Source organism: Oryx dammah, unplaced genomic scaffold (assembly GCF_014754425.2).
Source record: "Oryx dammah isolate SB20612 unplaced genomic scaffold, SCBI_Odam_1.1 HiC_scaffold_3, whole genome shotgun sequence".
Taxonomy (NCBI): Eukaryota; Metazoa; Chordata; class Mammalia; order Artiodactyla; family Bovidae; genus Oryx; species Oryx dammah.
Genome location: NW_024070187.1, coordinates 8,998,171 through 9,070,259, shown reverse-complemented (window position 1 = coordinate 9,070,259; position 72,089 = coordinate 8,998,171). Strand labels below are relative to the sequence as shown.

General features: G+C 37.7%; 1 protein-coding gene and 1 pseudogene across 1 annotated transcript; both read left to right on the top strand.

Annotated features, from left to right (window-relative positions):
• Nucleotides 1-38,973: 38,973 nt before the first annotated feature.
• Nucleotides 38,974-42,961, top strand: LOC120861697 (ribosomal protein S6 kinase alpha-5-like). Its single transcript, XM_040237405.1, is given in 5 exon segments — nucleotides 38,974-40,220; nucleotides 40,222-40,918; nucleotides 40,921-41,018; nucleotides 41,020-41,155; nucleotides 41,158-42,961. Coding segments are annotated over 5 exon segments (2,310 nt in total). The 5' UTR covers nucleotides 38,974-39,029; the 3' UTR covers nucleotides 41,346-42,961.
• Nucleotides 42,962-67,446: 24,485 nt separating this feature from the next.
• On the top strand, nucleotides 67,447-68,850 carry LOC120861696 (annotated as a pseudogene).
• Nucleotides 68,851-72,089: the final 3,239 nt, after the last annotated feature.

Here is a 72,089-nt window from a genome sequence, read left to right as displayed (position 1 = left end):
CCCAGCAATAGGGTCTTTTCAAATGAGTCAGCTCTTCACATCAAGTGGCCAAAGTATTGGAGTTTCAGCTTCAGCAGCAGTCCTTCCAATGAACACCCAGGACTGATCTCCTTTAGGATGGACTGATTTGGATTTTCTTGCAGTCCAAGGGACTCTCAAGAATCTTCTCCAACACCACAGTTCAAAAGCATGAATTCTTTGACACTCGGCTTTCTCTGTAGTCCAACTCTCACATCCATACACGAATACTGGAAAAATCATGATTTTGACTAGATGGACCTTTGTTGGCAAACTACTGTCTCTGCTTTTTAATATGCTCTCTAGGTTGGTCATAACGTTTCCTCCAAGGAGCAAGCATCTTTTAATTTCATGGCTGCAGTCACAATCTGCAGTGATTGTGGAGCCCCCCAAAATAAATCTCTCACTGTTTCCATTGTTTCTCCCATCAATTCGCCATGAAGGGATGGGATAAGTTGCCATGATCTTAGTTTTCTGAATATTGAGTTTGAAGCCAACATTTTCATTCTCCTCTTTCACTTTCATCAAGAGGCTCTTTAGTTCTTCTTCACTTTCTGACATAAGGGTGGTGTTATCTGCATATTTGAGGTTATTGATATTTCCCCTGGCAGTCTTATTTCCAGCTTGTGCTTCATCCCTTCCAGCACTTCTCATTACCACCAGTGTGTTATACCTAATCAATACCTAATCACTAATCAAGAACTACACAAATGGAATTATATGACAATCTAGGTTTGTAGAAACTTTGATTCAGCCTTGTGTTGCATTTGTCTGTAGTCTTTTCCTCCTGTGTTGCATCTCATTGTAAAAATACTTCACAATATGTTTATCTATGTCCCTATTCATGTATATATGGGTTGTCATCAATTTTTAGCTACTGTAGATAAGTCTACTATAGGCATTTATATCCAAGTCTTTTTATAAATTCAGGTTTTGGTCTTTTTGAGTAAATATTTAAGAGTCACAATACTGAGTTATGGACCAATTATAAGTTTCATATTGTAAAATACTGCCAAATTTTTTGCCATAGAGGCTGTGCCAATTAATTGTATATCAGTAATCAATCAGGTAATGAGTGGGAAAGTTTCATTAGAAAACAAAACAAAACAAAACAAAAGGTAGAGCAAGAGAAGATAAACAATTAGTGGCCAAGGATTAAATACAGATCACTTTCCTTAGAAAATTATTCCTTCTTAATTCTAAAGGTATGTGAGATGTATGTGTGTGGGTGTGTGTGTGTCTATATGCTGTTTGCTGATATCAAAATCTAAATTGTAAAGCCACCTAACATATAAACCAGTTGTGAAATACCGTCTTTTAAAACTGCAAGTATATTCAAATGGAGCATTAAATTTGTAATATGCAACTGTAATTGTTAGTTATTTAAAATCCAGAGGATTTAAGGCCTTGGAGCCAAGGCTGAATAAAACAAATTAGTCAGTATTGTCAGGAAAGTGTGAACATTCCTCGGTTCTGTCTCGTCACAACAAAAATGTGAAGGTTCGGACCAACGTTGAAGCCCTTGGACAGACCATGTCACAGCTCTCGGACAGATCAGTGTTACAACTCCGTGTTACAGATCAGTTTTATTTAGAAAAATAAAAGAAAATATGCCCTCAAGGCGTGAGGGTATGCCAACCCAATAGACATGTAGAGGATAGAGAGAGCGAGATAGAGCAAGCAAGAGTGAGTGAGAGAGAGGAAGAGAGAGCAGAGAGAGAGAACCCTGGCCCTTTGGCTCCTCATATATATATATATATATATTTTTTTTTTTCCTTTCCCCTGCTCTAGGTAAATTGGGCTAGCCAGGAGTGCTGTTTGTTCTAACTGAGGTCCTCACTCTGGTCCTCAGACCTTCCTTTGTTCTATTTTCACGGGCTTTTCCCATCCTTGTCTTTTAGCCACCGCCATTCTGGACTCCTTTTTCCTATTCTAACTGCCTAACAATATACAGCCGTGACATACTCCTTTTCCTATTTGGAACCAGTCTGTTCCATGTCCAGTTCTAACTGTTGCTTCCTGACCTGCATACAGATTTCTCAAGAGGTAGGTCAGGTAATCTGGTATTCCCATCTCTTTCAGAATTTTCCACAGTTTATTGTGATCCACACAGTCAAAGGCTTGGGCATAGTCAATAAAGCAGAAACAGATGTTTTTTCTGGAATTCTCTTGCTTTTTCGATGATCCAGTGGATGTTGGCAATTCGATCTCTGGTTCTTCTGCCTTTTCTAAAGGCAGCTTGAACAACTGGAAGTTCACGTTCACGTATTGCTGAAGCCTGGCTTGGAGAATTTGGAGTATTACTTTACTAGTGTGTGAGATGAGTGCAATTGTGCAGTAGTGTGAGCATTCTTTGGCATTGCATTTCTTTGGGATTGGAATGAAAACTGATCTTTTCCAGTCCTGTGGCAACTGCTGAGTTTTCCAAATATGCTGGCATATTGAGTGCAGCACTTTCACAACATCATCTTTCAGGATTTGAAATAGCTCAACTGGAATTCTATCATCTCCACTAGCTTTGTTCGTACTGATGCTTTCTAAGACCCACTTGACTTCACATTCCAGGATGTCTGGCTCTAGGTGAGTGATCACACCATTGTGATTATCTGATTCATGAAGATCTTTTTTGTACAGTTTTTCTGTGTATTCTTGCTACCTCTTCTTAATATCTTCTTCTTCTGTTAGGTCCATGCCATTTCTGTGCTTTATCTAATCTATCTTTGCATGAAATGTTCCCTTGGCATCTCTAATTTTCTTGAAGAGATCTCTAGTCTTTCCCATTCTGTTATTTGCCTCTATTCCTTAGCATTGATCATGAGAAATGCTGGGCTGGAAGAAGCACAGTTAGAATCAAGACTGCAAAGAGAAATATCAATAACCTCAGATATGCAGATGACACCACCCTTATGGCAGAAAGTGAAGAGGAACTAAAAAGCCTCTTGATGAAAGTGAAAGAGGAGAGTGAAAAAGTTGGCTTAAAGCTCAACATTCAGAAAACAAAGATCATGGCATCAGGTCCCATCACTTCATGGGAAGTAGATGGGGAAACAGTGTCAGACTTTATTTTCTGGGGCTCCAAAATCATTGCAGATGGTGACTGCAGCCATGAAATTAAAAGATGCTTATTCCTTGGAAGAACAGTTATGACCAACCTAGATAGCATGTTGAAAAGCAGAGACATTACTTTGCTAACAAAGGTCCATCTAGTCAAGGCTATGGTTTTTCCAGTGGTCATGTATGGATGTGAGAGTTGGACTGTGAAGAAAGCTGAGTGCCAAAGAATTGATGCTTTTGAACTGTGGTGTTGGATAAGACTCTTGAGAGTCCCTTGGACTGCAAGGAGATCCAACCAGTCCATTCTGAAGCAGATCAGACCTGGGATTTTTTTGGAAGGAATGATGCTAAAGCTGAAACTCCAATACTTTGACCACCTCATGCAAAGATTTGACTCATTGGAAAAGACTCTGATACTGGGAGGGATTAGGGGCAGGAGGAGAAGGGGACGACAGAGGATGAGATGGCTGGATGGCATCACCAACTCGATGGACGTGAGTCTGAGTGAACTCCGGGAGTTGGTGATGGACAGGGAGGCCTGGCGTGCTGTAATTCATGGGATCACAAAGAGCCGGACAGGACTGAGCAACTGAACTGAACTGAACTGAACTGAACTACCTAATGGTTCACTTTCATGCATTGGAGAAGGAAATGGCAACCCACTCCAGTGTTCTTGCCTGGAGAATCCCAGGGATGGGGGAGCCTGGTGGGCTGTGGTCTATGTGGTCACACAGAGTCAGAAACGACTGAAGCGACTTAGCAGCAGCAGCAGCAGCAACAGTATGATACAATGTAGAAGTCAGTGATTCAGTGTTTTTAATTTGCATTATAATTTTCTGCAAAACTGCTGGACTATAAGAAAATATGTATTTCTTAATGTTACTGTGGAAAAGAGATATCCTGTGAGACAACATATGCATATGACTGGCACTAGCAAATTTAAAGTTCTTTAATTTTTATACAGCAATTGGACACATTTAACATTGAGAACTTGAAAAAAAATGATTTTCATCTTTACATTAAAAATAAATTAGTGATTCTGAATTTGTTCAAATTTAAGAACTAGGAATATTTTATAAATATATATAAGGTATATATGCATATAAAGTATACATATACATATAAATAAAATTGGCTTCCCTGGTGTCTCAGACGGTAAAAGCGTCTGCCTACAATGTGGGATACCTGAGTTCAATCCCTGGGTGGGGAAGATCCGTGGAGAAGGAAATGGCAACCCACTCCAGTACTCTTGCCTGGAAAATCCCATGGACGGAGGAGCCTGATAGGCGACAGTTCGTGGGGTCGTGAACACTCAGACACGACTGAGCAACTTCACTTCACTTCTTCATACATGTATATATTTAAAGTATTTATACATTATTTGGGCTTCCCTGATAGCTCAATCGGTTAAGAATCCACCTGCAATGCGGAAGACTCCGGTTCAGTTTGGAAGATCCACTGGAAAAAGGATAGGCTACCCACTCCAGTATTCTTGGGTTTCCCATGTGGCTCGGCTGGTAAACAATCTGCCTGCAATGCAGAAGGCCTGGGTTCCCTCCCTAGGTTGGGAAGATTCCCTGAAGAAGTGAAAGGCTACCCACTCCAGTATTCTGGCCTGGAGAATTCCATAGACTGTATTGTCTATGAGGTTGCAAAGCCATTTTATACATTATTTATATAATTACAAGCTTCTCAGCTTTATCATATCTATAGCATATGGCAGAACTGGAATTTGAATTCAGGTATTCTGGCTCTAGAATTAAACTTCTTCAAAGAAAGCACTATTGGTTTAACTGTAAATTGCTACAAAATGCTTCAAAATTGATAAATGTCAAAATTATCAAATTGGCAATGACTATTTAAATACAATGAGTATTGTTGAAAATATTGAGATAATATCAACACCATTGGCAATATTGTTGATATCATGTTTCTTAAAATAAATGACAATAGATTGTTAAGACTTTTAATTTTTTCATGCAATTTGATGAAAAATTTTAATTCTCTATGTAATTTTTAATATAAAAATGAATTAGAATACAGCTCCTACCCAGATCTTAGGCTCATTGTAAAGAATAAAAACAATTGTTATTCATTGCTCTTACAATTTTAGCTGTTACAACTTTCTTGTATAATATTTACAATAGTCATAGGTGGCAGTATCATTATCACCATTTTTATACACCAATGCTAAAATTTACAGGTATTACATAATTTTGTAGACTCAAAATTTTATTACATTGGATCCAAATTTTAGATGTAGCTCTAACTAATCAGATAAACACTTACTAATGGGAAAAAATACTAGTAATTGATTTTTTTGTTTTCATTTTTGTATTAATCATTACTAAACTTCCATTTTCAAAAATATAAGAATATATGGCCCTTATTAATATGTGTTTCAAATATTTACCCCAGGGAAATTATCTACATTATATTTATTTTTAATATAGTCAATTTACCTTCTTTTGGGAAAAGACTATAAAGAGTATGAACTAGGTGATTATAGATAAATAAAAGTCATATATATATAGATGCTTGATATGTATATAGTATGTGAAAACCAAATATATGTATTGAATATATGTAATATAGTTGTATGTGTAAACAGCAAAAAGACTAAATAGAAAGTCAATAAAATGTTCATGATATTTTGAATTTCTTCCAATTTGCATCATTTACAAATATGGTTCTTGTTTTTGCTTTCCAAATTACATAGCAGATTCATGTTGATGTATGGCAAAACCAATACAATATTGTAAAGTAATTAGCCTCCATTTAAAATAAATAAATTTAAATTAAAAAAAAAAAACAAAAAAAGAAAAATATTACATATTTAGATAATAAAACACTTTTGCTAAAACATAGAAGGAGACATTCAATTTAGATAAGTAAACACAAATTTACACACTTATTTATGCACTTCCAACATTTTTGTTTGTTGGTATATAGGCTTAAGTTCAAGCAGAGCAATAGACAGGAAAATCTTTAGGTGAGAAATAGAAACATGCATACTGACTCACAAATCAGATGTTTTCATTAAAAAAGGAGCTCAAATTACAGGCTGAATTTAGTTCCTTTTCTAAAAAAACTGTCAAGTTATGTCTACTCTAAAATGAAGAATGATTGAATTCAAAGAGGGTTACCCTGATGTAATTCATCAAATATTTAATATTAATAGTAGTTCCAAGCAATACATCAACTTTAGTAATAATAAATAAAAATAGAAGAAAAACAAATGGATAAGACTTTTAAAAACTATCCTTTCATGTCTAGAATGAATTAGCTTTCACACCTTCAAAAAAGTACATTGAATATAGTAAGTAAATATCATTGCAGTTTAAAATTTAACATGCTAACATTTTTTCCTATTGAAAAAAGGAAATTTTGCAACTATTTCTACAAAGTTTTAATTAGCATATAATTTATTAGCATATAGTTCACTACCTATTATTAAGTAGTAATAATCCTTGGTTATTATTAAATCATTACTAATGTCTTCAAGAATGGCAAAAAAAAAGAGATTTCCCTCCCAAAAATGTGACGTTCTCACATTGTAAAAAATTTTAAAGGAAAAATTTGCTTACATATATGTTTAAAATATGTTTACACTTAAATAATAGTTATATATTTACTTCAATCTGTATCACTCAGTATTTGCTGTTAAATCAAAGTATTTGTTAATTTTTAAGAAACACAAAGATTGTATTTGGACAATTGTCTAAGATAAATAACATAGAGGAACTTTATTGAAGATGATATTAAAATTTATAATCAGTATTGCAGATTGAGATGGAAAATCACTTCATTAAATTGCAGAAAAGGGGATAAAGGATATATTTTTAGAAATGAAAATGACTTCAAATTTAATTATAATGTTAAATTATTGTTGAAATAAAGGTCATAACCATAAAATGTAATTGAAGGAATGTCATTATCATTTACCCTAAGAGACTGTTTCCATTTCAAAGTATATATTGCATATTTGACAGTAAATGTAAAATGAATGTTATTTGATGGACAAACTGAGAAGATAGGAATTTTTATATGTTAAAAACTGAAATAATTTTAAAAATTCATTTTATCTCCCTATTTCTTCAATCTACTCTAATTTCTAATCTAGTAATTTATCAACTGTTTTTGAGATATTATGGGCTATTAAAATAATGGAAATCTGTTTAATTATACTTCACATTATCAAAATGTACTTTTATAACCAATCTTTTAAACCAGTATAACCAATATTTTAAAATATCATCATTTATTATACATTCAGCATCCTTATTGTGGATTAAAAGATACAAAACATTGTGTAATGTTATCAGTATGCACCTATAAGTAAAATATTCACCCAATTCCATTTCCTGTGGACTCATGTTATTGATGTTACACCTTTGGAGTCAAAAAGGAAAGAAAATAGTATATTCTAGGGAGTCATAAGTCTTCCATTAGCAGCATAATTCTGGAATATCAGAAAAACTTTCAGTTGCTTCCTCACTTCTCACAAGAGGAATAACCATACATTTTAGGATCTCTTCTAGATATGATTTTTGCAGTCCATAGAAAAGTTCCCAGAAGTTGTAGAGGACAGAGGAGCAGAAGAGTTGTAAATGATCTTCATATTGTGTAAAATAATCACTTTCTCTAATTTTCTGCCAGTTAAGATGTATAACTTGAGTAGAAAGAATACTTGTTTGAGACAACATGTACACGCAATGACTCATATCCTGGAGAAAGACCAGCAGATTAATGGTTTAATGTAGTCTAAGCATGCAGAAAAGACAGTTGTGAAAAGATAACAAGCACTGTAGTGAAAATAATAAAAAAAAACATTTGAAAACATGCATTCCTTATTAGACATTGTTTAATATTTGCTTTGGTGTTTCACACTATGTGATGAATTATTTTTATAAGTTGGAATTTTTTATTAATAATTACAGAGATCCAAATTTAATGTAGAATATTTTGTATCTTTTGCAATGGATATTTCTTGAGCTGTTCTTCTCAATGCATATATATCTCTACATCTACATTCATTGAACTGTAATGAATTTTCAGGGTTCTCTGCCCTTAATGTGGATGAGAAATGATGAATAAGATTCATTTGTCATTAATACAAATAGAAAGGAACACAGAGAAATATTTATTCAGGAGCCAGTATTTTTTTTTCATATTGCTAAAGTAACAAAGAAATATGTATTGTATAATTTGAAGATTTTTATTCTGTGAAACTAAATTACAGGAAATTTTACACATAGCTCTTAATAGCAATATACTTTTTATTGTTTCTAAGTAAAATATTATTAACTCTAGTCACCGTGGTGTATATTATATCCCCATGACTTATTTATTTTATAACTGGAAATTTGTACATTTCGAAACCTTCACCCACTCCCCCAAACTACCACCTCTGGCAACCACCAATAGGTTCTATATATAGCTTGGCTTTTTAAATTTGTTTAATTCCACATATAAATGAAAACAAACAGTATTTGTCTTTCTTAGTCTTACTCATTTCATTTAGAATAATACCCCCAAGTTTCATTCATGTTGTTACAGTGCAAAGAGCAAGATTTCATTCTTTTTATGGTTGAATAGTATTCCAGTATACTCCGTGGACATGAGTTTGAGCAAGCTCCGAGAGTTGGTGATGGACAGGGAGCCTGGCTTGCTGCATTCCGCAGGGTTGCAAGAGTCCGACATGACTGAGTGACTGAACTGAACTGATATATATATATATCATATACATATATATATATAGAGAGAGAGAGCACAGTACCTTTATATTTTTGTCCATTGATAAACAGGTTGCTTCCAAGTCTTGATTTTTATTTAAAAAAAAAAAAAATGCTACAATGGATATAAAGTGAAAGTGAAGTCACTTAGTCGTGTTCGGCTCTTTGTGACCCCATGGACTGTAGCCTACCAAGCTCCTCTGTCCATGGGATTCTTCAGGCAAGAATACTGGAGAGGGTTGTCATTTCCTTCTCCAGGGGATCTTCCCGACCCAGGGATCGAACCTGGGTTACCGGCATTGGAGGCAGACGCTTTAACCTCTGAGCCACCAGGGAAGCCTCTACAATGGATATAAGGGTGTAAGGGTGCATATTTATATTATTTTGTATCCTTTGGGTAGTAAGTAGAATTGGTGTAAAATATGGTAGTTCTATTTTTAATTTTTGAGAAACCTCCATACTGTTTTCCATAGTGGCTGTACTGGTTTGCATTCTAAAGAGCAATACACAAGGGTTTCCTGTGTTTCCCTGTTTATTACTTATCTTTTTGATAGTCTGACAGATTTGAGGTGAAATTTCATTTTGGGTTTGGATTTGCATTTCCCTGATGATCAGTGAAGCTGAGCATCTTTTCATGTATGTTCACCATGTGTATGATTTTTTTTTGAAATAAATGTCAATCAAAATCCTCTGCCCATTTAAAAACTGATTTTTTTTCTGTTATGTTGTATGAGTTCTTTATATATTTAGGATACTAACCCCTTGTTACTTCTAGGATTTGCAAATATCTTCTCCCACTGGGGAGATTGCCTTTTCATTTTCTTACTTCCTGTACTGGGCAGAAATTTTTAGTTTGATGTAGTCCCACTTATTTATTTTTGCTTTATATGCTTTTGCCTTTGGGGTCAGTTTTAGAAAATCAGTATTAAGGAGCTTACCACTTATATTTTTCTCTAGAAGGTTTATGGTTTCAGGTCTTATATTCAAGTCTTTAATGCATTTTGAGTTAATTTCAGTGTGTTGTGTGAGACAGTGATCCAGTTTCATTCTGTTGCATATGCCCATCCAATATTTTCCAATATTATTTATTGAAGAAACTGTCTTTTCCTCATTATATATTCTAGGCTTATTTGTTATGGAGTCTTTAGGGTTCTCTCTATATAATATCATGTTATTGCCAAATAGTTATAGTTTTGCTTCTACCCTTCAAATTTGCATACTGTTTTTTCTTTCTTTCTTTCTTTTTTTTTTCTTTGACTAGTTGCTCTGACTACAACTTTCAGTAGTATGGTGAATATTATAAAAGTGACAACAGAGAGTATCCTTGTCTTATTTCTAATCTTTCAGGAAAGCCCTTAGCTTCTCACCAATGAATATAATGATAACCACGGGCTTGTTATGTATGCTGTGCCATGCTAAATCACCACAGTCATGTCCAACTCTTTGCAACCCCATGGACTGTAGCCCATCAGACTCCTTCAGACGAGAATGCTGGAGTGGAGGAATTCCTCCTTCAGAGGATCTTTCTGGCCCAGGGATCAAACTTGCATATCCTGAGTCTCCTGCATTGGCAGTCATGCTCTTTACCACTAGTGCCATTGGCTTTTATTATGTTTAGGTAATACTCTCCATACCCACAGTGTTGAGGGTTTTTATTACAAGTGGATGTTAAATTTTGTCAAATCTTTTTCCTCTATTTATTGAGATATCATAGAATTTTGTCTTTCTTTTTTTCACACAGGCTTTGTATTTTATTTTACTAGTGCTGTGATCTTGTTTCCTCTAATTTTACTTTTTTTGTTGTGGATGGAGTACAGTCAATTTACAATGTTGTGTAGTTTCAAGTGTACAATAAAGTGATATAATGTGTGTGTATATATACACACACATGTATATATGTATACACATATATATGCTCATATTATTTTCCATTATAGGTTGTTACAAGATACTAAGTTTAGTTCCCTGTGCCATATAGTATGTCCTTTTTGTTTGTGTATACATGTTAATCTCAAACTCCAAAGTTATCTCTCCCCCAACCCTTGCTATCCCTTTGGTTATCCTAAATTTGTTTTCTACATCAGTGAAGCTGTCTCATTTTTATAAATGCATTCATTTGTAGGTTCCAAATATAAGTGTTATTATATGATATCTGTCTCCATTGCCTGACTTACTTCACTTAGTATGATCATCTCTAGGTCCATGTTTTTGCCAATGACATTATTTTATTCATTTTTATGACTGAGTAATGTTCTATTGTGTGTGTATATATATATATATATATATATATATATATACACATATACATATACATATACACACACACATATATTTAACACAAGATTTTTGTTACTGTCTCACATTTCTACATGGTACTATGAAACATTTAAATTAGCTTATTTATTTTCACTTGTTGATGTTCAAAAGTAGAAAGAGGAAAAAAGTCATCAATTTTGGAATTGAAATAAGAATACTGGTTTTTATTCAAAAACTTATGGGAGCTTAGCAACGTAGAGCAATACAGAGCAGCCTATGACGTTAGTAAGAGAAAAGCTTGGAGAAACTGCAAACTAATGGCTACTCTTGACCCACTGAGAGGGAGGACAATTATTCTGGGATATAGTAAAGGCATTCACTGCAGGGGAAAACAGAATTGAAGGATTTTATTATCTATGGAAGATTTGAAGGACACCATACAAGTAACAAGCAACAAAGTCTTTTACCCAAATAATGAGAGAAAAGTTAAAACTTTAAATCTTTGAAACGAGGACCATGGTTTTATATTTCACTTATGATGAACAATTTTCTTAAAAGGAAATTTTAGTATATCTGAGTCAAGTCTTCCTACAAATAAGGGAAAGTATATAGAAAAGATGCAAAAGATCTTAGACAACTATTTCAAACACTTAAAAAAAATTTTAATTGGAGGATAATTGCTTTACAACATTGTGCTAGGTTCTGCCATACAACAACATGAATTAGCCATAAGTATACATATATCCCTCCCTCTTGAATCTCCCCCAACCCCCAACCTATAAGCTCCCTCTCATCCTCCAGCCCCTTCCACCTCCTACCACATCCCACCCCTCTAAGTTGTTACAGAGCATACTGTATATGTCAATGCTACTCTCTCAATTCATTTCAACCTCTCCTTCCCACACTGCATCAGCAAGTCTCAAATTCACAATGTTGTTTTAAACAAGTTTTGTACAGAAAACATGTAGTCAGTTGCTACTTGTATGATTCAGATAAAGTTTACAAAAGGAGTTTTTGACAAAGGAAATCAACATAGATCAAGTCATTAGAGGAAAATTAGCTCTTTAACATAAGCACTGTACAGCATTACCTCAAATAAGAGAAAATTCATAAATGAGAAGAATTGATTGCCATATAAAAAAGAGTCTCTAGTAAAAACATAATAACATTGTGGATAGGTACAGTGAAATATTGTTTTCATGTTTATATTAAAAATATAAAATATTTACTTGTCTACATTTCTATTCTGGACAAAGGCACAATCAAAACTAGTGTAATTTTTACTAGTGTGAAAATACATTTGAAGCCATATTATTGCTATTTACTACAAATGACTGATGGGAATGATTTGTCATGATTTTTAGTACTCTGGGAGTCTCACAATAAAATGTGAAAGACTAGAGATCTCTTTAAGAAGATTAGAGATACCAAGGGAATATTTCATGCAAAGATGGGCACAATAAAGGGTAGAAATAGCATGGATCTAACAGAGGCAGAAGATATTAAGAAGAGGTGGCAAGAATACACAGAAGAACTACACAAAAAAAATCTTCACAACCCAGATAATCATGATGGTGTGATCACTCACCTAGAGCCAAACATCTTGGGATGCAGGGTCACGTGGGCCTTAGGAAGCATCACTATGAACAAAGCTGGTGGAGATGATGGAATTCCAGTTGAGCTACTTCAAGTCCTAAAAGATGATGCTGTGAACTTGTTGCATTCAATATGCCAGCAAATTTGGAAAACTCAACAGTGGCCACAGGACTGGAAAAGGTCAGTTTTCATTTTAATCCCAAAGAAAGGCAAGGCCAAAGAATGCTCAAACTACAACACAATTGCACTCATCTCACATGCTAGCAAAGTGATACTCAAAATTCTTCAAACCAGATTTCAACAGTACATGAACCATAAGCTTCCAGATATTCAAGTTGGGTTTAGAAAAGGCAGAAGAACCAGAGATCAAATTTCCAACATCTGTTGGATCATTGAAAAAGCAAGAGTTCCAGAAAGAACATTTATTTCTGATTTACTGACTATGCCAAAGGCTTTGACTGTGTGGATCACAACAAACTGTGGAAAATTCTTAAAGAGATGGGAATACCAGACCACCTGAACTGCCTCCTGAGCAATTTGTATTCAGGTCAGGGAGCAACAGTTAGAAGTGGACATGGAACAACAGACTGGTCCCAAATCAGGAAAGGAGTATGTCAAGACTGTATACTGTCACTCTTCTTATTTAACTTATATGCAGAGTACATCATGAGAAACACTGGGCTAGATGAAGCATAAACTGGAATCAAGATTGCCAGGAGAAATATCAATAACCTCAGATAGGTAAATGACACCACCCTTATGGCAGAAGGGTGAACTAAAGAGAATCTAAAGGGTGAACTAAAGAACCTCTTGATGAGAGTGAAAGAGGAGACTGAAAAAGTTGCCTTAAAGCTCAACATTCAGAAAACTAAAATCATGAAATCTGGTCCCATCACTTCATGGCAAATGGATGGGGAAACAATGGAAATAGTGATAGACTTTATTTTCCTGGGCTCCAAAGTCCCTGTAGATGATGAGTGCTGCCATGAAATTAAAAGACGCTTACTCCTTGGAAGAAAAGTTATGACCAAACTAGACAGCCTATTAAAAAACAGAGACATTACTTTGCCAACAAATATCCATCTATTCAAAACTATGGTTTTTCTAGTAATCTTGTATGGATGTGAGAGGTGGACTATAAAGAAAGCTGAGTTCCATAAAATTGAGGCTTTTGAACTGTGGTGTTGGAGAAGACTCTTGCGAGTCCCTTAGACTGCAAGGAGATCCAATCAGTCCATCTTAAAGTAAATCAGTCCTGAATATTCATTGGAAAGACTGATGGTGAAGCTGGAACTCCAATACTTTGGCTACCTGATATAAAGAACTGACTCATTTGAAAAATCCCTGATGTTGGGAAAGATTGAAGGCAGGAGAAGAAGGGACGACAGAGTATGGGATGGTTGGATGGCTGCTGCTGCTGCTGCTAAGTCACTTCAGTCGTGTCCGACTTGGTGCGACCCCATAGACGGCAGTCCACCAGGCCCTGCCGTCCCTGGGATTCTCCAGGCAAGAGTACTGGAATGGGTTGCCATTTCCTTCTCCAATGCATTAAAGTGAAAAGTGAAAGTGAAGTCGCTCAGTCGTGCCCAACTCTTAGCGACCCCATGGACTGCAGCCTACCAGGCTCCTTTGTCCATGGGATTTTCCAGGCAAGAGTACTGGAGTGGGTTGCCATTGCCTTCTCCAGGTTGGATGGCATCACCGATTCAGTGGACATGAGTTTGAGTAAATTTCAAGAGTTGGTGATGGACAGGAAGGCCTGGCATGCTGCAGTCCATGGGGTTGCAAAGAGCTGCACTCAACTGTGACTGAACTGATTGAAGGACTGACTGACTGAGTCTCACAAAATTGAAAGACAAGTAAAGGTTTAATTTAAAGTCACTTTGCAGTGCCTCCTAAAGGAGAGTTAATATATCTTTAACTCCTTTATCCCTATTTCAAAATCCTAATTCTCATCACACAAGTTCTTGATGAGATTAAGAAAGTATCTTTCTAATTAAATTAAATAATTATGATCATAACTACCTACTGTAATTTATCCTACAATTTGGGTGCAAATTTTATAGCAGCATCCTTATATGTGCTAGAAGTTTCAACAGATAGTTTAGTATTATTTAATTCATGCTGACTTCTGAACTGATGAAAGCAGCCTGCATTGACTGGTAAAAGTTTTTAATTAACATAAACTTTCAGATATAGTCTGAGGGGTTCACCAGATATAACAAAGACACTCCTATTACTAAGGAAATGTCAAGGATTTACAGATAATCTTCCAAGATCCTTCACAAAGCTCAGATTTTAGATTTGACTTTTTTGAAGTCATTATTAACCCAGCTTCAATTCTATAGACTTCAGACATGTTAAGGCAAGTATTATCAGTTTTATTTAAATTTTAGAATATTGTTGAGTTACAATTGATGAACATACATTGACAGTTCATGATCATCCAAAGAGCAGAGCTGACATTAGGGTTCTCTTGGTGTTGTATAATCTAAGTGTTTAGAAAAATGTTTAATAACATGTATCCATCATTATGATATCAAACAGATTATTTTCCTTGCTCTAAAAATCCTCCATGTTCTGCCTATTCTCTCCCTGCATGCCACAACCCTGACCACTGATATTTTTTTAATTTTCTCTATAGTTCTGCTTTTTCCAAAATGTTGCAAATCATATAGTACATAACGTTTTTCAGATTGGCATCTTTCACTTAGTAAAATGCATTGAAGATTGTTCCATGTCTTTTTAACTTAAAGTCCATTTCTTTTTAGCACTGAGTTTAGCAGCATTGTCTGGATATATCATATTTATCCATTCACATACTGAAGGACATCTTGGTTGTGTCTAAGTTTTAGGAATTATGATATAACTGCTGTAAGTGTCCTATAAACCACGTGCAAGTTTCCTTGTGGACATAAGTATTCAACTGCTTTGTATAAGCACCAAGCATGGAACTGGATCATGGAGGAAGATATGTTTAATTTTGTAAGAGGCTATCAAATTGTCTTCCAAAGTGAAAGCCATTTTGCATTCCTACCAGCAAGGTATGATAGTTTCCTTTATTCCATTTCCTTATCAACATTTGGTATTGTCAGTGATTTTGGTCATTCTAGTGGGTATAGTTGTATCTCATTTATTTTTTAAAGTTCCATTTCCCCAATGACATATGATGTAAAGTTCCATTTCCCCAATGACATATGATGTTGAGCATCTTTTCACACATTTTTTTGCCATCTGTGTATTTTCTCTAGTGAGCTGTCTGTTAAGATCCTTGTCCCATTTTTCAATCGAATTGTCTGCTTTCTTACTGTTGAGTTTTTCTAGAGTTTTTGTGTATGTTAGATAACAGTATTTTCTGAAATATATCCTTTGCAAAAATTTTCTCACAGTGTGTGGCTTATCTTCCCATCCTCTTGATATTGTCATTCACAAGATAGATTTGAATTGAAAAGAAGTTCAGCTTCTCATGGACCATGTCTTCAGTATTATATCTAAAATGTCATGCTGTACTCAGGATCATCTAGATTTTTTTTTATGTTATCTTACTGGAGTTTTATAGTTTTATGTTTTACTTTTAAGTCTGTGATCTGTTTTGAGATGATATTTGTGAAAAGTGTAAGGTTCATTTTTCTTCTTTTTTTTCAGATGTCTAGTTTCAGTACCATTTGTTAGAGACTCCATTTGCTCTTTTGTCTAAGATCATTTGACTCTACTTATAAAATACTATTTCTGTGATCTGTATTCTGTTGGATGAATCTATTTGTCTGTTCCTTCATCAGTATCATTACATGTTGATTATTGTAGATTTATAGTAAGTCCAGAAGGCAGATAGCATTAATCCTCCTAATTTGTTCTGCTTTAATATTGTGTTGGCTATTCAGGGTCTTTTGCTTTGCCATATAAATGTTAGAGTCAGTTTGTCACTACTCATAAAATAACTTGTTTAATTTTTATTGGGACTGCATTAAATCTGTAGATTAGTTTGGGAAGAATTACCATCTTGACAATATTGTTTTGCTATTCTTGATCATGGAATATCTCTCCACTTATTTCTTACTTCATTTTGTTCATCAGAGTTATGTAGTCTTACTTGTGTAAGACTTATATCTAAGTATTTCATTTTGGGAGATGCTAATTTAAATAATATTATCTCTTTTTAAATTTCAAATTCCACTTGTTTGTTGCTAGTATGGTAGTGGTGATTTAGTTGCTAAGTCTATAGGTGGTTTAGTTGTTAAGTGTCTGACTCTGGTGACCCATGGCCTGTGCCCTGCCAGGTTCCTCTGCCCATGGGATTTCCCAGGCAAATATACTAGAGTGGGTTACCAATTCCTTCTCCAGGGGATCTTCCTGACCCAGGGATCAAACTTGGGTCTCCTGCATTGAAGGTGCTTTCCTGCATTGCAGTTGGATTCTTTGCCCACTGAGCCACCAAGGAAGCCTGTTGCTAGTATATTAACCTGTTTCCTATATCTTGTTATAATCACATATTAGTTCCAGGAGTTTTTCTGTCATTTTTTTCAGATTTTATACATACATAATTATCTCATTTGTGAACAAAGACGGTTTTATCCCTTTACTAATCTCTATAACTTTTATTTTATTTTCTTGACTTTCAGCTTGTGGTTGAAAAGGAGTAGTGATCCTTACCTTGTCCCTAATTTTAGTGGGACATCTTTGACTTTCTCAATATTAAGCATGATGTTAACTGTAGGTTTTTTTGTAATCTTTATCAAGTTGAGACTGTTTCCCTCTATTTCTAGTTTAGTGATTTTTTTCCATAAATATGAAAAATGCTATCCAATATTATATATTAGGGAGGAAAAAAGCACTGTTCCTTATAATGTAAAAAACAGAGAGAATTTGAGAAACAAAATGTTTACCATGACTCAAACTATTTCTCCAAAAGCCTACTAAAGCATATTTAAAAATATAGTATAAACTCAACAGGATTTCTTGATATATTTTACTGATGTATAATATGTTTTTCATGTAGTGAAAACACATAAGAAATAATTAAATTATTGGTCCCATAAGTATCACTATTTTATTATTATAGCTCCTACTGCTAAGGTTTATTATTCATTAATTTTTTATCTTTTTTTAATTTATTTATTTATTTTTAATTTTTACTTTACAATTCTGTATTGGTTTTGGCATAGATTGACATGAATCCACCACAGGTGTACATGCGTTCCCAAACATGAACCCCCCCTCCTACCCCCCTCCCCACAACATCTCTCTGGGTCATCCCCGCGCGTCAGCCCCAAGCGTGTCATATCCTGCATCAGACATAGACTGGCATTTCAATTCTTGCATGATATTATACATGTTTCAATGCCATTCTCCCAAATCATCACACCCTCTCCCTCTCTCTCTGAGTCCAAAAGTCCGCTATACACATCTGTGTCTTTTTTGCTGTCCTGCATACAGGGTCATCATTGCCATCTTCCTAAATTCCATATATATGTGTTAGTATACTGTATTGGTGTTTTTCTTTCTGGCTCACTTCACTCTGTATAATCGGCTCCAGTTTCATCCATCTCATCAGAACTGATTCAAATGTATTCTTTTTAATGGCTGAGTAATACTCCATTGTGTATATGTAACACAGCTTTCTTATCCATTCATCTACTGATGGACATCTAGGTTGTTTCCATGTCCTGGCTATTATAAACAGTGCTGCAATGAACATTGGGGTACATGTGTCTCTTTCAATTCTGGTTTCCTCTGTGTGTATGCCCAACAGTGGGATTGCTGGGTCATAAGGCATTTCTATTTGCAATTTTTTAAGGAATCTCCACACTGTTCTCCATAGTGGCTGTACTAGTTTGCATTCCCACCAACAGTGTAAGAGGGTTCCCTTCTCTCCACACCCTCTCCAGCATTTATTGCTTGCAGATTTTTGGATCGCAGACATTCTGACTGGTGTGAAGTGGTACCTCATTGTGGTTTTGATTTGCATTTCTCTAATAATGAGTGATGTTGAGCATCTTTTCATGTGTTTGCAGATGACATGATCCTCTACATAGAAAACACTAAAGACTCTACCAGAAAATTACTAGAGCTAATTAATGAATATAGTAAAGTTGCAGGATATAAAATCAACACACAGAAATCCCTTGTATTCCTATACACTAATAATGAGAAAGTAGAAGAAGAAATTAAGGAAACAATTCCATTCACCATTGCAACAGAAAGAATAAAATACTTAGGAATATATCTACCTAAAGAAACTAAAGACCTATATACAGAAAACTTTAAAACACTGATGAAAGAAATCAAAAAGGACACTAATAGATGGAGAAATATACCATGCTCATGGATCGGAAGAATCAATATAGTAAAAATGAGTATATTACCCAAAGCAATTTACAAATTCAATGCAATCCCTATCAAGATACCGGCGATATTTTTCACAGAACTAGAACAAATAATTTCAAGATTTGTATGGAAATACAAAAAACCACGAATAGCCAAAGCAATCTTGAGAAAGAAGAATGGAACTGGAGGAATCAATTTGCCTGACTTCAGGCTCTACTACAAAGCCACAGTCATCAAGACAGTATGGTATTGGCCCAAAGACAGACATATAGATCAATGGAACAAAATAGAAAGCCCAGAGATAAATCCACATACATATGGACACCTTATCTTTGACAAAGGAGGCAAGAATATACAATGGAGTAAAGACAATCTCTTTAACAAGTGGTGCTGGGAAAACTGTAAAAGAATGAAGCTAGATCACTTTCTAACACCGCACACAAAGATAAACTCAAAATGGATTAAAGATCTAAATGTAAGACCAGAAACTATAAAACTCTTAGAGGAGAACATAGGCAAAACACTCTCCGACATAAACCACAGCAGGATCCTCTATGATCCACCTCCCAGAATTCTGGAAATAAAAGCAAAAATAAACAAATGGGATCTAATTAAAATTAAAAGCTTCTGCACAACAAAGGAAAACATAAGCAAAGTGAAAAGACAGCCTTCCGAATGGGAGAAAATAATAGCAAATGAAGCAACTGACAAACAACTAATCTCAAAAATATACAAGCAACTCCTGCAGCTCAATTCCAGAAAAATAAACGACCCAATAAAAAAATGGGCCAAAGAACTAAATAGACATTTCTCCAAAGAAGACATACGGATGGCTAATTTTTTATCTTTTTATGTTTTAAATTTTTATATAATTGATTTATAATTTTGTGTTAGTTTCAGATATACAGCAAAGTGATTTGGTATATATATATATATATATCTCCACTCTTTTTTAGATTATTTTCCCATATAAGTCTTTACAGAGTATTGAGTAGAGTTCCCTGTACTATATAGTAGGTCCATATTAATTATATATTTTGTATATGATGTAAATGCATGCTAAGTCATCCCAGTTGTCAGATGGAACTGGACTTGCATCACAGTTGAGGAATTCTGGACTTAATGAACACAAACTTTCATAAGGTGCTGTAACAAATTTCCCTATCTTCCCAGAAGGAAACTTACATTTAGTGTACCAGACAGTAAACAAATCTGCCCTTTATGACTGTACTGGAAAGATAATCCAGGACAAAAGGGAAGCAGTGCCTTTGTTTGTAGGATAGCCAGACATACCAAAGATCCATGGGGGATTTTCTCCCAGGAATATCTGCCTTCGTTTCTGTACCATCTTGGTTTCTGACAAATTTTCTCATGTGTATACCTCTACCTCAGACACTTTGATAATATGACTCAGAACATTTAATTAAAGCTACTCCAAACCTGGAGGTTGGTTGCTAAAGGGGAAGCCAACTTGCATTTTTGACCATGGCAATGAAACCCAGTGTCCCAGATTCAACCAGCTGAACTATCCCATAAAGCATCAGGGTTTAGCTTAGAAAGCCAGGCAATTTCAAGTTTCTCCATTGACTCTTCCCCTGGGCCTGAGACGTTAATTCAGGTACAGAAGGATTATGAAAAATAAGTCAGATACAACTCTGGCACAAAAGAAACAATCTAGATGAATTATTTCCTTCTAATAACCCTAGCCAGTGAGTTTCCACTCCAGTATTCTTCCCTGGGAAATCCCATGGACAGAGGATCCTGGTGGACTACAGTCCATGGGGTCACAAAAGAGTCAGACACTACTTAGCGACTGAGCATGCATGAACATAGTGCTGAACTTCTGCCATCAGTGATTTCAACTAAAGGCAGAGAAAGACTGACTGTCTTTTCTTGTTTAAGGGAATACTGCCTCCAGGGTGGACATAAAAACACATGAATTATCTCTTCATAATATCCCCACAGATCAAGTGGCCTGATATGAGAGTTAATGCCATAACCATGTAAGCATTACATGGATTGCATTACACTGGATTTGTTAAATAATGAAAGTCTCTTATGACCAAACTTAGTGTTTAAATCCCAGTGTTTTGAAGAGAAGTTAATGCTTGGCTTCAACATATAATGTAAAGCCCCATGGACACATACAGGGCCATTGGAAATATATTGTTATCTATAACTCATGAGGGCCCCCAGTGAGACATCTGTTGGAGGGCATATTATGTCAATGTATTCAGTGTGACCTCCAAGCGAGATGGTGAGTCTTAGAATTCTTAATTTACTTCAAACTATTGAGTCTGGTTCTTGTATTTAAAACTGTTGATTGCCATCAATCAAATCTGCCTTATTAGTCCATGCCACCAGCCACCGGGTATTTGTCCATCCTACAAAGTGACTGAGAAACAGCTAGTAAGTGAGGATAGGGAAAGTGCTTGATGCTGTTCACAAGTGCTGTGTGTAAGAGGAGCAGTATTTAACACTTTTGCTGCATTTTCAATATACCTCTAGGTGAAGTTAAGAGAAATGGTGATTAAATCATTGTTAAAGCCATCTAGAAAGAATTACTGACCAGCTCTGCATTAAACTTAAGATGCTTTAATGGTTTGAGAGAGAGACATCACTGTGTTTTCCTTTGTGAGAAAGGTTCCAACAAGTGTTCCAGACAAGATTATAAATGTCACCCTCGCATTCCCTTATCACCTGGGACGTCATTCTCTCCTCCCCAGGTGCCAGAATTTTGACCTCCATTGTTTGGGAAATATAATAAGAATTAAAATCTCTAGCTAAGAAAAAAAAAATTGCCTCTTCAAAAGTAGAAGAGAAAGAAAATAGCTTTATTATTGCATAAAAACATCAGAGATGCACACCACAGGCAATCTGCTAAATATTTTCAAAGAAAAATAAATCCTAGTTTCATATAGCTATGCAGATACAAGTCCTCCTACTGGAACTAGTTATTGTTGATCTTGAGAATGCACATATAGGAGGATTTGATAACACTATTTATCATACCTAGTTCACCCTAAATGTACTCGTTATTAGGGTGACTGTCTATCTTAGCTAATTGACTTTATCCAAAGGAAAAGCAAACTTTTGATATTTTATGATAGGAGACAGTTTTGCATCTTGCAGGCAGGCACCAAAATAAGTTAGGCTCTTACCCTCCCATAGAAATTGGGAGATAGGAAGCCTAGCTTCCTTAATGACTGCACTTCAAAGAGGTTGTGACTAGGTCCTTGGGAAACACTTTCCTGTGCCTGAAAGCTGGTAAAGCCTTAATTTGTCTTTTAAAAAGGTTTGCAAAGATTAAAAAGGTTTAAAAGATACAGAGAAGTAACTTGCAATTGCATGTTTACTAAAAAATCCCCTAAGAAAAGGAAAGGGAATCTCTTATTTTCAAAAGGGAGGGTTATTTCTTTATCATGTTCAATTTGTATTTAGTTTTACAGCTTTCACCACCACAAAATATGTTTCCCATGCACTATCTGTAATTTCAGCCATCAATTTATACCTAGACTTTTCATAAAAATGCAGCAAGTGGAAGAATTATTGTAACTGCATTTTTAGAAAATATACCCAGAATGAAACTTAAATCTTCTGTTCTTCCTTTGGCCCAGCAGTGTGTCATGTACTTAAGTCAGGGGACAGAAAAGTGCATTATGGCCAGCAATGTCCAGGATAAAACTCTTAAATTTTCAAAGTATTTAAATATCTCTCTCTCATTCTAATCATTACCTGAGAAGCACCTGAAAGGAGATGATCACTTTTTGAGACAGCCACATTAATTGAAATTAAGATGTCATTAGTAAGGTATATGGCTTCCCAGGTGACATTAGTGGTAAACAACCCACCTGCCAATGCAGGAGACATAAGAGATTTGAGTTCAATCCGTTAGTCAAGAAGATCCCCTGAAGAAAGAAATAGTGACCCACTCCAGCATTCTTGCCAGAAGAATCCCACAGACAGAGAAGCCTAGTGAGCTAGAGTCCATAGGGCTGCAGAGTCAGCCCTGACTGTAGTGACTTAGTGCACAAGGTATGTGGAATAGAAACAGGTTAGAGTGGAAAAAGCATTAAAAAGCAGAGACATTACTTTGTCAACAAAGATCCATCTAGTCAAGGCTATGGTTTTTCCAGTGGTCATGTATGGATGCGCGAGTTGGACTGTGAAGAAAGCTGAATGCAGAAGAATTGATGCTTTTGAACTGTGGTGTTGGAGAAGACTCTTGAGAGTCCCTTGGACTGCAAGGAGATCCAACCAGTCCATCCTAAAGGAGATCAGTCCTGGGTGTTCATTGAAAGGACTGATGCTGAAGTTGAAACTCCAGTACTTTGGCCACCTGATGTGAAGAGCTGACTCATTTGAAAAGACCCTGATGCTGGGAAAGATTGAGGGCAGGAGGAGGAGGGGATGACGGGATGAGATGATACCACCGACTCAATGGACATGAGATTGGGTGGGCTCTGGCAGTTGGTGATGGACAGGGAGGCCTGGTGTGCTGCGGTTCATGAGGTCGCAAAGTGTCGGACACGACTGAGTGACTGAACTGACTGACTGACTGAGAGTGGAAAAGCTAGATGTCCTTTGAGTTGGTTTTTGAGAAAGCCATACCAATGCTCATAGATAACAAGTGCTTATCCACAGTAAGGATTGTAGTGCATTCATATTATGTCTTGGGTGTTGCCCATTGTTGAGTGACTTTTGCAGTAATAGACCTAACATGTCAAGCTGCAAGTGGTCTGAGAAGACAAATAGGTGACAGATATTATTTTCAATGGTCATATGTATGTGAAGCTTGCCAGTTGGTTTGTAATGGCATGAAAATAACATGAAAAAATCAGCAGAGGTGAAGCACCACTGCTCTGAGAGGGAGCAAATGTTTGCCATAGTCCCTATCCCAGGATAGATTGAGAGCAGTGCCATATGTAATGTGGGCTTATCCATCAGGGAACAAATAGATTAAATTTTAGCAATAGTCCCAATCTGGCATTCAATAAATATAGGCTTAGGATTTGAAACGTGGAGTCTTTCACTTTGTACCCAGGATATAACAGTGTATGTTTTCCTATATCCAGTGTCATGACTGGCCCAGGCAGCAGTTGCAGCAGTCTAGATGATACAGACTGTATCAGCAGATTTTTTCCAGTTGGTTTCATCAGAGACTCTTACCATGGGCATCTATATGTGAATGACCTAGACAGTTTGATTTGAACCTCAAGAAAAATGGAATGGAAATTAATTTAGAAGCTAATATTACATGGATGACTCTTAAAACCAAGGTGTTAAATACTTTCACATAGGTAGAGGGTAAAAATACGCAAGAAAAGCATCCAAATCTAAAATTTTATAGTAAAACTGAATGACCAAAATGTTTCTTCATGTCATGTTTTACTCTTTTCTCCCTTCCTCTCAGTTTGACTACTAAATGATTTTTCTTCTTGTATTTCAAGTTAAAAATAAAACCTTTCTCTAAAGTTATCAGAGTCTTAGTTACTAAAATCTTGTCTAATGCACTTTTTCACTAACAAACTGTAGCCTATATGCAGATTTAAAAGTTCAGTTTCTTCTGCAATGATCAATATATATTTATATCCCTATAGACTTTATCATTTGATGATTTTTAGTTCTCTAAATAGCATATATACTGACCATATCTTTAATAAACCTATATACAGGAAAATCATTTGAATTATATTGTCTGAAAACAAAGTCAGTAAAGCAATTGTTTGCTGAATCATTTGGTACTGTTGAAGAGAAGTGATTTTATTTATTTTAATATATTAGAACTGCTTTAGGATTTGACTACATAGGCATATAATATGTGCCATTTTGAAGAATTATTACTATAAACTTAAACCTCCTAAAATTGATATGTTGAAACCTAATTCCCAATGTGATGGAATTTTTAAGTTGCCCTTCGGGAAATGACTAGGTCATGAGAGTAGAGCCCTCATAAATGGAGTCAGTACTCTTACAAAAGAGATTAAGGTAGTTCCTGCTACCTCTATTATGTGAGATTACAGTGAAAAATGGGCATATGTGAACTAAAAGTAGACTCTCACCACACACTAAATCTGCTTCTGGGACATCCCAGCCTACAGAACTATGATAAAATTATTTTTTTAGTTTATAAGCCCCGCAATTTATGGGATTCTGTTATGACAGCTTGAATAGACAAGGACAATTACTGTGATCAAAATATGCCCATATATACATCCTAATAGAAAATAATTTATCTAAAATTATGTAGATAAATACATTTACCAAAGTCAATGTGTAATAATAAATATGAATAATATGTTGAATTTGTGTTCAGTTGTTCAGTTGTGTCTGACTCTTTGTGACCCCTGGACTTAGCCCATTAGGCCCCTGTGTCTTTGTTGAATTTATGTTATTAAAAATTAAAATATTCTATTAAATATGTATAATATTCAAATGTTATTAGAAGCAAGATTTCTGGAGTTAGGGAGCTAGAAACTGGGCATATACTTTCTCCCAGTTAAGAAGGATAAAGCTGGATATATTTTTTTCAGATCAACCATTTTAACACTTTAAAAATCAACTGAAGTCATATAACCTTGATAAAACATTCAAGAAAAATACTAAAGCACCATTTAGAAGAATAAGTCTATGACATGTGAGTCTGAGACTGTTCCATTAGCAGGATATTTTACCAGGAAGGGGCAAGTTTAATAATCCAGCAGCTTTGTTGCCTTAAGAGAGAATTTGCTTTGGTGTAAAATCTCCAGAATCATCAGAAAATTCCAGGAATCATCAAAAATACCAGACTAAAGGTGAAAATTACAGCTATCCTGGAATTGCCACCTGGTTGTGCAAGCAAACACTGACAGGATAGGCAGAAATATGCTAGGGTATCCAGGGCATATGGCAGCTATTGTGGACTTTGATGACCCTTACATATCTCTAGTGATCTTAGAAGCTGTGTGCATGTGCCAAACTGCATCCATGGACAGGAGAGAGCAGAAAGGCCTAGTATTTGTTTTCTATTTCTGCTGTAACAAATATAGGTCTCAAACATAGGTCTCAAAATAGTAAAAATGTATTGTCTTATTAGTTCTCAGGTTAGAAGTCCAAAATCTGTCTCCTAGGCTAAAGTGGGAGGGTTGCTATGTTAATTCCTTCTGGAAGCACCACAGAAAGTCCATTTATTAAGTCTTCCAGCTTGTAAATGTTCTGGGCTTCGCTTGCCTCTGTGGAATCACTCTGATTTGTTTCTCCTGTCATATTGCCTTCTTCTCTTTGACTCTGATCATCCTGCCTCCCTTTTCTGAGAATCTATGTGATAATATCAGATCCACTTGGACAATCCAAGATAATCTCTCTATTTCAAGCTTCTTAACTTGTTCACATCTGCAAAGTTCTCTTTACCATGTACATTAACATATTCAGAGATTCTGGGGAATGAGAACACGGGCATCTTTGTGTGGATTACTCAGCCTAGCACAGGGTTCTAGCTATTCACATATCCCAGACTGAATGTGAAGTCCATTCATGCAGAGGTTCAGCATAAGAAGTATCTTAGCAAAGAGAAAAAGTTTGTGAACATTTGTCAGTAGGCTGAACTCCAAATTCATTCCTTAATCTATGAACAGATCTATCAGAAGCTGATGGAAAGCATACTGGCTCACAGTATTTGAATACAATTATTTATTGGCTTATTACAGATATGATATAACTGGCATACAGATATAATATAACTTTATTAAAAAATTAAGATGAATGGAAAGGATGGATGGATATAAGAAAGGAAGGAAGGGAAGGAGGAAGGAAGGAAGTAATAAAAGAAGGGAGGGAAGGCAACACAAATCAGCAGATGCACACCATAGACAGGATAGACATTACAGAATTAAATGAGGGAAATCACTACTAAAAAACACAAGCACACAAACAACAACCAAGCAAGAGAATATCTGAATACATAGTTGCTATAAGATATTATCTAAAATGCCCAATTTTGAACAAAATATGATAATTCAAAGAAGAAATGAAGGGTGATTCATATGAAGGAAAGAAGTAGTTAATAGAAACTATTTGAAAAAAACTCAGGTCTGAGAATTGGTAGATATACACTTCAAGGAAATATGTATAAATATATTCAAGATAACTAATAATGACCATTTATAAAAAGCCTCAGATTAATACCATATTAACCAAAGATTAAATGCTTTCTCCTAAAATAGAAAAAAAAATAAAGCAAAGATATTTTCTCTCTCCATTCAGTTAATTATTGCACTCATTTTCCCATTAAGTGCAATTAAATAAAGCAAACAAAAAGCAAAAGAAAAGGAAAAAAACAGAATGTAAAAGATCCATATTAGAAAGGAAGAAAAAAGCTTATTTGCTGGGAGAAATACCAATAACCTCAGATATGGAGATGACACCACCCTTATGGCAGAAAGTGAAGAGGAACTAAAAAGCCTCTTGATGAAAGTGAAAGTAGAGAGTGAAAAAGTTGGCTTAAAGCTCAACATTCAGAAAACGAAGATCATGGCATCCGGTCCCATCACTTCATGGGAAATAGATGGGGAAACAGTGGAAACAGTGTCAGACTTTATTTTGTTGGGCTGCAAAATCACTGCAGATGGTGGCTGCAGCTATGAAATTAAAAGACGCTTACTCCTTGGAAGAAAAGTTACAACCAACCTAGATAGCATATTGAAAAGCAGAGACATTACTTTGCCAACTAAGGTCCATCTAGTCAAGGCTATGTTTTATCCTGTGGTCCTGTATGGATGTGAGAGTTGGACTGTGAAGAAGGTTGAGCGCCAAAGAATTGATGCTTTTGAACTGTGGTATTGGAGAAGACTCTTGAGAGTCCCTTGGACGGCAAGGAGATCCAACCAATCCATTCTGAAGGAAATCAGCCCTGGGATTTCTTTGGAAGGAATGATGCTAAAGTACTTTGGCCACCGCATGCAAAGAGTTGACTCATTGGAAAAGACTCTGATGCTGTGAGGGATTGGGGGCAGGAGGAGAAGGGGACGACAGAGGATGAGATGGCTGGATGGCATCACAGACTCAATGGACGTGAGTCTGAGTGAACTCCGGGAGATGGTGATGGACAGGGAGAACTGGCGTGCTGCGATTCATGGGGTCGCAAAGAGTCGGACACGACTGAGTAACTGAACTGAACTGAAGCTTATTTGCAGACAGCCTAATCTTGCATGCAGAGTATACTAAGAAATCAACCCTCCCACATGAAAAATAAGTAAATAGACCCACTAAAATTAAGAAACAAATTCACTGAGTTTCAGGTTACAAAATCAATATAAAAGACGAATTGCATTACCATACACTAGGACTGAACAGTTGTTACAGAACCAAGGTATGGCTTCTTGCCCCTCAAATCAGTACCCAAGCGAGAAAGAGGCAAATGTTGGTAGAAAGGACAGTTGCTTGTAATCAGAATGCTAGAACTCTGTGGAAATGTGGACTCAGTGCTACCCAAAAGACATTTTCAAAGATTCTGCTTGGCCATGAAGATTTTTTAAGGGAACAAATGGATTAGATAGAGGGTCAGAGTTTGCCATCTCCAACTGCATGTAGGCTTGTCAATTTCTTGTGATCTTTCATTAGATTCTATTTTGTTCATGCAGTTTATCTGTGAGATTACTGAAGGAAAAACTAGGGAAGAGATCTGGTTATCAGTTAATTACTTATTCTCCATTTCTCATATTTTGGTCTACAGAAAGAACCAAGAGGTTAGGCAAGGTATTGTGTGATCAAAAGACTTGAAAGGTGTGCTAGAGCCAAAGATAAGTAGTGCATGATTTTGCCTGATTTAAGGTTAGTGAAAAGACAAAAGGAACTGCAAAGAGCTCTTTCCTGCAGCTCTTTTCCAACCCTAACCTTAATTTTAGAATTCTAAATTCTAAAGCTGCTTACACAATTAAATATATATATATATATATATATATATATATATATATATATATATATAAAAGAACTTTTCAGTGCACAGTGGCATCCAAAAATAAAATACTGAGAAAACTTTAAAAAAGATAAGCAAGTCTTACAGTGACTTCCAAGGCATTTACGTAAGATATGCAGATGACACCACCCTTATGGCAGAAAGTGAAGAGGAACTAAAAAGCCTCTTGATGAAAGTGAAAGAGGAGAGTGAAAAAGTTGGCTTAAAGCTCAACATTCAGAAAATGAACATCATGGCATCTGGTCCCATCACTTCATGGGAAATAGACAGGGAAACAGTGGAAACAGTGTCAGACTTTATTTTGGGGGGGCTCCAAAACCACTGCAGATGGTGACTGCAGCCATGAAATTAAAAGATGCTTACTTCTTGGAAGAAAAGTTATGACCAACCTTGATAGCATATTGAAAAGCAGAGACATTACTTTGCCAACTAAGGTCCATCTAGTCAAGGCTATGGTTTTTCCTGTGGTCATGTATGGATGTGAGAGTTGGACTGTGAAGAAGGCTGAGCACTGAAGAATTGATGCTTTTGAACTGTGGTGTTGCAGAAGACTGTTCAGAGTCCCTTGGACTGCAAGGAGATCCAACCAGTCCATTCTAAAGGAGATCAGTCCTGGGTATTCTTTGGAAGGAATGATGACAAAGCTGAAACTCCAGTACTTTGGCCACCTCATATGAAGAGTTGACTCATTGGAAAAGACTCTGATGCTGGGAGGGATTGGGGGCAGGAGGAGAAGGGGATGACAGAGGATGAAATGGCTGAATGGCATCACCTTCTCTATGGACGTAAGTTTGAGTGAACTCCGGGAGTTGGTGATGGACAGGGAGGCCTGGCATGCTGCAATTCATGGGGTCACAAAGAGTTGGACACGACTGAGTGACTGAACTGAACTGAACTGAAATCAGGTTTAAGAAAATAAACATGATTTATTTAAGACTTCAAGACTTTCTTGAAGTCCTGATATAAACCAAACAAGTTATAAAGACTTAACTAGCCAAGAAGCAAGATTGAGACCATTACAAATGTAGGTATGTAACCATTTAAGACACTAAATATGCAAAACACATAACAAAATTGGTAGTAAGCCAGTTTGCAACCTCTAATCTAAATAAATAGAATAGAGAGACATTGTATATTCAAAGATGAGGACACTTAATATTGCTAAGATGAAACTTTTCCCTGAATTGATAGTCCTCACTATTCCTATTAAGATTTCAGCTGAGTTATTTTTTTTTTTTGCAGAAACTGTAATTTGATCTTAAAACAAAATGATGGCCAACTGATTTTTGACAAAGTTACTGAGGCAGTTCAATGTGGGAAAGACAGTTATTTCACAAATGGTATGAGCCATTTTGTGGCTCAGTTGGACATAATATATGTGAAAAAGTAATCACATTAATAAAATATAATTTAGACCTCTACCTCACACCATGTATAAATATTAACTATAAATGAATCATCCTAAATGTAAAGGCTATAACTTTAGAAAGTCTTGAATAAATCATGGGAAGAAATCTTTGTAACTTGGGTTGAGCAATTTTTAACTCATAAGAGGAATTTTGATCAATTGTTGTCACCTAAATTAAAAAATATATATATGCCTTAATTGACAAATTAGAGCAATGAGAAGACAAGTCAGTGACCTGATAGTCGTGTATCTGTTAAAGGACTGTATCTAAAGCATTTAAAGAATATATACAACTCAAATCCTAAAAAGAACAGGTCAGATAAAAATTTGCAAGATATTTGAACTGATATTTCACCTTAGAAATTTGAATGACTAATAAGCATGCTGAGGCTTCCCTTGTAACTCAGTTGGTAAAGAATCTGCCTGCAATGCAGGAGACCCAGGTTTGATTTCTAGGTCAGGAAGATCTCCTGGAAAAGGAAATGGTAACCCACTCCAGTATTCTTGCCTTGCGAATCCTGTGAACAGAGGAGCCTGGCAGACTACAGGCCATGGGGTTGCAAGAGTCGCACACGACTTAGCAACTAAACCACCACTAATAAGCATATACAACGAAGCTCTGCATTTTTAGTAATTAAATAATTACAACTTAAAACCATAGTGAGATGCCACTTCACTCTCTCTAGAATGGCGATATTGTAAAACAAATAATAATGAGTATTGCCCAGGATGTGAAGAAACTGGAACCCTCAGAGAATGCTGAAAGAAATGTAAAATGATATCACCTCTAGGAAATATTTTGGCAGTTTCTTAAAAAGTTATATACAAACTCACTGTAAGATTCAGTTACTCCAAACCTAAGAATTTACCTATGAGAAGTGAAAACTCATGTGCACACAAAGAGATGTATGCTAATTTAACTGAAGTGATATTCATAATAACTAATATTTTAAAATAATCCAAAATGTCTACTTAATGGTGAATGGATAAATGCAAGATGGCTTATACTTAAATGGTAATAGTATTCAGCAATATTAAAGTTTTTTTGTAAGTATTGAAAGAAACTGCAAAATGGATGAATCTCAAAACTGTTATGCTAACTGAAAAATGCTAGACCCACAAAATATATTATATGATTCCGTACATATGATGTATCCTGAAAAATCAAATTTATATAGAAAGCAAGCAGGTTAGCTCCATGTGACTGTTGCTAGGAACAGGGATTTGACAGCAAAAGTAAATACAAATTCATTTTGGACAGATTAATATTCTAATAATGTGCTGTGATGAAGGCTGCACAATTCCATGCATAATTCATAATCATTAAACATTATGCTATGTTAATTATGCCTACATAAATGTTTTAAAACCATGAGATTAACAGATTTATAGACAAATAGAAAAGAATACCCAATAATATATACCTAGATATTTGAACATATAATGCATGAGATAGAGTAATATTATAAATTAAAGTGAAATAAAGATTATATTAAAAATAACTGACACAACTCTCTAGAAATATTTTTAAAGAATTCTAAATTCACTATTTTTTACTATACAAAAATAGTCCTGAAGAATTAACTCTATATAATAAAAATCCTAAGAACATATTTATAATATTAAACTAAAAAGTGGGTAAATATTTCTAGACAAGAGACCTAGAACTATAAAACAATTAATGTATTTAATAATGCAGTTAATATTTGGATATGCTCAACAAAACCAAAAAGGCCAGAAATGTTAGGAAAATAATAATACACATATTTAAGATACAGGATTAATTGAGTCATTGCTTCCCTGGTGGCTCAAACGGTCAAGTATCTGCCTACAATGAGAGAGACCCTGGTTCAATCCCTGGGTCAGAAAAATCTGCAGAAAGAAATGGTGACCCCCTCCAGTATTCTTGCCAGGAGAATCCCATGGACAGAGTAGTCCGGTGGGCTACAGTCCATGGAGTTGCAGAGTTGAACACAACTGAAGCCACTTAACACAGACATACACTAACGAAACAAAGACTGAGAACCTGATAGAAAAATGAGCATTTCTTAGTAGATTAACTTCTAAAATGTCTAAAACTTATGAAAACACATTTAACTTTCTGAGCTGTTAAGATAAATGCAAATCAAAGCATTAACACTATTTTGAAACAAAAAAAAAGTTTAAAGTAATAATATATAATATTTTGTCTATGCCAGAAAAGGGGTAAACTCTTTTGCTCAAGGAAGTAGAAATCATGACAGATGCTTGAAAATCTATCCCTATTAAGTTTTGAAAATGAAATATACCCTATGATCCCCAAAGTCTTCATCTCTGAAACTTTAACATAGAATTGAAAGCAAAAGCACACAAGAATTATTGGCAACATATTTAATCTAGCTTTGTTCAGAATAGCAAAAGTAAAGAAAGTAAATGCTGTTCATTAAGAAAATGGTTGCATGAAATTTTGAACATAGAACTGTGCTGTTATGTTGTGCCTGTTTCTGCTCAAATCCATCCCCTACCCTTTCTTTTGATGTAATCTGTATTACAGAGGATACAACTGAATCATATTTCCCCAGCACCCACCAAATGGCTTATGAAAAAATTTTGCAAGTCAGAGCATTTGCAAGAAACTGGAGTGCAGGAGGTGAAGAGACTGGCTTTCTCTTGCCCTCTTTCTGTAGCAGGCTCTGGTTCTAGCAGTAGGAACCTCTCCAGGGTTCCAGCTCTTAACAAACAGCTTTTGATTCCTGGGCTCCGTTCCTCACCTTCTCTCTCTCTATTTTTTTTTTTTTTTTTTGGTGATGAAAACATTTAAGGTCTAGTATCTTAGCAATTTTCAAGTATCTAATCAGTTCAGTTCTGTCGCTCAGTCATGTTCGACTCTTTGTGACCCCATGGACTGCAGCATGCCAGACTTCCCTGTCCATCACCAACTCCAGGAGCTTTCTCAAACTCATTTCCTTCGAGTTGGTGATGCCATCCAACCATCTCATCCTCGGTTGTCCCCTTCTCCTGCCTTCAATCTTTCCCAGCAAATACGTAATACAATGTTGTTAACAGTAATTCAATTAAAAATGGTCAAAGAAACTGAAATGATATTTTTCCAAAGAAGAAAGAAATAGAAATAGCTAATGGTAACTTAGAAGAGTTCACTCTTCCAAGCTCATATAGATTAAAGGGTATTCTAAATCTAATGCCTATGCCTGGGTTGATAAATTTCTGTGCCCTTTTTATAAAACAGATATGAAATTCTCTTTATGAATGTTCTTCAAAGATTGCATAAGGAGCAAAATGAGAAAGAGAAGTCTATTTCCTAAATCAAATGAAAGCGCATATAGTGGTTAAGCTTCAGTGTTTTAAACTGTGAATCGTAATGTATGTCTGTTTGAAAAGTCTTGTTTTCCAAAGAAAATCTCTATGTAAGGATCATAATGTTAAATCATAAAAATTTCATGTTCAAAAAAGTTATGGACATAAAAATGTAATCAGAACAAATATAATAGATAAATTCTAAAACATGAAGAGAAAGCTCCTTGTCTTAACTCTCTTGTTTTGGAATGACATGTAAAAAAGAAGAATTATATGATAAATTTAAATACACATTTCAATAAATAGAAATTTATCATGTGAATTCACAAGTTGACTTATGAAATATAAAGTAAAAATAGTACATTCTAAAAATTCATGATCTATGAATAATAGGTGTAATGTGTATGTGTGTTGAGGGGGCAGTTATCTTAAAACTCTTATAGGTTTTATGATGTCCCTAAGTCTTCTATTTTCAACATTTATTTAAAAAATAACATCTAACTTTAGTGATTCTTATAAACTCTTCTGATATTATCACTCAGAACTACTCCAGAGATATTGGGACTGAAGGTATTTTCTAAAGAAATAGAAATACAAAACTAATTTACAAGGAAAAAGCCTTTATAGATACACTCTCACTTGAGGAAATCATGCATCATTCAAATGCTGAGACCATAATAAAAATGTAGGAAATAATGGTGCAGAGTCTGGTGGTAGACAGATTATATATGCCATGCCAAGACGATTGCATATTATGAATTTGTTGGAAGATTTATTTCAAAAAAATGACAGAACTGAATCTGTGGTTAACAATGATCACTCTGGAAAAACTAGAGAGGTCTAAATAGAAATGAGTTAGACCAAAACCAAATATCTGTCCATGTGAGAAAAGATAGGGACCAAAGTTAAAGCAATTTCAATGTAAATGGGGAGATGCCAAAAGATTGGGAGAAGTTAAGACCCTCTGATCTTTGTGATGATTGGGTTTAGCAGATGAAGTGTTGAACAAAATTTCACAATATTTATGAATAGTGAAAATAACTGTTAATGAACTTAAATGAGACAAATATATACAAGAAATAAATCTGGGACCAAATTAATGAATTATAATTAATGAATTGTGGGTATGTGGTCTCAAGATACTATGCTTTACTCATGTAAGTACTAAACCCATATGTCCTTTGCTATGACCTCTATGCAGTTCAAGAAGCAACAATTAGAACTGGACATGGAATAATGGACTGGTTCCAAATCGGGAAAGGAGCACATCGAGGCTATATATTGTTACCCTGTTTATTTAACTTCTGTGCAGAGTACATCATGGTAAATGCCAGGCTGGATGAAGCACAAGTTGCAATCAAGATTGCCAAGAGAAATATCCATAACCTTACATATGTAGAGGATACCACTCTTACGACTGGAAGGGAAGAGGAACTTAAGAGCCTCTTGAGGGTGAAAGAGGAGAGTGAAGAAGCTGGCTTAAAGCTTAATATTAAAAAAAAAAAAAAAAAACACAAAAACTAAGATGATAGGATCTGGTTCCATTGCTTCCTGGCAAATACAAGGGGAAAAATGGAAGCAGTGAAAGATTTTATTTTCTTTGATTCCAAAATCACTGTTGAAGTTGACTGCAGCCATGAAATTAAAAGATGCTTATTTCTTGGAAGAAAAGCTATGACAAACCTAGACAGCATATTAAAAAGTAGAGACATTACTTTGCCAACAAAAGCTCATATATTCAAAGTTACATTTTTTTCCAGTAGTCATGTATGGATGTGAGAATTGGACCAAAAAGAAGACTGAGTGCCAAAGAATTGATGCTTTTGAATTGAGGTTCTGAAGAAGACTCTTGAGAGTCCCTTGGACTGCAAGGAGATCAAACGAGTCAATCCCAAAGGAAATCAACCCTGAATATTAATTGGAAGGACTGATGCTGAAGCTGAAACCCCAATACTTTGGCCAACTCATGCAAGGATCTGACTCACTGGAAAAGATCCTGATGCTGGGAAAAACTGGGGACAAGAGAGGAGGTGACAGAGGATGAGATTGTTGGATAGCATCACTAACTCAGTGGACATGAGTTTGAACAAACTCTGGTAGATAGTGAAGGACAGGGAAGCATGGTGCCCTGCAGTCCATGGGGACACAAAGAATTGGACATGGCTTAGTGACTAAACAACGAAAACAAATGCAGACAAACTTCATTCAACTTAGTCAGTTACATGGGAAAAAATGATGCACAGTGGTGTTATTAACATTTGTATTTTGCCAGTATATTATAATCTGTTGGGGTATGATGCCACAGACATAGACTATTTTCATGATTAGTTATGCAGTGGGCTTGATACTTACCATAAGCCATAGGTCTATGAAGATGTCCAAATAATCTGCTCTAGTTAATTAATGATTTCATATATAGGGTCTTTTATACACATAAACAATCATTGAAGAGCAAGAAATATTTCTGGAAGATAGAAATATTTTATAACTTTACTAAAACTTGTATACATCTGAGTGCAGAACATGTACAAACATATACTTTTTTTTTTCAAACTTACTCATATGTACATATAAAATGTATATTCACCCCTCATCAGAATTTTACCAAAAGAAAAATTCCTGTAAATAAAACTAAGCATTTAAAATGTGGCATTAAGAGAAAACTTTTAAAATATATTTCTTTGAAGACAGTCTCTTCAATAAGTGGTGCTGGGAAAACTTGATAGCTAAGTGTAAAAGAATGAAATTAGACACTTCCTAACATCATACACAAAGATAAACTCAAAATGGATTAAGACTTAAATGTAAGACCAGAAACTACAGGACTCAGAGGAAAACATAGGTAGAACACTCTTTGACATAACTTACAGCAAGATCCTCTATTACCCACCTCCTAGAATCCTGGAAATAAAACAAAACAAACAAATGGACCTAATTAAACTTAAAAGCTTTTACACAATAAAGTAAACTATAAACAAGGTAAAAGCCCTCAGAATAGGGGAAAATAATAGCAAATGAAACAACTAACAAAGAATTAATATCCAAAACATACAAGCAGCTCATGCAGCTCAATACCAGATAGACAACCCAATCAAAAAATGGGCAGAAGACCTAAACAGACATTTCTCCATAAAGACAAAGAGATGGCTAATAAATACTAGAAAAAAATGCTCAACATTGCTCATTATTAGAGAAATGCAAATCAAAACTACAATGAAGTATCACATCACACCAGTCCAAATGGCCATCATCAAAAAATCTACAAACAATAAATGCTGGAGAGGATGTGGTCAAAAGGTAACTCTCTTGCCCTATTAATGGGAATGTAAATTGATACAGCCACTATGGACAACCGTATAGCGATTCCTTAAGAAACTAGGAATAAAACTAACATATGACTCAGAAGTCCCACCACTGAGCATATACCCTGAGGAAACCAGAATTTAAAAAGACATGTGTACCCCAGTGTTAATTGTAGCACTCTTTATAGTAGCTAGGACATGCAAGCAACCTAGATGCCTATCAACAGATGAATGGATAAAGTTGTGGTACACATATGCAATGGTACACATATACAGCCACAAAAGGGAATGAATTTGAGTAAGTTCCAATGAGGTGGATTAACCTAGAGCCTATTATTTAGAGTGAAGTAAGTCAACAAAAGAAAAAAATATATTGTATATTAACGTTTATATGAGGAATCTGGAAAGATGGTACTGATGAACCTATTTGCAGGGCAGAAATGGAAATGCAAATATATAGAACAGAACTGTGAACAGAGTGGGAGAAGAGGATGAGATGAATTGAGAGAGTAGCATTGAAACATATAATTTACTATATATAAAATAGATAGCCAGTGAGATTTGCTCTATGACACAGGGAGGTCATACCTAGAAGGGTGAGATGGGGTGGAAGGTGTGGAGCTGGGTGGGAAGTTCAACAGGGAGAAGACATATATATACCTATAGCTGACTCATGTTGATGTGTGGCAGAAATCAGAACAATATTATAAAGTAATTATCCTCCAATTAAGAAATTTTAAAAAATAAATAGAAGTTTTAATAAAAATATATATATTTCTTTACTTTATATTTTGCTTAAAAGTAGTCCACATGTGATTTTAAAAATCAAAGACAAAATAAAGCAGATTAAAATATTAATTTGAAAAAAAATTCTCAGAAAGTTCTTACTGAGTATAAATAAAAATATTTATATAATAAGGAATTAAGATATTTAAAGTCATAAGGAAGGGTACAAACCATTATATTTAATGCACGAAGGCTGGCAAAGCTTCAAAGTTCTCTGATATCACTTTATATATTGGCTTGTTAGAAATTTTCATGTTATTAGATCTAGAGTAATAGATTCATCAGAGAGCATAGCATTTTATTCATACAGCTACATTTATGTTTAAATCCTGCAGTTAAAGAATAATGTAGCATGATTATACATAGTCAGATCACGTACTGCTGAAGCCTGGCTTGGAGAATTATGAGCATTACTCTACTAGTGTGTGAGATGAGTGGAATTGTGCAGTAGTTTGAGCATTCTTTGGCATTGCCTTTCTTTGGGATTGGAATGAAAACTGACCTTTTCCAGTCCTGTAGCCACTACTGAGTTTTCCAAATGTGCTGGCATATTAAGTGCAGCATGTTCACAGCATCATCTTTCAGGATTTGAAATAGCTCAACTTGTATCCCATCACATTCACCAGCATTGTTCATAGTGATGTTTTTCTAAGGCCCACTTGACTTCACATTCCAGGATGTCTGGCTCTAGGTGAGTGATCACACCATCGTGATTATCTGGGTGGTGAATATCTTTTTTGTACAGTTCTTCTCTGTGTTCTTGCCACCTCTTCTTAATATCTTCTATTTCTATTAGATCCATACCCTTTCTGTCCTTTATTGTGCTCATCTTTGCATGAAATATTCCCTTGGTATCTCTAATTTTCTTGAAGAGATCTCTAGTCTTTCCCATTCTATTGTTTCCCTCTATTTCTTTGCATTGATCCCGGAGGAAGTCTTTCTTATCTCTCCTTGCTATTCTTTGGAACTCTGCATTCAGATGGTTATATCCTTCCTTTTCTGCTTTGCTTTTTGCTTTTCTTCTTTTCACAGCTATTTGTAAGGCCTCCTCAGACAGCCATTTTGCTTTTTTGCATTTCTTTTCTTGGGGATGGTCTTGATTCCTGTCTCCTGTACAATGTCACAAACCTCCATCCATAGTTCATCAGGCACTCTATCAGATCTAGTCCTTTAAATCTATTTCTGGAGGAGAGGCGGCGGGAGCGGGAAAGCGGCTCGCCCCGGGCGTCTGGGCTGCAGGGGCCGCGGCGGGAGCTGAGGGGCCGGGCGCCCCGGCGCAGCCCGTGGGCTCGGCTGAGGGGAAAATGGAGCAGAAGGGCGGCAGCGGCGGGGACGCCGGCGGAGAGCAGCTCCGCGTCGTCAAGCACGAGCTGCGGACGGCTAATTTAACAGGACATGCAGAGAAGGTGGGGATTGAAAATTTTGAGCTCCTGAAGGTCTTAGGAACTGGAGCTTACGGAAAGGTGTTTCTCGTGCGTAAAGTAAGTGATCACGATGATGGAAAGCTGTATGCCATGAAAGTTCTGAAGAAGGCCAGCATAGTCCGGAAGGCCAAGAGCGCGGAGCACACGCGGACGGAACGGCAGGTGCTGGAGCACGTCTGGCAGTCGCCCTTCCTGGTGACGCTGCACTACGCCTTCCAGACTGAAGCCAAGCTCCACCTTGTCTTAGATTATATAAATGGTGGAGAGCTTTTTACTCATCTTTCTCAGAGAGAGCGCTTCACAGAGCGCGAGGTGCAGATCTATGCTGGAGAGATCGTGCTTGCCCTCGGACACCTCCACAAGTTGGGGATTATATACCATGACATTAAGCTTGAGAATATTCTGCTTGATTCTGATGGCCATGTGATGCTGACGGATTTTGGTCTGAGTAAGGAGTCTGTGGCTGATGAAGCTGGAAGAGCATATTCCTTTTGTGGAACCATTGAATACATGGCACCAGATATTGTCAGAGGGGGAGACTTAGGACATGACAAGGCAGTGGACTGGTGGAGCTTAGGTGTTCTAATATATGAATTACTAACTGGAGCATCTCCATTCACTGTTGATGGCGAGAAGAACTCCCAAGCTGAGATATCTAGGAGGATATTGAAGAGCGAGCCTCTGTATCCGCAGGAAATGGGCGCTGCAGCCGAAGACCTGATCCAGCGTATCCTGATGAAAGATCCCGAGAAAAGGCTGGGCTGCGGCCCACGCGACGCAGATGAGATCAAAGAGCACCCCTTCTTTCAGAAAATAAACTGGGATGATTTAGCTGCCAAGAAAGTGCCCGCACCTTTTAAGCCAGTCATCCGAGATGAATTAGATGTGAGTAACTTTGCAGAAGAATTCACAGAAATGGACCCCACCTACTCTCCTGCAGCTTTGCCCCAGAGCTCCGAGAGGCTGTTCCAGGGCTATTCCTTTGTGGCCCCTTCCATTCTCTTCAAGCGTAACGCGGCCATCGTGGATCCTCTTCAGTTCCACGTGGGAGTGGACCGCCCGGGGCTGACAACACGTTGCGAGGAGCACGATGCTGAAGGACCTAGATCTGAAGGACACACCATTGGGAGAAGGGAGTTTTTCAATCTGTCGAAAGTGCATACACAAGAAGAGTAACCAGGCATTTGCAGTCAAAATAATCAGCAAGAGGATGGAAGCCAGCACTCAGAAAGAGGTGACAGCGCTGAGACTCTGCGAAGGACACCCCAATATCGTGAAATTGCACGAGGTTTTCCATGACCAGCTTCACACATTTCTAGTGATGGAACTTCTGAACGGGGGAGAGCTGTTTGAACGCATTAAGAGAAAGAAACATTTCAGTGAGACAGAAGCCAGCTACATCATGCGGAAGCTGGTTTCAGCTATAAGCCACATGCATGACGTCGGAGTGGTCCACAGAGATCTGAAACCCGAGAATTTACTGTTCACTGATGAAAATGACAATTTGGAAATTAAAGTCATTGATTTCGGGTTTGCACGCTTGAAGCTCCCTGATAATCAGCCTCTGAAGACACCCTGTTTCACTCTCCACTACGCTGCCCCAGAGCTCTTGAATCACAGCGGCTATGATGAGTCCTGCGACCTCTGGAGCTTGGGTGTCATTTTGTATAGGATGCTGTCGGGGCAAGTTCCGTTTCAGTCTCATGATAAAAGCCTGACGTGCACCAGTGCAGTGGAGATCATGAAGAAAATTAAAAAGAGAGACTTCTCCTAAAGGAGAAGAACGTATCCCAAGAGGTTAAAGATTTGATCCAAGGACTTCTCACAGTCGATCCAAACAAAAGGCTTAAAATGCCTGACTTGAGATACCAGTGAATGGCTTCAAGATGGCAGTCAGCTGTCCTCAAATCCTCTGATGACTCCAGACATTCTGGGTTCTTCAGGAGCTGCGGTGCACACGTGTGTGAAAGCCACCTTCCACGCCTTGAACAAATATAAGAGAGAGGGGCTCCTCTGGCAAAGAGGTGGAGGATGAAGAAGACCAGCACCAGCACGGAGAGGCGCAGCAGCTCCAGCGAGAGCTCGCACTCCTCGTCCTCCCACTCGCTCGGCAAGAGCATGCCCACGAGGGCGCTGCAGCCCAGCAACCCTGCTGAGGGCGGTGCCCCTGAAAGCCTCTTCCAATTCTCGGATTGAGAGCCTGGGGGCCTGGGAGCCGAGCCCGGCTCCGCTGTCCCTTCGGCGCCCTCGGCCTGCCTGGAGGCCAGGCTCTGTGTCTGAAAAGCCGCATCTCGTTGATCCCGTTGGCATCTGCCCCGTAGGGAATTTTTCCAGGAAAACCCAACTGGTTATCCTCATCCAGAAGCACCGGGCAGAGAATGGGACTGTGAGTAGAGCACACGGGATGCTGTTAGTGACCTGGATGATGCCCGCACGACTGTTCCTGAGAGGGCACAGGTGTCTGTCCGTCTGAGTGGGGGCCAGTGAGGTTTGAGCCACTGACAGTAAGTCACAGGGTCGTCAGAGGTCCGCCAGCAAGAGTTCCTAGGCCTGTGATGATACCTGTTGCTTCACCTTGTGGGTATTGTGGGTTTTTAAGAGATATGCATCCTTTGAACAGTGATTTATCAGCAAAAAAAAAAAAAGTCTAACTGTTTTCCAAAAGATTCTGTCAAGAATTTTATGTGTGGTGAGAGAGGATTTTAACTTATTGTTTTTATTTTATGGTTACCTATGATGATAACCTACTGTTATTAATCTTTTTCTAAAAACTAAGATAAAAGGCATACGAAGGCCCCATGCTGTGTATCGGGGGCCTCTCTGAGATGCATGCTAAGCTACGTATGATTTTAGTTTTGCACTGCTCTTTCCTGGCAGTTTGTTTTCATGGTTACTGCAGAATATTAAGGTACATGTCTCTGTTTTAAGTAATATTGCACTTTATAAAAAAACATGAATAAAGCAAGCTGTTTTATAAAGTGCACTCTTTAGAGCATAAGTACTGTATTCTTGCCCTTTTTTCCCCCACATTATCTACTTTAAATTTGCCCTCACATCCCCCTTCTGCTTAGGATGCAATGTGGAAGGGGCTGTGTTGCATGGTGTAAGTATTGGCCACTGAGGCACTGCTGTGAGGAACCCTAGACGGAAGCCCCGTTAAACACTGTGCTCGTGGGTACACTGTGCTGCACTGCAGTGAGGCTTTTCCTCCTGTAGTCAGATACTATGTACATAATATTTTAGAATCATATCTATGACTTGTTTGGAAGTTTTTCTGTTTAATTTTAAAACCAGAAAGCATATTTTATAAACTTAGGCAGAGCACTTGTATAGCTCAAAAGTTCTGAGTTCATAACCGAGAGCAAGCACTGTGTGCTGAAGAAATTTCACTGAATGATCGCTGCATTTTGGAATATGATTAATTCACTCCCCATGCAAAAGAAGAGGTGGCAGGATTTGTGTGCTGTATTTTTTTTAAGCCATCACACAAAATGTCAGGACTGAGGAAAGTGATTTTTTGCTATGTTTACAGGAATCATGTTTAAAAAGGTAATGCCCAATATGTTTATGTTGTCAGTTTTGTTAACAATAACCTCTTGAGCATTAGTTTGGAATTGGGCATGAAATTTATTTATTCTTTTCTTGAGATAATAGCAGCATTAATTTCAACCAGTTATGAATACTAAAAATCTTGCACTCTATGTAATAGTTGCGTATTTATTACTGAACCAATGTATACATTAATAGCACAGGCAGCAACAATGGCAAATATTAAACTATTTTCAAAATGTAAAAAAAAAAAATAAAATAAATAAATCTATTTCTAACTTCTACTGTATAGTCATAAGGGACTTGATTTAGGTCATACCTGAATGGTCTAGTGCTTTTCTCCACTGTCTTCAATTTCAGTCTGAATTTGGCAATAAGGAGTTCAAGATCTGAGGCACAGTCAGCTCCCGGTCTAATTTTTGCTGACTGTATAGAGCTTCTCCATCTTTGGCTGCAAAGAATATAATCAATCTGATTTTGGTGTCGACCATCTGGTGATGTCCATGTGTAGAGACTTCTCTTGTGTTGTTGGAAGAGGGTGTTTGCTATGACTAGTGCATTCTCTTGGCAGAACTCTATTAGCCTTTGTCCTGCTTCATTCTGTACTCCAAGGCCAAATTTGCCTGTTACTCCAGGTGTTTCTTGACTTCCTACTTCTGCATCCCAGTCCCCTATAATTAAAAGGATATCTTTTTGAGATGTTAGTTATAGAAGTTCTTGTAGGTATTCATAGAACTGTTCAACCTCAGATTCTTCATCATTACTGGTCAGGGCATAGACTTGGATTACCCTGATATTGAATGGTTTGCCTTGGAAACAGAGATCATTCTGTCATTTTTGAGATTGCATCCAAGTACTGCATTTCAGATTCTTTTGTTGACTATGATGGATATTCCATTTCTTCTAAGGGATTCCTGCCCACAGTAGTAGATATAATGGTCATCTGAGTTAAATTCACCTATTCCAGTCCATATTAGTCCACTGATTCCTAGAATGTAGGATTCAGCAATACATGGACTGTGAACTTCCAGATGTTCAAGCTGGTTTAGAAAAGGCAGAGGAACCAGAGATCAAATTGCCAACATCTGCTGGAACATCAGAAGAGCAAGAAAATTCCAGAAAAACATTTATTTCTGCTTTATTGACTATGCCAAATTCTTAGACTGTGTGGATCACAATAAACTGTGGAAAATTCTGAAAGAGATGGGAATACCAGACCACCTGATCTGCCTCTTGAGAAACCTGTATGCAGGTCAGGGAGCAACAATTAGAACTGAACATGGAACAACAGATTGATTCCAAATAGGAAAAGTAGTACATCAAGGCTGTATATTGTCACCCTGCTTATTTAACTTTTATGCAGAGTACATCATGAGAAATGCTGGGCTGTAGGAAACATAAGCTGGAATCAAGATAAAAAATTTTATTGAATACTATTGCTAGAATAGGGTGCAATCCTAAGATGGTGGAAGAATAGGACAGGGAGACCACTTTCTCCCCCACAAATTCATCAAAAGAACATTTAAACCCTGAGTAAATTCCACAAAACAACTTCTGAATGCCGACACAGGACATCAGGCAATGAGAAAAGCAGCTCATTGTCTTCGAAAAGAGGTAGGAAAAAATATAAAAGGCAAGAAAAAGAGACAAAAGATATAGGGAGGGAGCTTCATCCCGTGAAGGGAGTCTTAAAAAGAGAGAAATTTCCAAACACCAGGAAACACTCTCACTGCCGAGTCTGTGGAGAGCCTTGGAAGCACAGAGGGCAACATAACAGGAAGGAAAAATAATTAAATAATTAAAACCCACAGATTACGAGCCCAGTGGTAACTCCCCCAGAGGAGAAGCAGCTTAGACTCCTGCTTCCGCCACTAGCAAGTGGGGGCTGGGCAGGGAGGTGCTGGTTGCATTGCTTTTTAAGGATCGGGCCGGAATGCCCCAAGGGTATCCAGAGGGAACTAACTTGGGCTAGCAAACCAGACTGTGGGATAGCTACCACGTGAAAAGCTCTAACATAAGACATCGCCAGGACCATGCACAGAACAAAGGACAAAACAGAATTAGCCGGCTGCCGACCATCCCCCTCTGGTGACAGGCAGCCAGAGCCAGAAGGGGGCAATTGCAGCCCCAGAGAGACATTATCTACTGGACTGCAAGCAGGCTTCTTTGCTAATTAAGACTTCTTAAGGTTCTGGACAGTCATCATCTGCCAGATAAGGTGCGCCAGTTGTACACCCAGAAAACCGAGCAGCAGGTACAGGAGAGGCGATAAGTCGCAGTAATGGTGCTCGCCAAACACCTGAGCTACTCGGACCTGGGAAGGACACAAAATGCAGGCCCAACAGAGTCTGCACCTCTGAGAACTATCTGAGTGCCTGAACCTGAGCGGCTTAGACCTGGGAGGTGCATGCAGCCCAGGGCCAGCCTCAGACTGTTCCCAGAAGAGCAACCTAGAGCCTGAGCTGTGTGCGCCGTAAGTGGGGGCAGGCCCAGCATGGCTGAGACACTGCGAGCACACACCAGTGATATTTGTTTACAGCGTCCCTCCCTCCCCACAGTGTGACTGAACAAGTGAGCCTTAAAAAAGTGTCCACCACCGCCCCTCTTGTGTCAGGGCAGAAATCAGACACTGAAGAGACCAGCAAACAGAAGAAGCCAAAACAAAGGGAACCACCTTGGAAGTGACAAGTGTAATAGATTAAAACCCTGTCTTTAGTACCGACTACATAGGAAGGGGCCTATAGATCTTGAGAAATATAAGCCAGACCAAGGAACTATCCGAAAATGAACTGACCCTACACTGCCCACAACACCACCAGAGAAAATCCTAGATATATCTTTACTATTTTTATGACCATTTCTCTTTTTTTTCTTTTCTTTTTCTGCTTTTTAATTTTTTTTAAATTTTAAGTACTCTATTACTCCTTTAATTTTCATTTTAATAACCTACTATTACTTTTCAAAAAAAAGACCCTATTTTTAAAGCAAACTTCATATATATATATATATTTTTTAATAATTCTTGTGACTTTGTTTTTTCTTCTTCTTTTCTTTAATATTGTATTTTTGAAAATCCAACCTCTATTCTAGATTTTTAATCTTTGCTTTTTGGTATTTGTTATCAATTTTGTACCTTCAAAAACCCAATCTTCAGTACCCATTTTTACTTGAGAACGAGATTACTGGCTTGACTGCTCTCTCCTCCTTTGGACTTTCCTTTTTCTCCACCAGGTCGCCTTTGTCTCCTCCCTCCTCCTTATCTTCTCTACCCAACTCTGGGAATCTCTGTATGTTCCAGATTGGGGAGAATACTTAGGGAACTATTTACTGGCTGGGTCTGTCTCAACTTTTCATTCCCCCCTTTTATCCTCCTGGCCACCTCTGTCTCCTTCCTCCCTCTTCTCTTCTTTGTATAACTCTGTGAACATCTCTGAGCGGTCCAGACTGTGGAGCTCACATAAGGAAGCGATTACTGACTAGCTTGATCTCTCCTCTTTTGATTCCACCTCATCTCATTTGGGTCACCTCTAACTTCCTCCTCCCTCTTCTCTTCTCCATGTAACTCTGTGAACCTCTCTGGGTATCCCTCACTGTGGATAATTTTCATCTTTAACCTAGATGTTTTATCAATGGTGCTGTATAGAAGGAGAAGTCTTGAGACTACTATAAAAATAAGACTGAAAACCAGAAGCAGGAGGCTTAAGTCCAAATCCTGAGAACATCAGAGAATGCCTGACTCCAGGGAACATTAATCAATAGGAGCTCATCAAACGCCTACACTGAAACCAAGCACCACCCAAGGGCCAACAAGTTCCAGAGCCAGATGTACCACACAAATTCTCCAGCAACACAGAAACACAGCCCTGAGCTTCAATATACAGGCTGCCCAAAGTTACTCCAAAACCACTGACATCTCTTAACTCATTACTGAACAGTTCATTGCACTCCAGAGAGAAGAAATCCAGCTCCACCCACAGAACACGGACACAAGCTTCCCTAACCAAGAAACCTTGACAAGCCACTGATACAACCCCTCCCATACTGAGGAAACTCCACAATATAAAAAACTCCACAAACTGCCAGAATACAGAAAGGACACCCCAAACACAGCAATCTAAACAAGATGAAGAGGCAGACCCAGCAGGTAAAGGAACAGGAGACATGCCCACCAAACCAAACATAATAGGAAGAGATAGGGAATCTACCTGATAAAGAATTACAAATAATGATAGTGAAAATGATCCAAAATCTTGAAATAAAAATGGAATCACAGATAAATAGCCTGGTGACAAGGATTGAGAAGATTCAAGAAAGGTTTAATAAGGACCTAGAAGAAATAAAAAAGAGTCAATATATAATGAATAATGCAATAAATGAGATCAAAAACACGCTGGAGGCAACAAATAGTAAACTAATGGAGGCAGAATATAGGATTAGTAAAGTAGAAGAAAGAATGGTAGAAATAAATGAATCAGAGAGAGAGAGAGAAAAAAAAAAGAAAAGAAATGAGGACAATCTCAGAGACCTCTGGGACAATGTTAAACACCACAACATTCGAATCCCAGGAGTCCCAGAAGAAGAAGACAAAAAGAAAGACCATGAGAAAATACTTGAGGAGATAATAGTTGAAAACTTCCTTAAAATGGGGAAGGAAATTATCGTCCAAGTCTAAGAAACCCAGAGAGTCCCAAACAGGATAAACCCAAGGCAAAACACCCCAAGACACATATTGACAAAGATCAAACACAAAGAACAAATATTAAAAGCAAGGGAAAAAAAAAAAAAAAAACATACATACAAGGGGATTCCCATAAGGATAACAGCTGATCTTTCAATAGAAACTCTTCAGGCCAGGAGGGAATGGCAAGACATACTTAAAGTGATGAAGGAAAATAACCTACAGCCCAGATTACTGTACCTAGAAAGGATCTCATTCAAATATGAAGGAGAAATCAAAAGCTTTACAGACAAGCAAAGGCTATGAGAATTCAGCACCACCAAATCAGCTCTCCAACAAATGCTAAAGGATCTTCTCTAGACAGGAAACACAAAAAGGGTGTATAAACTCGAACCCCAAACAATAAAGTAAATGGCAATGGGATCATACATACCAATAATTACTTTAAATGTAAATGGGTTGAATGCCCCAACCAAAAGACAAAAACTGGCTGAATGTATACAAAAACAAGACCCCTATGTATGTTGTCTACAACAGACCCACCTCAAAACAAGGGACCCATACAAACTGAAAATGAAGGGCTGGAAAAAGATATTCCACGCAAATAGAGACCGAAAGAAAGCAGGAGTAGCTATACTCATATCAGATAAAATAGACTGCCGGGAGCTAGCGTGAGGAATCCCGCCAATAACAAGGTCATGAGGAAGGAAGCTGACATACGCAAGGTCGTGATCAGACTTCAGGGGTCCCCCTGGAATATCCTGAGCATGTACCCCAACAAAAAAAACAAAAATCTGCCGGCTTTTGTACTCTGCTTTTCCACTTTTCTGATATTCTCTGGAAAAATGTCAACTCAGAGCTTTAGTCTTCTGCATTTGAAAGGGCTGTTTCAGTTAAACCCTCTCTGATAGCTCTCTAGCTAACAGGTTCCCCAGACCTCTTACAAGCTTGTGAATTGCTTACAGCCCCCCAACCACGAGAGGCACAAAGCTTAAAAGCATTTTAAAGATACAGAGCCTTTTCTAAAGAGTTAAAACTTGTATTGGTAGAGGGTTTTCACTGTTGACTCAATGACTGCTACCAGGCCTCGATATTCTTTATCTTTTAGGCACCTGGGAGGATGTTAATCGATGAGAACGGGATATGGGAAAAGATATATAGTAGTTTTGATGTTAGCAACATTAGACTTTTGAGTTAATTACTTTTCTCTTTGTTATATATCACTGCACTCCTCTTGTGTCCTTGCTATGTAAGAATGTAACTTTATTTAGTGCTTTCTGAGAATGGCACCAGACTTTGGGAAGATCAACACAAATAAGTCTTTTGGTTGACAAACCCTTATCAGAAAAAAAGGCTGTAAAATATTAATTGGCCCTTTTGGCTGGAAGATGATGTAAATTACCTAAGACTTGTGTATACAATTAGGTATGCAGAGAGAAAAGCCTGGTTTTGAAAAGAGTCTGGACTGCTAATGCTGCATAACTTTGTGTTACCCATTGATCTCCATGTTTTATCAAAAGTATAAAAGGCTTTCTGAACAACAGGGGATGGAGCCAGTTGCTGCACTGGTTTCCCCCATGTCTCTCTCTCTCTCTTTCTCCCTCTCCCTCCTTTTCCTCTTTACTTTAATTTCAGGCTGAATTCCCATCTGGGGTGCGGGGGCTCGCCAAGTCTACTTACTTGCCCTGGCTGTTAAGACCCACGCAAAAGGGAGCCTAAGGTGAGGCACCCTTACATATCTGGAATTTTATTGGTCTTCCGCATAATCCAAGTTATTCAGCCTTCTTTCTCCACTTAATTTTCCTACTACACTATTTCTTCCTAATCTGATCTTATATTAATAAATAAATAAGTTTTTTCCTCACTGACTCCATCCACCCTTCGAATTCCCTGGATCCACCGGGGATGGACCCCAGCAATAGACTTTAAAACAAAACCTGTGAAAAGAGACAAAGAAGGACACTACATAATGATCAAAGGATCAATCCAAGAAGAAGCTATAACAGTTATAAATATATATGAACCCAACACAGGAGCACCTCAATATGTAAGACAAATGTTAACAAGTATGAAGGGGGAAATTAACAATAACACAATAATAGTGGGAGACTTTAATACCCCACTCACACCTATGGACAGATCAACTAAACAGAAAATTAACAAAGAAACACAAACTTTAAAGGATACAATAGACCAGTTAGACCTAATTTATCTATAGGACATTTCACCCCAAAACAATGAATTTCACCTTTTTCTCAAGTGCTCACAGAACTTTCTCCAGGATAGATCACATCATGAGCCATAAATCTAGCCTTGGAAAATTTAAAAAAATTGAAAACATTCCAAGCATCTTTACTGACCATAATGCAGTAAGATTAGATCTCAATTACAGGAGAAAAACTATTAAAAATTCCAACATACAGAGGCTGAACAACACACTTCTGAATAACCAACAAATCATAGAAGAAATCAAAAAAGAATTCAAAATATGTATAGAAACGAATGAAAATAAAAACACAACAACCCAAAACCTATGGGACATTGCAAAAGCAGTGCGAAGGGGAAAGTTCATAGCAATACAGGCATACCTCAAGAAACAAGAAAAAAGTCAAATAAATAACCTAACTCTACACCTAAAGCAACTAGAAAAGGAAAAAAATGGAGATCCCCAGGGTTAGTAGAAGGAAAGAAATCTTAAAAATCAGGGCAGAAATAAATATGAAAGAAACAAAAGAGACCATAGCAAAAATCAACAAAGCCAAAAGCTGGTTCTTTGAAAGGATAAATAAAATTGACAAACCATTAGCCAGACTCATCAAGAAACAAAGGGAGAAAAATCAAATCAATAAAATTAGAAATGAAAATGGAGAGATCACAACAGACAACACAGAAAGACAAAGGATCATAAGAGACTACTATCAGCAATTATAAGCCAATAAAATGGAAAATCTGGAAGAGATGGACAAATTCTTAGAAAAGTACAACTTTCCAAAACTGAACCAGAAAGAAATAGAAAATCTTAACAGACACATCACAAGAATGGAAATTGAAACTGTAATCAGAAATCTTCCAGCAAACAAAAGCCCAGGTCCAGGTGGCTTCACAACTGAATTCTACCAAAAAGTTCGAGAAGAGCTAACACCTATTCTAGTCAAACTCTTCCAGAAAATTGCAGAGGAAGGTAAACTTTCAAACTCATTCTATGAGGCCAACATCACCCTAATACCAAAATCAGACAAAGATGCCACAAAAAAAGAAAACTACAGGCCAATATCACTGATGAACATAGATGCAAAAATCCTTAACAAAATTCTAGCAATCAGAATCCAACAACACATTAAAAAGATCATATACACCATGACCAAGTGGGCTTTATCCCAGGGATGCAAGCATTCTTCAACATCCGCAAATCAAACAATGTAATTCACCACATTAACAAATTGAAAAATAAAAATCATATGATTATCTCAATAGATACAGAGAAAGCCTTTGACAAACTTGAACATCCATTTATGATAAAAACTCTCCAGAAAGCAGGAATAGAAGGAACATACCTCAACATAATAAAAGCTATATATGACAAACCCACAGCAAACATTATCCTCAATGTTGAAAAATTGAAAGCATTTTCCCTAAAGTCTGGAACAAGACAAGGGTGCCCACTACTATTCAACATAGTTTTGGGAGTTTTGGCCGCAGGAATCAGAGCAGAAAAAGAGATAAAGGAATCCAAATTGGAAAAGAAGAAGTAAAACACTCACTGTTTGCAGATGACATGATCCTCTACACAGAAAACCCTAAAGACTCCACCAGAAAATTACTAGAGCTAATGAATGAATATAGTAAAGTTGCAGGATATAAAATCAACACACAGAAATCCCTTGCCTTCATATACACTAATAATGAGAAAATAGAAAAAGAAATTAAGGAAAAAATTCCATTCACCATTGCAAGGAAAATAATAAAATACTTAGCAATATATCTACCCAAAGAAACTAAAAACCTATATATAGAAAACTATAAAACACTGGTGAAAGTAATCAAAGAGGACACTAATAGATGGAGAAATATACCATGTTCATGGATTGGAAGAATCAATATAGTGAAAATGAGTATACTACTCAAAGCAATCTACAGATTCAACGCAATCCCTATTAAGCTACCAGCAGTATTTTTCACAGAGCTAGAACAAATAATTTCAAGATTTGTATGGAAATACAAAAAACCTCGAATAGCCAAAGCAATCTTGAGAAAGAAGAATGGAACTTGAGGAATCAACCTGCCTGACTTCAGGCTCTACTACAAAGCCACAGTCATCAAGACAGTATGGTACTGGCACAAAGACAGAAACATAGACTAATGGAACAAAACAGAAAGCCCAGAGATAAATCCACACACCTATGGCCACCTTATCTTTGACAAAGGAGACAAGAATATACAATGGATTAAAGATAATCTCTTTAACAAGTGGTGCTGGGAAAACTGGTCAACCACTTGTAAAAGAATGAAACTAGAACACTTTCTAACACCATATGCAAAAATAAACTCAAAATGGATTAAAGATCTAAACGTAAGACCAGAAACTATAAAACTCCTAGAGGAGAACATAGGCAAAACACTCTCCGACATAAATCACAGCAGGATCCTTTATGACCCACCTCCCAGAATACTAGAAATAAAAGCAAAAATAAACAAATGGGACCTAATTAAAATTAAAACCTTCTGCACAACAAAGGAAACTATAGGCAAGGTGAAAATACAGCCTTCAGAATGGGAGAAAATAATAGCAAATGAAGAAACTGACAAAGAATTAATCTCAAAAATATACAAGCAACTCTTGCAGCTCAATTCCAGAAAAATAAATGACCCAATCAAAAAATGGGCCAAAGAACTAAATAGACATTTCTCCAAAGAAGACATACAGATGGCTAACAAACACATGAAAAGATGCTCAACATCACTCATTATCAGAGAAATGCAAATCAAAACCACAATGAGTTACCATTTCACACCAGTCAGAATGGCTGCGATCCAAAATTCTACAAGCAATAAAATCTGGAAGAGGGTGTAGAGATAGGGGACCCTCTTACACTTTTGGTGGGAATGCAAACTAGTACAGCCACTATGGAGAACAGTGTGGAGATTCCTTAAAAACCTGGAAATAGAACTGCCTTATGACCCAGCAATCCCACTGCTGGGCATACACACCGAGGAAACCAGAATTGAAAGAGACACGTGTACCCCAATGTTCATCTCAGCACTATTTATAATAGCCAGGACATGGAAGCAACCTAGATGTCCATCAGCAGATGAATGGATAAGAAAGCTGTGGTACATATACACAATGAAGTATCACTCAGACATTAAAAAGAATACATTTGAATCAGTTCTAATGAAGTGGATGAAACTGGAGCCGATTATACAGAGTGAAGCAAGCCAGAAAGAAAAACACCAATACAGTATACTCACACATATATATGGAATTTAGAAAGATGGTAACAATAACCCTATATGCTAGACAGCAAAAGAGATACAGATATATTGAATAGTCTTTTGGACTCTGTAGGAAAGGGAGAGGGTGAGGTGATTTGGGAGAATGGCATTGAAACATGTATAATATCATATAGGAAACGAATCTCCAGTCTAGGTTTGATGCAGGATACAGGATGCTTGGGGCTGGTGCACTGGGATGACTCAGAGAGATGGTATGGGGAGGGAGGTGGGAGGGGGTTTCAGGATGGGGAACACATGTACACCTGTGGCAGATTCATGTTTATGTATGATGAAACCAATACAGTATTGTGAAGTAAAATAAAGTAAAATAATAAAAAAAGAATACTATTGCTAGAATAGTCAATTTATTGGTCATATATATGCATACATAAATAATGTATATGTGGCTTCCCTGGTAGCTCAGCTAGTAAAGAATCTGCCTACAATGCAGGAGACCTGGCTGGGTTCAATCCCTGGGTTGGGAAGATCCACTGGAGGAGGGCATGGTACCCCACCCCAATATTCTTGCCTAGAGAATCCCCATGGACAGAGGATCCTGGTGAGCTACATTCCATGGGGTTGCAAAGAGCTGGACACAACTGAGTGACTAAGTACTGCAAACAGAATTGAGGAGAAAATAATATGCTATTTAAGTAAAGCTATTACACATTTGTATACTATCATTTCAATAACTGATAGCATTGATTAAATGATATTATTTTACACTCAGGAAATATAAGTGTGTTCAGATACTTTATAATGTAATATTTTCTGATGTAGATTTTAATTATTTCTTCCATTTAGGAACTAAATCTTGCTTACTTTTGTAAAACTTGATAAAGATATATTTAGTATGAATAGAGCATATTGCTCAGATATAAGCCTATTGACATTCAGTATTCAAAATTGAAAGGAGTTATGGAGATGAGAGGAGTCTAGAAACACAAAGTTTTATTAGAAAAGCTATTAATCTTATTGTTGATTTTAAAATTTTGTCTTAAGATTATTTTTCCCAACTGACAATCTACTTATCCCCAAGAGGCTTGATTAGATCTTTAATTAACTCAATTTGAGGTGCAACAATTGCTAATTAAATTTTGTTTCTTATAGCAGCAAAATAATGAGCTTATTCAAATGAGTTTCACAGCTATGCAAAATCAAGACCAGTTAGAAGCTACAGTGAAATATGTCAATAGGTATAAAACAAAATAGGAGAAAAAAGCAAGTTCCTTCTACTTATTAAAGACTATGATGGTTAAACATGTGATTAGTATGTGAAAGCAAATGTGGCTCAATTGTGTCCGACTCTTTGCACTCCCATGGACTGTATAGTCCATGGAATTCTCCAAGCCAGAATACTGGAGTGGGTAGACTTTCCATTCTCCAGGGGGTCTTTCCAACCCAGGGATTGAACATAGGTCTCCCACATTGTAGGCGGATTCGTTACCAGCAGAGCCACAAGAGCAAATTATAAACATTCATGTATAGTAATGTGAAATGTATCTTTGCAAAAGCACATCAGGAAGTCATAAAAATGGTAATTACTTTTCTGAGTGGTTTCTTTAAAAATGAATTTGCTTTGCAGTTGCTTGAAACACTTTTATAAGTGCTAGTTTTTAATTGCCTGCAAAGTCAGTATGTCCATTTTGACACTCGACTATGTATCAGTTCAGTTCAGTTCAATTCAGTCGCTCAGTCATGTCTGACTCTTTGCAACCCCATGAACTGAAGCATGCCAGGCCTCCCTGTCCATCACCAACCCCCAGAAGTTCACCCAAACCCATATCCACTGAGTCAATGATGCCATCCAACCATCTCATCCTCTGTAGTCCCCTTCTCCTTCTGCTCTCAATATTTCCCAGCATTAGTGTCTTTTCCAGTGAGTCAGCTCTTCACATCAGGTGGCCAAAGTATTGGAGTTTCAGCTTCAACATCAGTCCTTCCCATGAACACCCAGGACTGATCTCCTTTAGGATGGACTGGTTGGATCTTCTTGCAATCCAAGGGACTCTCAAGAGTCTTCTCTTACACCACAGTTCAAAAGCATCAATTCTTTGGCGTTCAGCTTTCTTTAGAGTCCACTCTCACATCCATACATGACCACTGGAAAAACCATAGCCTTGACTAGACTGACCTTTGTTGGCAAAGTAATGTCTCTGCTTTTTTATTTATTTTTTATTTTTTTAATTTAAATTTATTTTAATTGGAGGCTACTCTACAATATTGTATTGGTTTTGCCATACATCAACATGAATCCACCACCGGTGTACATGTGTTCCTCAACCTTAACCCCCTTACCATCTCCCTCCCTGTACCATCCCTCTGGGTCATCCCAGTGCACCAGCCCCAAGCATCCTGTATCCTGCATCAAACCTGGACTGACGATTAATTTCTTATATGATATTATACATGTTTCAGTGCCATTCTCCCAAATCATCCCACCCTCTCCTGGAAATAGAACTGTCTCTGCTTTTTAATATGCTGTCTATGTTGGTCATAACTTTCCTTCCAAGGAGTAAACGTCTTTTAATTTCATGGCTGCAATCGCCATCTGCAGTGATTTTGGAGCCCAGAAAAATAAAGTCAGCCACTGTTTCCCCATCTATTTGCCATGAAGTGATGGGACCGGATGCCATGATCTTAGTTTTCTGAAAGTTGAGCTTTAAGCCAACTTTTTCAATCTCCTCTTTCATGTATTGCATAGTTATATTTTTAATGGGAGTTAAATAAAAATAAAGTAGAGATCACAATAGATCATTTGCTTTAATCCATGTAGATGCAAGTAAATAAAAATATTTCCTGGAAATTAATATAAACTCATAAGTAATTATTATGTTATTTAATGTTTGCTATTTTCCCCCCAAAGTTTCAGGACTGAGAATGAATGCTTAACATATCAAGTATGATTACAAACAAACATATGTACTCATCGCACATAGAGATACACACATCATACATTTTAATTATTGATAACATTTCTCTTATCCTCCTTTCCTCAATCTATTTTATGGATCCTTACTTAAATATTATGAATCTCAATTGTTTGTCCTACTCTAAATACAGTGTCAGTATAGTAAACTAATTTTTCTTGTTAAAGAAACAGTGCAAAATAATTATAATTATTACTATTTATGAATAACACCTTCATGACATTTTGTATTAGAAAAATTTGTTGATTATCGATTATGTTAACATCAACAGTGTGATGTGGTCAACAATATACTTCCATTTTGCTCTTCCTTCATTTTGCTTTTTTTATATTTTATTTCTGTACATATTACATTTTTTCCTACAGAGATTATAAATTCCATACTACACCATTTACTTTGCTGTCAAAAGAGGCTGAAAATACCCTCTGTACAATAAAGTGTATAATTTGTTAAATTTATATATATATATAGGTAAACACATGAAACCATCACCAATTCAGATGACAAAACTTTCAGCTCCAAATGTCCTTGTGCTCCTTTGTAATCTATGTATCCCTCCATCTTATTCTCTAGAGATTAATTTCCATATGCTCAAATTTTACATAGATATAGTCACAGTCTGTATTCTTTTCTGCTGGCTTTCTTCACTCAATATAATTTTTTTTAAATATCCACACATGTCCTTGAATGTAGCCACAGTTCATTCTTATTTATTGCTGAATAATAGTCAGCTGTATGTGTATAACCTATGTTATTTATTGATGTACCTATTGATGGGTATCTGGATTGTTTTAGGTTTTGATTCTTACAGGAAAATCTAATACGAACATTTGTGTACTAGATTTATTTTGGACTATGGCTTCATTTTTCTTTCTTTCTGAGGGTAATACTTAGGAGTAGACTTTCTTGCTGATATCTAAGTGTGTGTTAAACTTCATGAGAATTTATGAAATTATTCTCCAAGGTTGTTTCATTTTACAGCAATATACTAGGTTTTTAGCTTCCCCAATGGTGCAGTGGTAAAGAATCCACCTGCCAATGCAGGAGACTCAGGAGATGGGTTCAGTCTCTGGGTTGAAAAAATCCCATAGAGAAGGGAGTAATACCCATTCCAGTATTACTTTGAAAATTCCATGGACAGAGAAATCTGGTGGGCTACAGTCCCTGGGGTTACAAAGAGTCCAATGCAACTGAGCACGCAGGCACACACACATGAGGGTTACAGTTCCTTCAAATTCTTGTTAATTTGCTATCATCATAGTCTTTTCAACTTTAGCCACAGCAGTGTGTATTGTCTTTGTGTTGTGGTTTTAAATTTTTCCCTCCTAATTGCTAATATTAAATATTTTCTTAATTTGCTTGGTTTTCATTGGTTTTCAGATATATTATTTGCAAACATTTTCTCCCTCTCTGAGGCTTTTTTTTTTTTCCCCTTTAGAGATGCAAAACCTTTTGAATTTGAGGAAGTACAATTTATTATTTTATTTTTTAATGGATTATTTGATTTTGTTTACAGAACTCTATGCCCAACTCAAGAACTAAAAGATTTTCTCATGTTTTCTGCTTAAATTTGTATAGACTTTAAAACTTAGCTCTTACATTAGATCTATTATCCATTATAAGTAAATTTAAATTTTGCATAAAATGTGAAATATGAATAATGTGTTCATATTTAAACAAATTGCAGCAGTTAGCTATCAAAAAATGATATACAACTAAGATAAATTTAAAGCAGGTATGATTTCTAAAATCTGAATATTATTAAGTTTTATACTATCTCATTTATAGCTGAGTAAAGTCTGCTACATGTATTGCAAATAAACATCAATGAGCAAAAAAAAAAATCAATGAGCAAACTATTTTATTTGAGCATGTGTGGGTGTATAAATAAATATTTATGTATCTATGTGTGTTTGTGTGTGTGGTATAAGTATATATTTGCAAATAAAGAATGTTTAGTACAAATTAAACATTAACTAAAGAAATCAAATGAAACAAAAATTTCAGTTCACTGGTCCATTTGTTATATGCCCTTGACATGTAGTTAAAACTTAGATTTTTCTTCATGTGAATTAAGAAAATTAATTTTTCTCAACTGATATATCCTGTTATATAAAGCCATTACATTTTCTAGATGTAAAATGTCTTGTAGACTATTTTGTATAATATTTTAAAACATTTGATTACTGCAGTCTCAAATAACTGATTTTCTATGTGACTTTTAAAATATTTTATATATGATATCTGAAACTATAATTCAAGTAATAAATTATTACATATTTAAATAGAATCATACATCAGATTGTCAGCTGCATCCATTTTAAGAAGGAAAATAATTTGCAAACTGAATATACTTTTAGTTTGATAATTAGTATCAGCATATGACACTTGAATTATTAGAAACTCATTAGATTTTTAAAAATACTTTTGCTTAGTTGTGATTGATGTCATACCAGTAGACAGACATCAAATGCATAAAGGAAATTGCTGCTTCTAAATATCACTGTTAATTGAACAGCCAGTTTTAGGTAAACAGTGATGATGAACTAAAAAGAAGAGATCAATATAGAGCTTGGTCAGTAAATGAGTTTAGGCACATCATTCTTCAAATCATAGCATTGCAAATACTATCAAAAATGAAGAGTTGAAATGCTTAGCTTTAAAGAAGAGAAAGTAATTTTTTGCAATGTAATTGATACTATTAAATTGACAAAACAACATTTTGTGAGGATGTATAGACAGAGTGCAGGGACATGGCAGCAAAGGAGGAAAAAGTCAAATATTTTTGATAAAGCCATGTGGCATGGATTACTTAAGAAAAAAATTTCCTTTTTATTTTGTAAAATGCCAACATATTTCAAAGTGATATATAAAATCATCAGTCAGAAAAGATGATATAGCTAGTTCTAAATGATTTGACTGAGTTCTTTTTTAAACATTTGTTGGTCATGTATAAATCATATTAAAATACATATTCTTGCCTTTTTGTTGTCAACAATTTAAATATATTCAGAGGGTTAAATTGTGCTAGGAAACAGGAAAATCCTTCATTTAGCTTATAATTGGTTCTGGAATCTGTTAGCAAACTATGGCTTTAGTTTTGAGAGTTTCCTCTCTAAAGCAGGACTTCAATATATGTTAAAATAACAACTTGGTGTTATGCACTCTGACAGGCTCTTAGCTTTTATATAAATAATTGATTGTTTAAGTTATTGATCCCCAAATCTATCAGTAGAGCAAATTTGAGTGTACAACCTAGCAGAAAAACCATAAGTCATAAATTCTTATTTTAAATTGACGACCATGATCTTCATGTGAATCTTATACTGCCATCAGACTGTTTTCCTACATTTCCATTTGCTTTTCGCTCTCCCATCCTTCTAAGTATTTGACATCATCCCTGTTGGCAAAATTTCAAGATCTTAAGACTCCGATGCCCTGTCCACACTCAAAGCTAATGATGTTGCTTCCTACTTACCTAAGGGAACTCAGTTAATTGGAAAAGAATTTGCATGAATTCTCATATGCTTCACTCACCACCAGAGTCTGTATCTATAGTTTTCTGCCACTAGAGTGACACATCAACTTTCTATGTTACTACAGTAAGCAATCCTTCCACTTGTGGACTGAATCTTAAATTATATAAAGATATTACTCTTGAAATTCTCTTTTTCTTTGTAATGTTTTGTTAAGAGCTATACTTGATACATTGACAAATAAGAACTGAGATAAATAGACCTTTATTATGAGGTTTTATGTTAATAAAGTTGAGCTTGTTAGGGGAGTGTAATCTCCTCAGTTCTGTCACATCACAACAGATATTTGAAGCGAGGGACGTTAAAGTCCTCAGCACGTCACAGTTCTTGGACAGTCCATGTTATAGTTCTTGGACAGATCAGTTTTATTTAGTAAATAAAGGAAAATACATCCTTGAGGCGTGAGGGCATGACAACCCAAAAGACGCTAAGAGATGAGAGAGAGAGAGCCCTTTGGGTCCTTTTTAAATGTTTTTTCCTCCCCCTGGGCCTGCCCTTGAACTGTGGTGTTGGAGAAGACACCTGAGAGTCCCTTGGACTGCAAGGACATCCAACCAGTCCATTCTAAAGGAGATCAGTCCTGGGTGTTCTTTGGAAGGAATGATGCTAAAGCTGAAACTCCAGTTGGCCACCTCATGGGAAGAGTTAACTCATTGGAAAAGACACTGATGCTGGGAGGGACTGGGAGTAGGAGGAGAAGGGGACGACAGAGGATGAGATGGCTGGATGGCATCACCAACTCGATGGACGTGAGTCTGAGTGAACTCCGGGAGTTGGTGATGGACAGCGAGGCCTGGCGTGCTGTGATTCACGGGCTCACAAAGAGTCGGATACAACTGAGTGACTGAACTGAACTGAATGTTTTAGAGCCCCCTTGGGTGACCTCAGAAGTAAATGATTTCCCATCGTCACTTTGTAATGATCTGGGCAGATCAAATCTTGGAATGATTTCATGGAGTAGTGTTTTTACCACCTCCTCAGTCTTCTCAATCCGGGTGGAAAAGCCTTTGATCCATCCTGTGAATGTATCTATCATGACTAATAGGTATTTATACCCTTGAGAAATGAATCTGGGTGAAGTTCATCTGCCAGTTCTCTCCTGGGTAGGTCCCATGTTGTTGGACAGGCTGGGCCAGCTGTGGTCTATGAGCTCCTTGGGAGTTGTTTAACTGGCAAGTGGGACAAGAGGAGACCACTTGCCTTATAGTCGTTTGGAGGCCTGTTCCTCTGAAGGACTTTCTAGTAATCTTTGGAGGGCTTTTTCCCCTAAATTAGTGGTGGCATGTAAGGAGTTAACCAACTTCCATTGGAGTTTCCCAGGCAGAAAAACGACTCCCTCCTTTTGGAACCACCCCATATGATCTTGAAAGCCTTCACTTTTAGCTTTAAGAGTCTCACCTTCAGTATATGAAGGAGTTTCTGGCAAATCAGTCTGTGGAACTAAGATGGCAACCCCTATTAGGTCACGTTTCTGTAATGCTGCTCTCTTAGCTGCCTGATCAGCTTCTTGGTTTCTTCGTGCCACTTCTGTGCTCCTTTTTTGGTGTTCTTTACAGTGGGAGACTGAAACCTCAGTGGGCAGATGGACTGCATCCAAGAGTCTAAGAATTTGATCACCATATTTGATTAGGGATCCTAGGGTGGTGAAGAGGCCTCTTTCTTTCCAAATAACTGCATGTGCATGTAGCACCAGAAAGGCATACTTGTAGTCAGTGTAATTGGCTACTCTTTTTCCTTTTCCCAGCTCTAAAGCTCAAGTCAGGGCTATGAGCTCAACTAATTGGGCTGAAGTACTTGGTGGCAGAGGTTTAGCCTCTATTGTCTCAAAATTGCATATATGCTCTTCTTTTTCCATCCAAGACAAAGCTGCTTCCATCAGTGTACCAGATTTCCTCAAGATTGGTCAGAGGATCTTCTGACAATCCCTCTCTTGGTTTTGTCCAGTGGTCCAAGGTTTCTAGGCAAGAGTGAAAAGGGAGAGAGCCCTTGGGGGTAGGCAGGAAGGTGGCTGGGTTAAGAACCTCACAAGGGGATGTACTTAGGCCTGGATTTTCCATCATCACTACTTGATATCTGAGGATTCTTCAATCAGACATCCATAAATGGCCCCTCCCATTTAGGAGTTGTTTCACTTGGTGGCTGGTAAAAATAGTTAGTTTTCCCTCAGAAGAGAGTTTTAAAGTATCTTCTACTGGGACTGCAATAGCTGAAAGGTTTCGAAGGCAGGGGGGAGATTTCTTCTCAATAAGGAAGGACAGTCAGGTACCACTAGAAACTGGTGGGAAAATAATTGTCCATCTCAGCAACAAACTGCTCAGGTGAATCTTTTTGTAATTATTTTTCCTGTAGCACCCCAAATGGTACAGATTCAGGAGGAGAAGGCTCTGAAGTAGGAGGTCAGGACAGAGTAGATAGCCCCTGTGTAAACCAAGAAATTCTCAGACCTACCTGACACATCCAGTTGCACCCTGGGCTCCAGCCCCGTGATGGTTATCTGTGACAGGTGGGCTGGCTGGAGTGGGCAGCTTCAGTCCTATTGAACCATCATGAGGGAAGGCTTGACTCTTGAACTTAAGGCTCTTGGGTTCCCAGGGCAGAGTGCTACCTAATGTCCCCGTTGATGGCATTTGTAGCAAGCCGTTTTAGACTTGTCATGGTTTGGACACTCTTTGGTCCAATGCCCCGCCTGCCTACAGATTAGGCATTTGGCTCGTGCCTTGTCCTTCAAGGACTCAGGGTTTGCCATAGGGCTTCACCGGAGGGCAGCCAACATCTGGGCATGCTTCATCTCTTTCCTTTTTTCCCTTTCCTGGGCCTTGGTCTCCTTCTCCTGTTCTCTGTTATAAAAGGTATTGGTGGCTGTCTGGACCATCTCATCTAAAGAGGCATCAGGGTCCTGCTACTGTAGCTGTCATAACTTTATCCTGATGTCTGATGCACATTGGGACAGGAATTTGTCCTTTAAAATCACCTGTCCCTTGTAAGAGTCTAAGTCCAGATTGGTAAACTTTCAAAGGCCTCTTATAGCCTTTCCAGAAAGGCATTGGTCTCCTGAGTTATTGCTGAGACCTGGGCATAGCTGGTTACTTTTTGATGGGCTGCTTTCAGTCCTGCCTTCACACAGATCAGAAAATGATCCCTTTCCCAGATATGCTCAGGGTCATTATAATTCCAATTAGAATCTGAAGAGGGGACTGCAGTTTCCCCTACTGAGTCTTTATCACTTGACATGTGAAGCCCCGTTGCATACTTTCAGGCTTCCTTTAAGACCCTAGTATGCTCAGGGTCAGATAAAGTTTGACTAAATATGACCACGATGTCCTTCCATATCAAGTCAAAGGCCGAGATAATGTGTTGGAATGTATCTATATATTTGCCTGGGTCATCTGTAAGGCTTCCCATGTCTTGTTTGATCTGTCTTAGTTCTAAGAGGGAGAAGGGCTTATGAACTGGGGTTGGTCCACATCCTCCTCCAGTTTCAACTAAGGGATATACTCGAGATGGCTTTTGTGGAGGGGGTGCTACCAGATATGGGGGCATGTTTGGATACAAGGAAGGAGCACCAGGCAACCCGGGAGCTGCAGGAGGCTCCAGTCCCTCTGGGTGGGGGGGCGGGGATGTGGGATGTGAGCCTTCCAGGGGTGGGGGGCGGGTTCCTTCTCTTGGTTACTTGTACCTAACACCATTTGTCTAGTAGGCTCAATTTTAGGGCACACAACAATCCCATACTTAAGACAGAGTTCCTTCATTTCTCTTAGTTGGAAAAAAATTTGGACATAGGGGATCTCTGTCCATTTCCCTTGTCTTTTGCAGAATAATTCTAGCTCCAGGATGGTATTGTAATTTAAACTCCCATCCTCAGGCCAGTGTTCCTCATCCCCCAGAGGATACTGGCTACACAGTAGCACAAAAGAATTCTAAGCGACTTCTCCTTAGAGTTAGAGGATCAAACAGCTTCCAGTTATCAAGAATGCATCTCAGGGGCATCTTATGGAAAGTGGATTGATTATTTCCCATCTGAAAGACAGTCTTGACATGGAGGAAAAGAAAAAGAAGAGACCAATAGGCCTCCTTCTATCTCCATGGGTGGACTTCCTTAGGGGTGAGTCTTTCTGAAGCTTGTCCTACCCAGTGCTGTTGCAACCTGAGAGTCAGGTGTCCCTGAGTCAAGGTGCAGATACCCAGGCAAGTTGAGGCATGGCATCCTCCTGGAGATCGAATCCCCAGGCAGATCAAAGCAGGTTGGCCTCCCGAGAATTGGGTCCCTGGGCAGGCTGAGGCATGATGATCTCCTCGGACCCGTGAACTGGTGGATCCCAGAGCAGGCTGAGGCACGTCAACCTTTCAAGGACCGAATTACTAGGCAGGTCAAGGCAGGTTGACCTCCTGAGACCCCTAGACTGGAGTTGGGTGTCCCCAAGGTCTCCAGCTGGGTAGGATTAGGGGTTGTAAATTTAACTCATTGCCAGTTTGTTCACCAGAGATGGGAATAGATACCCTGATGTAAAGCAATCCAAGTCTGTGCCATGAAACTGGGAACCTGGTGAAACAGCCATAAGCCTTATCATTTTACAGTTCTAAGGAATGTAAGTCACTGATTTCCTCCTCTAGTCCTCTATAAGAGCAGGTTGGGGTGTCTCCAATGGTAAACATTTGGTTGTCATAGACCCACTTTTGGTAATAACAGAAGCAATGACAAAGGAGTGGATTATCTGGCCCTATTAGGGGCATTAAAGTATTTTAATAATAGGTTGAGTGGAGCAATGCTGCCTACAAGGGGGCAGGGTCCTGGTTGTAGGAGTGAGTAATTGGCTTAAGAACAGATTTGTTAAGAGGCAACAGACTAGATGTTCCATAAAAGTGGAGTGGAGATCTGATCCTGGGGTATGTTTGTAACTTTAGAAGGGTGGGAAGGGTTTGGGCCCAAATAGCCTTCAGGGCTAACTCCCAAAGTGGCAGCCCAATTATTCCTGGAAGCCCAATTGCCTTTGAAGGGATGCCAACAGATGGACTTCTCACAGACATTGTGTGCCTGTCACCTGCCCTAGCCGGTTCACTGAGAGATGCTGATGTTGCACATGCTGTAGGAAACATGGAAGATGAAGGCCTGAATATCTAGAGGGATTAGATATTATATATACAGCATTTCCCTCCCAAGGGCAATCTTGTCCCTCCAGAGGAATGTTGAGGCAACATTGTGGGCCCAGATGGGGCTCAGGAAAAGAGCATTAAACAGAAGGGAAGGGGGGCAGGGCACAACTTTTGAAAGAATGATATAGAGCAAGGGCATAACCTAAACCAGTCAAAATCAACTGGGTCCAAGATGACAAGTCAAATTCAATTAAACTTAATCCCCAATCTGTAAGCTAAATGACACCCAGAGGTGGCAGGACAACTCCAAGGCACTGTCAAAAATTGGAGGAGTGGGTGGTTCCCCAATGGTTGGGATGATCCTCCCACTCATTAGCATATGAATTCACCCCAAAAGTAAAACCTAGCCACACCACATTCCATGTGGAAACATTTGCCCTCTGCGATAGACCACACCCTGCAGAGTGTGTTTCTCTCTGAATCCTAATAAATCCACCTCTTACCTATCGCTTTGTCTCTCACTGAGTGTTTGCAATGAGACATCAGAGCCTGAGCTTCATTAGGTCCTGAAGCCAGGTACCATGGGTTTTGGTCAGGCTCAAGTCCTGGGAGAGAGCTGAAGGACAGGAGGGAAAAGCAGTGGGAAAAACATGTCGAGAAATCCCCTTCATAGCCTGCCGGAAATCTGCTAAATACCTGACCTGTGCTTCCAGTTTTCATTGGCCTGATCCTTGGCACAAAGAAAAGTAAGGACAGAAGAGCACCCACCAGCTTGTGTAACAGCTACTGAGGCTCAGCAGATAGTGCCTTTGGGACATACCGAGGAGTAGCCTCTCCAGTCCCTCAATTGTACCCACTGCTGCCTGCCTATTCACGGAGGGATTTGAGGAAACAAGAAACGAGAGATTGTAAAGGAATTAAGATTTTGTTAGGCATATGTCCCTCCAGCCGTAGGAACGAGGACCTCCTACCTTAACCAGAGGTCTTCTGGAATCTGATACTGAGCCTCATGAGCTTTTTACTAAGTTCATTTGTTCGCTGTCCTGATTTCCAGCATGCTGGGCTTCTTGTCACTTCCCTTGTGCTGGGTTTTCTTCACATTCAGTTTCCACAGCAGGAGCTTTTGCCAAGTTGGGCTTCTGCTGTGTTTGGCCTCCTCCTTGCAGGGACCATGCTGAGGTTGTTTCAGCCAGCTTAAATCAGAGTCATGGCACCATAGATGTCAGGGGAGTGTTATCTCCTTGGTTCTGTCTCATCACAACAAAGATTTGAAGCGACGGACTAAAGCCCTCGGCATGTCACAGCTCTTGGACAGTCCATGTTATAGTTTTTGGGCAGATCAGTTTTATTTAGAAAATAAAGGAAAATGCATCCTCAAGGCATGAGGGCATGCTGACCCAAAAGACACAAAGAGAAGAGAGAGACAGAGACAGAGAGCGTGGGCACACAGGAGAGAGAGAGAGAAACCCCTGGCCCTTTGGCTTCTCTTTTTATATATTTTTCTTCTTCCCCTAGGCCTGCCTTGTGTAAATTTTTGAGGGCTTTTCCCTGTCTTGTCTTTTAGTAACTGCCAATCTGGACTCCTTTTTCCCATTCTAACTACCTGACAGGCTGTATTTAGCATATGCTGTAGCTGTATATGCCAGAGCCTCAGTTTTGTGCTGTGTCCTCACTTCTCCTGTTGCCTTTGAGTTTCCCTGAGAATACCACTTTAAATACAATTTGTATCTTGCAACTCTCACAGCTGTAACCCACTTTCTTACTGGAGTTGTTGTTGATGTTATGATAAGGTATGGGTTAAGGAAAGGGTTCTCAAATCTTATGATTAAATCTTAGTCTTTTAAAATTGAGAGCCTCTGTCTTAGTTGTGACCTTCACAAATATTTCTAAAAGTGATCTTCTGTGATGAGATTAGAAGCTTCATTTATGAAAATGGGGTCCAGGAAAGGTGGGATACTGCTCTGATAAAGACTTCTCCTGGAGAGTGAGATTTTCTTATTAAAAAATTATATAGCTGATATATTTCAAATGATTACTGCTTCCTCTCTGCTTGACAGAGACAGGAAGAGATCTTTTTTGGCCTCTTACTATGTGAACCTGATGGGGCTTCTGGAGGTAAAACTTATGGAATTTTGATGTTACCCCCTCGGACTGTGTCACTCAAGAGTTTTGTCTTGCATATTAGTGCACATCCAGCCTCCCGCAGTTCAGGAAAATGATCGTTTCGGTGTTCCCACCAGCCGTGGTTTCAGTGGCTTCCGTTCTAGGTAAGCAGATCTCAGTGAGAACTGGATTTGTCCAGCTCTCCAGATTTCAGGGGGGTCGTTTACCTTGTGACCTCAGTTCTCTGATGATTCCAAGAAAAGGTGCTTACTTTTAGATTGACCTTTCTCTTGTAAGGACAGAATGATGATCTCCAAGTATTTTTCTTGTCACAGCAGACATTGAAGCCCCTCTTCTTTACATATTTAGACTTTCTTTTCTCCTGAGGCATTTCTATTAGCATACTAATATACTCTCAGTGCTGCCATTTAATAATCAGTCTCATAACCTACGTGATCTCCCCTTTTGTGTTAGTTTCCTTGGGTTAATTTAAAAAACTACAGGACTGAGTGGCTTAAAACAATAGAAATTTATTTCTCACAGGTTTGGAGATGAGACCAAAATCCTAGTGTGGGCAAGGGCCATGATGCCCCTGAAGGTGCTATGGAAGGATCTGTTCCATCACTCTCTCCTAGGTGGTGGGTTTTATAACAGCACAACCCTCCTGGAAAGGTAAAACACAAATTTACCAGATGCTGAAGCAATTCCACTCCTAGGTATCTGCTCAAGAAAAATAAAAGCATATGTCCACACAAGGATGCATAAATGAATACTTATAGTAGCATTATCCATAATAATAAAAAAGTGGAGGAGAAAAGAAGAGGGAGCTTCAAGCAAAAGCAATGCAGACGCCATTATCCTTTGTTTCTCTGCTGCACCGACATCAACGTCTTGCCTACTTCCCACTTATTTGCGGCCTATAAATTGGTGAGTCCCTTGAATACAAGAAAATGGAAATTGAACAGCCAGAGGAAACCTCTCCCAACATCAAAACCAATGGCAAATTTGGTAAACACCCTGCTGAAGATATGGAAGAGGAACAAGCTTTTAAAAGATCTAAAAACACTGATGAGATGGTTGAATTATGCATCCTGCTTCAGAGCAGGAATGCTGGGGCAGTGATTGGAAAAGCAGGCAAGAAATTTAAGGCTCTCCATACAGACTACAATGCCAGTGTTTCAGTCACAGATAGCGGTGGCCTCGAGTGCATATTGAGTATCAGTGCTGACACTGAAACGATAGGAGAAATTCTGAAGAAAATCATCCCTACCTTGGGAGAGGGCCTGCAGTTGCCATCACCCACTGCAACTAGCCAGCTCCCGCTCAAGTCTGATGCTGTTGAATGCTTAAATTAAAAACACTATAAAGGAAGTGACTTTGACTGCAAGTTGAGACTGCTGATTCATCAGTGTCTGACAGGAGAAACTGCTGGAGTCAAAGCTACTAAAATCAAAGAACTTCGAGAGAACACTCAAACAACAATCAAGCTTTTCCAGGAATCTAGATTTCCAGGAATATAGATTTATTGACAGAGTTGTTTTTATCGGAGGAAAACCTGATAGGTTTGTAGAGTGCATAAAAGTCATCCTTGATATTATATCAGAGTTTCCCATCAAAAGACAGGCTCCGTCTTATGATCCCAATTTTTATGATGAAACCTATGATTACGGTGGCTTTACAATGATGTAAGATGACAGCTGTGGATGTCCTGTGGGCTTTCCCATGCGGGGAAGAGGTGATTTTGGAAGAATACCACCTGGTTAGGGTGGGTGCCCAGCGCCTCCCTCCAGAAGAGATTATGATGATATGAGCCCTCACTGAGGACCTCCTACACCACCCCCCAGATGAGAAGGCAGAGCTTCCTCATCCACCACCACCACCTAGAGGAGGAGATCTGATGGCCTGAGACAGAAGAAGAGGCCTGGAGACTGATACAATGGCACGGTTGATTTCAGTGCTGATGAAACCTGGGACCCTGACATAGATACACGGAGCCCATCAGATGGCTTATGAACCACAGGGTGGTTCTGGATATGATTATTCCTATGCAGGGGTTTGTGGCTCATATCGTGATCTTTGTGGACTTATTATTACTACACAAGTAACTATTTCCAAATATTTGGCTGGCTCTATTATTGGCAAAGGTGAATTAAACGAATCTGTCATGAGTCAGGAGCTTTGACCAAAACTTCGATGAGCCTTTTGAAGGATCTGAAGATCAGACATTACCATTACAGGAACACAAGACCAGATATAGAATGCACAGTATTCGCTGCAGAACAGTCAGTGTGAAGCAGTATGCACGTAGTGGAGGATTCTAATGCAAGATTTTTTTTTCCTTTTTTATAGTGTTAAGCAGCCTTCTGGAAAGTTTTCTAAGACTAGTAAAGAGCTGAAGGAGTCCTACTTTTTTTTTTTTTTTTAATCTGCTTCTGTTTAAATAGTCAGCATTCCTCTGCTTCATGAGTGTTCTGCATTTGAGGTGTAGTGAAATCTTTGCTGTTCACCAGATGTAATGTTTTAGTTCCTTACAAACAGGGTTGGGGGTGGGGGAGGGTGTGCAAAAACTAACACTGAAACTTTTTGAAATAGCAGCAGAGTGAGTGAATTTTAAATTTTGTTCATTGTTGGTGGTTTCATGAAGTACCCCCATGTAATTATTGTGAATACTTTGCTTTGTGGGTGGTGGGACAGGAAGGAAAAGTAACAGTAGTCCCTATACTGGCATCTATTCAGACCAGTGTGCAAAATGTAATGCTCTTTTGTAAGAAACATTCTATGAATTTTCAAATATATTTAGTGAACCTATTTTTGGTGGTCATTTTTATAAGATGGTCATTTTTCAAATGGCTGAATTCACCCCAACCTACCCCCAAATGGAACACTAAGTTTAATTTTCAGTCCTCTGTTGGATATAGATAAATGGCATCTCTTCTTGAAGTTAGGAAAAATATCTTAACATACTCAGTTCTGGTGATTCTTAATAATTTGAAATCCATTGCTTGGGAGGAAATTCCACCACAAATTCATATTTATAATAAGTTGGGGATTTTTCTTTTTTTAAAAAATGCTTGACTCTACTTTGCAGAAATTTTCTGTTTGCAATTGTGAAGAACCAAGGTGGGGAGCAACACAACCAGTGGAATAGTGGTATAAGCATATAGTCGTAGTAGTAGTAGCGTTAGTCACTTAGTCATGTCTGACTCTTTGTGACCCCATGGATTGTAGCATGCTAGGCTCTTCTGTCCATGGAATTCTCCAGGCAGGAATACTGGAGTGGGATACCATTTTCTTCTCCACTCTCAGTAAGGCAGGAATTCTATAAGTGGTGATTCAAATGTTACTAGAAGGGTCTCTAGGAGAGAGATCAAGGGCATATTTCAGAGGGCTCCAGAGGGTTGCCGGAGTATAAGCATATACCAGAAGCTTAATGGCAAGTTTTACTAATCATAATAATACTTGGTTATGGAAGTGACTGATTCTAAATAAATTTTGATTATTTTTATTAGATAATTTCTCACCTATAGACTTAAACTGTCAGCTTGGTATATCTATTAATTTAGCTTTGTTATATATATATATATTCTTCCTTTTCCATTATATGCAAATTGAAAGAAAAAGATGTACCATTTCTCTGTTGTATGTTGGACTGTGTAGGAAATGTTTGTGAACAATTCAAAAAAGATGAAAAAATTCCTGTGGATGTTTCGTGTAGTATCTCTTGGCATTTGTATTAATAGTCAAAAGTTCACTTCCAAATAAAATTCCCATAATGCTAAAAAAATGGAAAAAAATGCAATTGTTCATCGATATTGAATGGATAAACAAAATGTAGTATACCTATTATCAAATAGGGGTCCTGCTGCTCACCACTTACAAAATCAATTACATACTCACAAATGTTTGTAGCAAAGAAAGGTACCTTTAATCAAAATACCAGCAATCTGGCATTCTTACTAAAGGTACCTTCCCTTTGCTACCAACCTTCTGCTTGGACAGGCACTGTGAAAGGAAAAGAAGTAATCTCAGTTAATTACTGAGCTGGGGGTCAGAGCCCTTGCCATCCCCTCACTGGTGCAGCCTGGTGGACCTCTTCCAGTCTTCCTCTAGGTGTTATCTGGTTCACACAGTTTGTTTGGGAGATGACTTAAGGGGAAGCTAGGGAAGAAATCTGGTCATATGTTCATTACTTAGTCTTAATTTCTATTTCTTTGACCTATGGAAAGAACTGATAAGTTAGGCAAGGTATTGTTTGACTAAAAGATTTGAAAAATGGTCAAGAACCCATATGCCAATGCAAGAGACATAAGTGATGTGAGTTTGGTCCCTGAGTCAGGACAGTTCCCCTGGAGGAGGGCATGGCAACTCACTCCAGTATTCTTGCCTTGAGAATCTCATGGACAGAGGAGACTGAAGGCTTACAGCCCATAGAGTCACACATGACTGAAGCAACCAAGTATGAATGCATACATGATTTAGCAATCCCACTCCTGGGCATATTCAGAGAAAATCATAATTCGAAAAGATGCATGTATTCCAGTGTTCATTGCAGCACTATCTACAACAAACAGGGCATGGAAGCAACCTAAATGTCCATCAATGGAGGGAAAAATAAAGAAGATGTGATACATATATAAAATGAAATATTACTCAGCCATAAATGAACAATAATGCCATTTGAAGTGACATGGATGGACCTAGAGATTGTGAGACCAAGTAAGTCGGACAGAGAAAGACAAATATATGATATTGTTTATATGTAGAATCTTTAAAAAATGGTACAAATGGACGTAGTTACAAAACAGAAATAGAGTCACAGATATAGAAAACACACTTAACAGTTACCAGGGAACAAGGGAGGAGGGATAAATTGAAAGATTGAGATTGACATACACATAATACTATGTATAAAATAAATAACTAATAAGAACCTACTGTAGCACAGGGGACTCTGTTCAATACTCTGTAAGGACTTATATGGGAAAAGAATCTAAAAAAGATATATGTATATGTATAACTGATTCACTTTGCTGTTCAGCAGAAACTACACAATATTGTAAATTAACTATACTCCAATAAAAATTAATTTTAAAAAAAGTGTGCTTGTACTGGAAATGAGTAGAGCTTTGGGGTGCTTCAGTTGCAAATCAGTTGCAATATAGCTTTGCTGGAATTAAAAGAAAAGGGTTTTTCTGCAAAGAACTGTTTATATATCCACATTATGGTATACTCTTCTGCATTAAAAAAGAATAGTTCTGCATGGTGTAATATTGATGACCCTTAAAAACATCTGAAGTAAAAGAAATCAGATAGAAAAACTATATTTTGTACAATTCCTTTACATAAAATTTCTAGAGAAAGAAAACTTTTAGACATAACATGCAATTATGCTTGCCTTATGCAGGGGTGAGAAAATGGAATGGCTGCATGTAAACATAACTTTTATTTTTTGAGGTCACAAATATGTTCTAAAATTGTATTTCTGTGTTTTGCACAAAACTACACATTTATTAAAATATTTTGAGTTGCACACCTGAAAAAGATTGAATTTTATTAAAAA